The sequence below is a fragment of the Haliotis rufescens genome, unplaced genomic scaffold, assembly GCF_023055435.1.
Source record: "Haliotis rufescens isolate VD_foot unplaced genomic scaffold, xgHalRufe1.0.p SCAF_6, whole genome shotgun sequence".
Classification (NCBI taxonomy): domain Eukaryota; kingdom Metazoa; phylum Mollusca; class Gastropoda; order Lepetellida; family Haliotidae; genus Haliotis; species Haliotis rufescens.
Window position 1 is genome coordinate 29,919,416 of NW_025964334.1, and position 72,089 is coordinate 29,991,504.

General features: G+C 38.9%; 1 protein-coding gene across 4 annotated transcripts; it reads right to left on the reverse strand.

Moving 5' to 3' along the window:
* Window positions 1–3,682: 3,682 nt before the first annotated feature.
* LOC124141030 lies at window positions 3,683–41,554 on the reverse strand. 4 transcript variants are annotated; one of them, XM_046508891.2, is made up of 9 exons: window positions 41,372–41,554; window positions 40,805–40,957; window positions 15,755–15,879; window positions 13,546–14,036; window positions 12,823–12,876; window positions 12,292–12,430; window positions 11,558–11,673; window positions 7,764–7,842; window positions 3,683–7,035 (listed from the first exon to the last, which is right to left on the reverse strand). In XM_046508891.2, exons 2-9 carry the CDS (start codon window positions 40,912–40,914, stop codon window positions 6,713–6,715), a joined length of 1,437 nt encoding a protein of 478 aa, XP_046364847.2. In that variant the 5' UTR covers window positions 40,915–40,957; window positions 41,372–41,554; the 3' UTR covers window positions 3,683–6,712. The 4 variants fall into 4 exon arrangements, with proteins under 4 accessions (XP_046364847.2, XP_046364846.2, XP_046364848.2 ...); XM_046508890.2 differs by having other exon boundaries at window positions 40,805–40,982; window positions 41,372–41,553; XM_046508892.2 differs by lacking the exons at window positions 40,805–40,957; window positions 41,372–41,554 and adding an exon at window positions 22,508–22,692.
* Between the last annotated feature and the right edge of the window lie 30,535 nt (window positions 41,555–72,089).

Here is a 72,089-nt window from a genome sequence, read left to right on the forward strand (position 1 = left end):
AGCGGGGGTAGACATCAATTTTCAAACCCAACGTATCCGCAGCTCATTCTTGACGAGGGGATTATATAGAATAACTAACTTTTGAGTGAAAACAACTAGTCTCTCTGGGTTTTCACTCGTCTCGGACTAACGGACTAGTGGCAATATCTATCCTTGTTGACCTTCGCTTTATACATTGAATTAACATGATTTGAAGACATATATCGAAGCGCCCTATAATATCTTGTGATAGCTTGATGTGTGTACAGCTACTATGAGCTTGATTACAGAACAGAGAATATGTGTCAAGCAATGTTACTGCCAGCTCTGAACTCTAGTTCCCTAATACGCTTAGCCTTTAGCGCAATGCACTAGTTTGTTGATAGATTGCTCCCCACACTTCACATTCCAATTTGAGATACATTGTCATTTATATCACGGCGTATCTGTTTTCTTTTTCATTGTTTAACGCTGTAATAAGCAATATTCCAGCTATATGACAGCCGTCGGTAAATAATGGAATCTTGACCAGACACTGTCAGTGATTTTAATCATGAGCATCGATCCACGCAATTGGGATACGATGACATGTATCAATCAAGCCAGAGAGCTTGACCACCCGATCCCGTTAGTCGCCTCTTACGACAAGCACAGTCACCTTTTATGGCAAGCATGGGTTGCTGAAGACCTAGTCTACCCCGGATCTACTGATCTACCCTGGATCTACCCCGGATCAACGGTTCAGACTGATCTGAGGATTGAGAGGAAAGCCCTATCCCGTTAGTCGCCTCTTCCAAGCATAGACTGCTTGGAACTTACATTCTTACCGGGGATTCCCTAAACACTGACTTGGGTGTACGTTTTGGTGGAAGATTGTACCGACAGGGAAGCTGTCAGGCTGAACATCAAGTATCTGCCGACAAACAGCATTTCGGTAATACGGGGGAGGCGCACGCGTACTACGGGTATAGAACCAGTTTGGATTCAGAATTTGAGTCACTCTCCTACCCAGAGTTCCATGCGGACGGCAGCCAGCCAGCATAGTGTTATGCTGAGTCACCACTGCGCCGGAGTGTGAATTTGAATGAGTGAGTGAGGTGGGGTTCCCGGTCATGTGCAAGAATTGGACTCCTGTCGCGCCCCCTGTTCAACGGAGCGTGCAAAATATGATAGCAAAGAAGGAATAGGTTCTGTTTTAATTTTGAAAATACAATAGACAGGAGTTACAGTATCCCATCGCTATATATTTATTCTACTCTGACGTAAATGGCTTCCAATTTGAAACGAATGTAGTGAGTTGTTATGCTTTGCGGCCACCAAAATGAAAGAAGAGTTGTCAGATTTATCAAAAAGTTTGACACTGTATAACTTGTTATACTTATTCATCAGACCTTTCTTATATACCATTCCCCCAAATAGCAAAAAATATGGAAACTTAGTTCCTTCCACAGAACCTTAAAGATGATATACATTTATAGATTGCTATATGTTCCAGTTAGTTATTGCACCGGTTGTTAGCTCCCTTAGACCTGGGCCACAGGAGTAAATAGGGGGCGCCTATATATATGTATATATTCTGTCCTTAGGTGCTTCGTATCACTGGGTGTACTCTCTATGTTTAATTATTTGTTGTTATGGCGCAATTCTATTCAAAATTTCCTGATGTCATTACTGAAAAGAATTATGCAATTATTATTGTATAAACTCTATTCAGTAATGAAATTAGGAAATATTATTATAGGAATATTATATTACGAATTGTAAGGTTATTGAATGTCCTTGCCCCCATACACATACATGTCATAAAAGCTTATACCGAACTGTGGGCCGGATGGTTACAATGTGTATAAAATAATCTGTCGTGAATATAATTGAAATATTCTCTACACAAATTCATAATATAACATAGATGCGGTATGTAACTTTTCCAGTGGTGCAGCTATGCATGGATATTCTTGATAAACAACAAACACACATTTTACAACTCACATTGTTTATTTAAGAATAACAATAACAACACATGACATTTTCACAATAAACATCAACAACAAAATGCAGTATGCATTTTCAGAAATGTCTCTCACTCACAAACGTCATATATCACAAAAAAACATATAGACATTACAAGGTACTTATATAACACAACGCACGATCGCGCCATTTCTGACTAAACTTCGGAATATACTATACAAGTGCTACAATATATTAATCACTTCTCCGGCTGGAAGGGCTGTATTATGTTTATTGTACACGTCTTGTATTCGGGTATGGTACAATATATTCTATTTACAATCATTGTCTATGGTATTCAAGTGTACATGGGATTATGAAGGGGTGGCTTTGGATCAACCAATCATGTATTTTGTGCCCCGGTCATGGAGTGCACGCCACCCTTCTTTTCAAAATCCAATATCCGCATCTTCTAAATAACTGTGAAACCTATGCCGTATTTCCTCGATTAAACGCATCCGCGTATATTTCTTTCTGACACGATTTACCCCCGGCGTTTAATCGCAAAGACAATAATGGGGGAGAATTCAGTGCATAAGAAGTACCCGGCGTTTTATCGAGGCCCGGCGTTTAAACGATATCCGGCATATATTCGAGAAAATACGGTACATGTTTTTTCCAGTATAAGCTGAATAAGCTCTATGATTTTTGATAATAAGTCAGCAGGATGATAAATCCCAGGGTACATTAAAAGCAGAAGGAAGTGACCTACACTGGCAATTTTCAGTAGTGTATAATCTGCTTACGTTACAAACGTACATGGTTTCTTATTTACATTATAAATACAATGTTCCGGTCACGCTGCTGAATATACACATGTAAGTCACACATTGACAGTGTGTTCTAAGTATGTAATTGATTCACATTGCAGGAAATACAAAAATAACGTCTTGATCACTAAACATTGCATAGTTACAGAGTGCGAAACTCGCAAAACATATAAATCAATTGGAAGTTTTTTGAAAATCGATGTGCCTCTAAACAAGCGCACCACATAGTCATTGCATAGTTATTAGGGAGACATTTTCAATTCATGTTTATAATTACCTCAAACCCATCCCCCACACCCCCGCCTCAACCCATTACTAAAATTATAACTATAACAACCGTCGCGCTTTACACGGCCAAGGCGTTATCTCCCTTGGAATGAACTTGCCGCTAGGAGACAACAACCAGGTAACATTTATATTTTGTTAAAGTTCTTTGTCGTCAGAAGACATTCGGATTGTCGATTCCACAAAATCAATAAATAATACAATACCTTTTGTTGACATAACGTTTAAGCTGCTAACACAATTTGGCATACACAAGTGCAAACAATACAGATTACTGATCAGACCCGTAATTATCAATTAATGAAACGACAGGCACATAGTCGACATTACAGGAAGCGTTTCTATCCTCCAGTCAATAACTTCCACGACGCCTGGTTAGTAGTGCCCTCGCGTCTTGGAAATGATAGCGTTAGATATATATTATTTAAAAAGACCCGGTATTTTATGTCAGTTCGCAGCTAGTGCTGGATTGCCAGGTGAAGTTACTAACCTGTTTGATGTATGGAAACATGCATATAATAAATTAAAAGCTAAAGAAGATATTGATTGTCAGATCATTAAAAGCCATTAAGTTTACTTACAATCACGAGTTAAAAACATACTGGGGTTTTCTATTGCCCCCCCCCCCCCCCCCACTACGCCTACAAAAAAAAAAAAATCTTTTTCGTTTTTCAACCCACCCCTTCCTCACACTCTCAGAATATACCTTTTCTTAGTATTCTAACCGCTACTCCTCATATTCAGGGGGATTATTCTGTCAGATGAGGGATGAGATAGATGAGTCATGTAGAATGAAGGTGCTGTGATTAGGTATGACATATTCTGACATATTTGGGAAATAAATGTTTCGTGTGAAAGATTGGTCGTAAATAAATTAATAGAGTGCGTGGGGATTGACACCACTTCAGGACGTGTCAGCTTAACGTGGGGGGAAAGCCTGAAGTAATGCAGGTCTTGGATGTTTACCACTTTGGGGAAACCTACGAGAACGGTATGGTGCTGACAAACCATGAAACATTAATAAGGCGAATCTTGAATTCGAACCTGCGACCGTAGGATTGTGACCCAAGGGACTTTACTCTGCACAGTGAATTCCAACGTTTTAGATGACTGGGCTAACCAGTCTTGCTATAGACTTGCTGGTTAATGGGGTCATATTTTCTCTGGACCTTTTAATAATTGATTTAGAAGCTATATGATGTGATAATTATTTGCTTGGAATTCGACTTATTCAGGAAATGCCAAAGAGATTTACCATACAGACTTCACAACAACCTATTATTTATTTAAGAGAACACATTTAAACCGAGTTTCGTTAAACGCTTAAACTTAATTACAGACACAAGGAAAGTGGAAACGTGAAACACAGACACTAATTCAAATACATATATTTTACACATAGATACAAATACATGCATACTAACACATACTACACATCATGCTGTTTTACAACACATAGTATTAATACTGATATCACGTATAGGCATCATTTAAGGCATAGTTTTACTGGTTAACAAATATGTTTCACACTGAAGCATAGTCAATCGACAGCTTAGAAAAAAAGTAATAACAATGTCCCGTTGGTTAGCAGTAAATAGTTAAGTGTAGTTTTTGTATAATTCCAAACCGTTTGTGACTATTACAGATTGGGGATTCTTAGCAGTTCTGGCAATGGTATTCTAACATTCATGCTCTGTCTTGTGGACAGGAATCAAATAGATGCTCTCTAAATAGAAATCAACAGTGTTTGTAATTACTGTCATGGTCTAATTAGGTTGAAATCGACAAAGTATATGATAATAGTCAAAAGTCAATAGTCTAATTACAGTAGAATACGTTTATAACGAACACGCTTATAACGAACTGACGGATATTACGAACTTAATTTTTGGTCCTTGACATTTGCTGTATAGATGTTGTATATATGCTTATAAAGAACTACGGTTATAACGAACTAAAATTAGTGGTCCATTTGAGTTCGTTATAACCGTAGTTTACTGTAACTGGAAAAACAATGTTTCGTGTCTACCTGAAACCTATACGATCGCGGATTTCTCGGCACACACATAAATTAATTGGCTGATAGTTTAGACATTTTAACACTCTGTTTTTTAAAAATACAGGATACAGTCACAATCTCCACACTTGTAGAACAATTAGTTTCTGGTTTCACTGGTTTCTGTGATAATAACTCACAAACGTCAAAATTAACTTAATGAGGGCGTTGCAACTGAGTTACAAATATTTGGGATTCGCACTGGCGAACGTACATATGGTGAACTCGTCATTCATTCCTTATATGGATTGACAGTGATGAATTTTTAAGAAACCCTAAATCTGACATCCTCTGAGGTTCCAAATATGTCCTTTTTTCAATTTCGGATTTACGAGCAGGGTTGTATGTACTTTACAGGGGGTAAAGATATGTCATATATCTCCTTTCTTCAATTATCACACTGGTTGTGCAAGCTATGAAGTTTAAGATCAGTTAGCGTAATGATCACATCTCTCCAGAAAAAGAAACCACATCATTTACATTTAAAATTGAAATGCTTAAAAATGTTATTAACAATATTCATATTTTAGATATTTCGTTATATCTATTCACAGAAATTCTCCCAAATATTTCTAATCAAAGTAGTTATTCACTTAACAATCACATCACATAAATTCTGCACTTTTAGTCCTGAGTTTAACATTGCCGTAGCCTATTATACTTGAACGGTTACCTGCTGGAAAGTCTTTGGATGATGAATGTATCGTGTGACAAACATTGCCCCTGGGTGAATTTCCATGTCATCTTTTGTCTCTCCGCCTGGGACTCTAAAGTAGATTGATGTCTTAAGACACCGATCCATTTCCCTTGACTGACACATCCATTGTGTTAGCGATCATAAGGGCTGGTATTGGCGTTTAGACATTGTACATGACTGAGGGGGACATCCATTGAAGGGAGAAGCCATTATCTGCCCCTGTCAAATGTGTTATCAAGCCTCGATGTCTTATTTTTTTTTGCATTCAAGGAATGGGTAATTAGATCACATCACAGCTATAGGAAATAATTTTGTTACTTTCTTTCTATCACGATTACTTGACGTTTTAATGTCATTTTTATGGTTCAGTCAGTTATGTTCTATTGTCTTAATTTAATTTCAAGTTTGTATTTTTCCTCGACATTTCTTTCAACGAAGGTAGGGATTTATTCGCCCCTCTGTCCATTCAGAATCATATCCACTTTATTTATAAAAAAAGCGAACTAAAAAAAAACCATATAAAAGTTTCATCAGCTGAAACAGACGGCAACTGGGGTATATCATTAAAGTGGACTCTCGTTGCGATAATCTCAAACAACGTATTGATTAAAAATCAATGCATATGTTTAGCCAGTAATCACCCTCAAAGTAAAGTGTTTAGCAAGGGTTCACTGTGTACAATGCCATACATATTGTTTGATCTTTTCCTATTGATAGGCACTGTCGGTTGCATATGCTGGCTATTTTAACGTATATGAATATACGTTGTCCTTGCCCTTGCTCAAAACACCAATCTATCACCACCGTCTACAGTAAATACTCCATTACTGAACCTGTAAACAGAATGAAATAAGATCCACTTCATTCAGTATCAGGACTCTTAGTGGTAAAATGCCACCTGAGTAAAAAAATTCCTCACAATTTGGTGTTCAGGGCGACTTCGTCGTAAGTCGGAGGCATTGGGTCATCGTTGTCAAACACGGGGTTGTCAAGGCCGCAGGGTTCAGTTCCGGCGCTTGGATTCATATTAAAGGAAAGGTCACTTCCTATGCTGCCAATACTGCCATTAGAGACTGTATGGATGACGGGCGTACGGCCACTTTGCCGGGAACTGTCGAGTGAGTTGTCGTCATCCGAGTCTTCCAAAGCGAGACTTGGGTGGTTTCCAAGCGCACTGGAGAGGGCGATGGCAGCAAAGCTTTCAAGACCCGGATATAGACTGCTTCTTCGGCGTTTGCCTATAACGAGAACACATGTGATCAGTTTTTGATAGTATGTCACGGTAAAAACATTTTAAATAATCCACATAATGGCAATGTTCATGGGGGGTTTGCATTCGTGCACCCACCTTCTGAATCCATGTATGGCGGATTCAGTTTTTAGAAAAGGAAGGTTGTGTTTTAATTGTGGTTTTGCAATTTTCCCTTAAGTAATCGAGCAAGTTTGTTGAAAATATATCGCCAAATGACTGCCATCGGTGGGGCAGTACACGCTCACCTTTTTGCGAACAACTGGTATCATTACTATTTGATAGTGATTCATAAACACACGCTCGTGATATAGTCGGAATCGTACAATCGACTCTGCTTTATGCGGAGATTTCTATTAGATAAGGGAAGGGTTTTGTCGCTTTATTTATAGTTATAGTTTTGTGATAAGTGTACGTCTGGTATACCCGATCACATTTATTGCTTGAAAATGCGGGGTTTAGTATGTTATCGAAAAGAGGGCGGTGGTGCTCCAGGTTCACATATGTTATGACAATTGTCATATAGATGACTTGTTAATCGTCAACATTTGCATCATTCCGTAACCCCAAAAGGCCCATCCCGAAATGTCACGATTGTTCACGAACGCTCTACAAACTAACAACATACCCAAACCAGGAAAGTCTATTCCAACGCCACCAGTATTGACACTGAACTGAACTGAACTTTACTTTAGCGTTACTGCAATGTGACCATACCTCCTGGTCCGCAGAGATTGATTTCGCTTTCGGTTGCACCATGCTTCCGACAGAGACCTTGGAGCTGCTTCAGTTCAATCTGTAGAAAATAATCGTTGTCAATGTATCAGCAAAACATCCACTGCCAAGGCTGTCATGGGAGTTAACCCATCAAGGGGGAAAACGCATCAAGTAATATATCATGCAACTGCCTATCCGTTAACGAATATATATTCGTGTCGTGATAATGGTCGATTTATATAAATGAAACATATATTGTTAAGAAATTCCAAAGAACAAACTATAATCAAATTAGGAATTTTTGTTTGATTGATTTCTCGAGATTTGTAAACTTGACCTTGACTCATCTAACATGTTCATCGAACACCAGGTGCATTCACTGCACATGCGCAGTGATTCGGTGAATGTTAGTACAGTTTCTCACAGCGTGTCAGCTCAAGGTCGGATGCAAGTACAAAGTAAATCAGACGTTTTCTAATTAGGCGGAACCAAAGATCACAGCTTCGACCTCAAGATCGGATTCGATCAGGTCCTGCCTTGACTAGGGGATGCAGCACTCCACTCCGAATTGTGTTGCCCGAACCAGCCGTACCCGTTATCGTTTACAGCGATAAGTATAGGAATACGCTATGTCAGCGACGCAAATAGTTTGGTTGGGAATTAAATCTAAAACACGAGACATCACTTTCGTCAGGAAATGTTTTTTAACATGTAGAAAACGTTGTACACAGCTGATGACATTGTCAACCACCAATGCCGAAACATACAGTAAAAATCGCATTCATTACATTGTGGAATTTTCGTAAATGATAAAATGCTAACGCAGGCATAGTTGCGCCGCCGTAATTCTACGTAAAGCTACATACTATAAGCCAGTTATAAATGAAGGTAGATTAACCTTTTGACTTACTAAGCCATGACGTCTTTGTACTTTAGACGGCTCTTTACACAGAAGGAAACGCATCATAATATATTGTCACTAAATATTAATCGCACGCCTTAGGGGTCTAGGTCACACATCTGTTGTTATTTAGAGCATAATTATATACGAAGACAATGAATATATATTGCTAACTAAATGCGAGGGATGAACATGTAACTGTACGATATATATAATTTCATTTGCAATATATCTATATTATCATATAATGGGGAGGTTTCTCGGCAGGATAAAGCCTACGGATAAAAACGATATCCGTTGGGGTCATATGCGGATAGAGATGCAAATATCAAAGGTCAAGTAGGGACGACTTTCAGTGTTTATAAACAAACATGCAGTCGCCCTTGTCATTCGGCAATCGAGTCAGAATTAACCATCGCGAATCTGGATAAACTACAGAGATAAATGCTATCAGTATCAAAAGAACAGTCTAATATACTTAAAATCAGTGTCTAACTGTGACGTCGCTAAGGCATTTTATAAGTTTTGGCAACTTTGGAGATATAAATTTCGAAACAATTTTGCGAGGGCACTAGACCTAGCAAAGCGGGATCAGTAGCCATACCTGTGCTTGTAGACCTCTGCGGCTTGAAACTTTTTCCACAGATTAAAATAGTTGAATTTGGCCGAAATATGTTTGAATTGTTAGATTGTTTCGTTCTGTCGCTATGCGTACATCCGATTGCACTTCTTAACGTTATGACAGGACAGACCAATCTCATTAAAATCAGACCTTAGTTCTCGTTACCGCTAAACAAAGATCTGAAGACATCCCATTAGGGGTCACGTCAGACCGACCTTTCAACCGACCAATCAGTGCGTCGCTTACCAGATTATAATAGTGACAGTCGGAATGTGATTTCTAATCATACAACCTCGAAAACTTTAACATGGGGTATACCGAACGATAGTTACGGGTTTAACGACTGATTCCTTACAATTTAGACCATCTATAAGCCATTCCAGAATGTTCTTTTGTTCAGGTTTCAAATTTTTAATCGGAATTTGTCGAAATATGTTTCGAAGCGAAGTCGCCAATTTGAAATTAGCGCCGTAAAGCACGAGAAAGCTGCCTTCTGATTGGTCATTCCATTGGTCGGTCAAAGTTCGCGCAAGGTCGGTCCTGACCCGTAATGGTGTGTCCTCAGATCTTTGTTCAGCGGTAGCGAGAACTAACATCTGATTTTAATGAGATTGAGGACAGACCGACTGTCAATACCGTCTGAACGTGGCCGTGACGTCCCATAGACTAGGGTTAGAGTAGCTTCCCTTTGACAAAGGGCAGTTACTCTAGCGGACAGACCGATATATTGCCACGAAATGCAAGTAAAAACAGTTGTTGTTTTGTGTATATGTTGCTTCGCCACTGTATAAGAAACAGATTGCAGTTGGAACTATATTGGCTACTGTCACTGTCCGACTGACACATCACTTACCCTGTGACGTAATAAATATTAATGCGCGCAATCCAGGAAAACTCGCAATGTTTAGGTAATGTTTTTGAGAGAGGGAAAGCAATTTTCAAGCACAGAATTATAGAATGACATTATATGATAAAGAGGTTATCACGCTTGTGTGTTTGGGGATAGTTAATATCCTGCGTTAGGAATAAACATTGTGTCTGGAGATGCATTAGGAATAAACACTAATATGTATTTAGCTCGCCAAGGCTCGCTAAATACAATGTTTATTCCTAATGCAGGATATTTACCATCCCCAAACACACTCGCGTGATAACCTCTATTTATCTTTTATCATAGCACAACTGGCTTCCACGGGAGATATGGCTTGAGTAAGGTCAAATGAAATGAAAATGCATTACAATGCTTTGCAGGTCATTGTGAGGTCATCAGCTACCATGACGTCACAATCAAATGAAATCACTGATCTTTTATACTGAAGACACTGGTTATTTCTGTGTATAAACTGAAAACGTTGGAAGAAAGATTTTGAATGACAAGTAGAATCTCCCCCGTGTGTCTTCCAAGCTCAAATATACCAAGACACGCTCATTTGATCTCGCAGACACTCGTTGGATATTCTCTATTTATCAAGTAACTCTAAGTTTTTTTTATTTAGGTTATTTTGTTTGATCCTAATATGATCATATGAAGACAAAATGAAAATTGATATGTTCTAAAAGTAAGTGTCATTTCCTTTTTACATTTAGAAGGTTATTTTTTTGCGTTTTTATCATCATCAAAGACCTATAATGAAGCATTATTAGTTCGACTGCTTGTATGGGTGATGAGTGTAAGATCGATGCAGCACATGTTCATTATTGTGAAAGTACTACGGGTTTAAGATGGAAAAGTAAAAAAACAACACTATTGTAATAAATCAAATTCTTCTTCTCCTGAATATATATCCATCATTCAGTTTTAAAGGAAGTACATTGTCATTTTCCTCATCTATAAAGATATATGTTTGCAATGTTGAAGGATATATTGCACAAAGAAAAATGCATTTGATAGAAAATAGAAGAAAAATCATGATATTTAATACCTCTTAATGAGTTAAGATTTTTCATTTTATTTTCCTTTCTTGTTAACATTCGGCTGGCCAAGTCTTAGCTTCCCCATTGCTTCCACAGTTGAACACTCTAGGCGTGCAAGAAACCTATCATCGTTGGTTCAATTTCCAGGTACACCTTGGTGATGTTTCTAGTGTTTTCAGCAACATTCCCGTGCTCGCGGGTTTCTCCGAATTGGTAACTATAAATGCTTGCAACACTTTTTGTCCAAAATCATGCTGACACGCCTGTTCAAAGGGACATTAAACCAAACTCGCTAACCCATATGATTTTGTGATTACCGCTGTCGTAATACTACATCATCATAATGTTGGTATGTACCTTGTATGATGAAGACTTGTCGTTAAGATCCTTTGATTTCTTGACGGACAGTCTCAACCTCTGTTTGACGATCTTGAGTTGCACGTGGTCTTTCTCCTGGATGACCAACACAAAGCCTGCGGACACACACGTTCATGGCGTTAGTAAGAGGAATGTGTTTCAAATCCAGCGGGACGGTGGTAAAAAAATAATATAATGATTAAGCTACAGAGTGACCTCTACTTGGTGGTGGGTCGGTATTACACAGAGTGACCTGTCCTCCACATCCATATATTTTGGAGATTCAACGCTTAAATGGTTCGAATCCGGGATTATCCCAGCTTATGATAATGGTTTTCCAACACCATACCCCTGCTCTTGGATTTAACCAAAGTTTGTTTTTGTTTGTCTTCTGTTTAAAGCCGCACTCAGCAATATTCTAGCTACATGACGGTCTGTAAATAATCGAGTCTGGACCAGACAATCCAGTGATTGACATCATGAGCATCCTTCCACGCATTTGGGATTGATGACATGTATCCTGACGAGCCTGACCACCCGATCCCGTTAGTCGCCTTTTACGACAAGCATAGTCGCCGATTTAACCAAAGTGATAGTTTGGGCTTTGCGCCTTCTTTTAACCAACACACTGTGTTATAATTGAAATATTATTCAAAACCGTATTCCTCATTAACTTACGAACATTAAACTTGACCAAACTCATTGTTCATTTAGAAACTAGTTAAGGATCTTACTGTTTACTATCCTGACAACTCTCCAGGGAAGGATGAAGATGAGGATTGTAGCAGCTTCAGTGCCCGGATGTGCCCAGATACCCTCGTAGAAGGCGACGTCAAGACACCAGGACACCGTGACGACAAACACGTCGAAGCACTGTCGTTAAAAAAACGGAAATAATGAGCTCGCTGTATTGTGTAAAAGATTTAATCTTATCTTTCTTTGACATAAGCTGTATAAGAATGCAATGTGTAAAGTCGTTTTATGACTGGAATAACGCTCACATTCACTCATTCAATGAGTGCGAATTGAAAGGAGACTACGCTTGTCTTCCTGCAGCTAATGTCCATTCAAGTTTGGGATATTTTAATTAATGCTATCTTTGAAACGAGGCATTCCCTCTTCGTGAAAAACGTCATCATTTATTGCTGGATATTCACGAAACAATGTCAGTTAGGAGATAAATAAAGTGGTCTTTAAATGTTTTGATCAAAGTTACTTTGACTGCCAATTTGACAATTTAGTCAACGATGGCCATTATCACTTACCTCTAGTTTGTGATGCAATATTTTCCTTCCCATAGCAAAGGACTTCAATAAAGTCTGCAATGAAAACATGCTGAGTAAATATAAAAAGTCAATACCAGAGACTAACCAGTCTCGAAAATCAACTGGGCGTAAAAGGAAACATAGCGATAAAGACAGGCATGACGGAACGATCTATGTTGAACATCCATTGAAACCTCGGTACTCCCGACCCCGTTAGTAGGGAACCCCTTCTTCCAGAGGATAACCGTTGGGAAGAAATATATACAATAAAAGCCCGTAAATCCGGACGGTACCGATCCCAGAAATTTCGTCCGGATTAAGACATTTACGGGTTAAAGAGATATTTGTACGGGTCATGTCACTTGTATACATGTCGCCGCATTCCAAGCACCCATCGTCCGGATTAATGGGTTTCGGGACTAACGAGGTTTCTTTATCAAGAAATTAAGTAATCCGGACAATTTTACTGGCGGTATCGTCCGATGTCATTGTATATTTTATTACTCCTGCGTGGTGTAGTGGATACAGCGTCTGCCCGGAGACCGGAAACGCGGTGGTTCGATCCCCTGGCTGTGTCATACCGAGACACGTTAAAAGATGGTACTTCTTCTTTCCTTGCCAGGTGCTCGTCGTTAAAGGGATAAAACAAAGACTGCTCTCCGGGCAGACGCTCTATCTACTACACCTCATATAGGATACAAAAAAATTTATAAAAAAACTTACCTCCAACAGCAGCATCGAGAGAATAGCCATACTTCCCAGATGAAAGGCGTGTGTGAGTTCATGCAGCAACGAATGGCCATGTCCGTCATCTTCCTCAGAACCTTCTGCGGCTCTTTTAGCGCGTTTGTGTATTACTCCTGATTTCATAAACGGATTAGCGAGGTTCACCTTAAGCGGCTCACCGGAAGCATTTTGCTGCGGGGCTGTACCGGAAGCGGTAGTGGTCGTATGTCCCGGTACTGTGGTTGTTGAGACAATAGGTAATCCTCTCGCCCCATTAGTCAGCGGACCGCTTGGGGCCGAAGTGTCCATGAAATGCGTTAATGGAGCCGTATGGACATCATGGCCACCCTCGTTACCATAGTTACTGAGTTTTTCATAAATCTTTTCCAAATTTAAATGTTCAGGATTGGTTCCGTTTAAGAGGGGAACCTGTTTCACTAACACAACGGTGAGATCCGCGTCCAGAACTTGCCAGTGGTGCAAGTCCTCTGAAACAACAATATATTGTGTTAGTGACTTCTTCATTTTGGCTTTCAGTAGCCCTGTTTCGTCCGGGCCAGTGGGATAGCCTAGTGGTTAAAATATTCACTCGTCACACCGAAGGCTTGGGTTCGACATCCTACAAGGCTTCAATGTGTGAAGCCCATTTCTGGTGTCCCCCGCCGTGATATTGCTGGGATATTGCCGGCATAAAACCCAACTCACTCATTCACACTGTTTTGTCCACAAAACAACATGATTAAGTAATGGATCCATGAGTGCAAAAGAGCACCACGGCTGAGCAATGGTAAGAATGTAGTGACAAGCTAGAATGTTATCACTCAACACCAAGTGTTATTAAGAAACGTTCATAAAACATTTCCAGCGTAAACTACCTTGGCATAAAGCATATCATATGTAAATATGTCTGGAAATTTCAGAGATAAACTATAAAATATCTCCCGCTCAGATGTTACAGGAATTTTCTTTACAAAGAAGTATTGACGGTTTAAAAAAAGATAAATATACCATCAACTACTATTCGGCACCTGATATGAGTAAATGTGTTCATCTTTCCTGCATGGGAAATGTTAGATCGAAGGGAGCCATCGAGCAATACCGAAAGACTACAGATCTAAAGTAACACTTGACCTAAAGACGCCACTGTTTGGATCTGCACACGACGCAATGGTTTAAGTTATTAGACAGGGTCCGTTTGTATAAAGCCAACTGACGCTACACCAACACAATAATGTTTATGTGTTAAGCAACGCTTTGAATGAGTGCTCTTTGGCGACCTTTTCAAACTCTCTCACTCACACACTCTCTCACTCACTCACTCACTAACTCCGATCAGTAAGTGGGGAAACATCGAGCCGGCCCTTATTCCACAAAGCGATCTTAGCACTAAGACCACCACAACTCCCATAATGTGATATAGACGGAGGTCATCTGTGACGGGTCAGGCTTTTTAGCATGGCCAACTCACAAATATGTCATGCCCTGTCTTGTTGTGTCATGTCCTGTCATGTACACACCCGCCGCTTAACATAAAAACTGTAATATCGCTGACCACAGCTTAAAGTATCACTCATTTACTCACTGACATGTATGGAGGTTGTCCCAGTCACTGTTTTATGGACTGTTTGCACAGACTGTACGTTCGTGTGTCGCTCTACATTACAGCGTGTGGGGAGAATGGGATTGTCACATTTGTACATGGACTACGTGTTCTATTATGCCCCGTCAGATAATATATTGTCTGATAAGAAACATCCGACATAAATAACCCCCAAAATAATTGATTTAGGTTTTAGGCATTGGTGAAAAGCAACGAACACGGGCATGGTGTTGACACCATCACTATCTGGGATTCGAATTCGCGATCACATGAGGGAAACACCAATGCACAGCTATTTGTGGCGTCTGGACTGTTTTTTCAACCTGTCGACTTAATCACTTACTATGCTACTCATCATTTAATAATTAGAGTGAGTGAATTTGGCTTACCGCCGCAAGTTGAAAAATATTTCAGTTATATCACTTGTCAGCATGATGTGGGAGGAAACCCCAAAGTGATGCAGGCCTTAGACGAATATCACTAAGGGGAAACCCATGATTTAGGATATGATGATGCTGACAAAACCAAGTAACAATCACGGCGGATCTGGTATGCCTAAGGGACGCAACTCTGCATAGCGAATTGCTCCGCATAAATTTGATTTACCTTTCATAATTAGAATATCACAGATGATTTGGCCAATGACACATGCTGCATCGAGGGCTGCCAGGGAACACACCAGTATCAAACACACATGTGTGTGGAGGTAGGTGGATAGTCTTTTCCTTGCTCTGAAAACAAGAGAAGGTTTAGATGAAACAGGTTCATATCTTGGTAACCTACGACGATTGCCTTTCCTAGTCCTTGAAGGAGGACTCTCATTTAGTGTTATCGAGCACTTCATCTCGTCATCTGTGGGCAATCTGATTGTAGAGTCCAGTTATAATATCAAATCTCTAAAAAGAAAAATATTATCGTTTGAACTGCTCGGAAACACACCTTTGAAAGAGTGGTCAGTTTGAGGCTGAAACAAATGGCCAAAACATTAATAGGCCAAAACAAGCAGGGGTCCAGTTTTCGTGATTAGAAAGCGACACAATGTCACACAATGCGGTCACGTTCCAAGCTTAAGAGACGCATCGTGTGTGATCTGAGCAAATACAAAGATTTCAAATCCTTTTCACTGAACACTATTTTTTCCATCTCAAGAATAACGTATTTAATGATGTTTGCTAAGAGAGTCACATATATGATTTAACAAGCTATGTTTATTTCAACTGAAGAAGTTGGGGACATCTTATGTAAATACGTTACGTGTGAGGTGTTTTCTTGGCATTGAGTACCAGCAGCTGTTTGCTGAACACACACCGCAAATGAAACGTGTTGACCAACAAATCTAGACAAACACAGCGTTGACTGTGAAGACATGATTAGGGCAGTGCACTCCTGACAAATATCCATAGATGTTTATTGAGAGACCACAAACATGTTAAATGTGTTTCTTTTGTATTACATTCATTTTAAACACTGCCACTCCGAAGATAATTGGAGAAAAGATTTACTGACGTCGGAAAGTTCGTAAGGATAATGAATTTGGATCGTATAAAAGCTCCTGATAATATTCTTAAATTAAAAGTGCATTGAAAAAGCTTGTTGCATGTTATCAAGAGCTTAGACACTTGAGCATACATACAACACTTCACTGATTTAGTAGGGACGTCATCATTACCAGTACAGCTAGAGGGCATTGCTGTTTACTAAACGTATATCCCATGACGGCTAGTATAATGATATATTGACCACTTGTAGGTCCTATGCCACTTTACAACGTTCCGTCGTATTATAAATCAATGGTGCTGATCCGCAAGTGAAATGTTATGTGACTGTTGATTTACTTTTTCAAGCTGAAATTTTCAAGTGTTTTTGACGAGGAGACACGTTAAGAAATGTGGTCTTTGTGAGTGTCTGAGTAACTTTAACGTCATTTGAATCATGTCACGACACTGATTGTAACATTGGACCTGTCGGAGTCGTTGATTTTATTAATAAAAGCGACAAAACCCTTTTCATAATCATAGCAAATCTCCATTGTACGATTTCAACTATATCATATGTATTTGTTCATGAGTCACTATTAAATAAATATATATAACAATGGACAAATTGGTTTTTTTTATGTGACGAACAAAATTGAAAAACAATGTAATTAACATACAGAGCTATTTGAGGCTCGATAACTTTTAAACATACCATCTTTATGCGATTTATTGCTACCCTTAATACTTTAACCGTTCGAATTTGATTTTCCCATAATATGCATTCGATGTATATATACTACTCAACTTGTGATAGGGATAGCAATTTATGTCATTTTATTTAAATAATAAACACCTGACATATTGTGCGAATCAGTTTTGCGTAATATGGAAATATCAAAATATCCCCATCAGAAATTGAGTAGTATATAACGGTGTTTTTCATAACTTGAAATACACAGTTATTCATGAATAACAGCGTTCAAAACATGCAGTGAATGTGACTATAGAATTGTATACAACGCAATCTATGGTATGCCATAAAGTCGTTCATCACATCCGTCAATCCACGTGAGATCCGACCTTCACCTTCCCTGTCACAGGGTGCACTGCCCTCTGACCTAAAGAGAATGACGTCGATTGTATGGGTGTCTCGTGACCTTGCGCCCATATCGGCCATGTTGGCGTTCAGCTAAACTTGTTGTTTTCTGACATTCGATCCGGGCAAGTGACATTTGGCTGACACACAGCATAAACATGTTGACATATTGACCACAAGGCCTCAAGAAACGACTTACTCGTTACACTTAGTTTAAGAACAATTCCCCGTGTGTCTACTGTTTCTATAATAGTAATTTGTTCCACTATAAATGTTAGACATATATGTCATATATGTTTAAAAAAATATAGCAACTTCAAAGCTCAATACATAGCATATTCAGTCGCACATCCATGTACACCTCTATGTCTAATATTCAATGTTGTTGTGGGAATACAGTTTAATTTTACAGTATGAAACTTAAATCTATCAGAATAATAAAAATGCTTTTGGCATAAAACACGATATATACTACGCAAAAACAGTAAAAGAATCCCGATTCTTTCATATTACTATAGGTAATCTATCATGGTATTAACTAAAGTAATATGAAAGAAACGAGTGTGTTTTTAACTTCTATTAAGTGGTATATTTATGGAACAATTAAATAAAAAACAATTTATTCCGTATTGTGCTTACTGTATATGGTTCTGTTAAAAATTGTACCAAAGACCACGTGTGAGATACCTGTAAAATAACATGTATAACTGGCGCCATGGACTGTCTTCAGTGTAGATACTAGTAGATTTCGTAGATGTAAAGTATTGACTATATTGTTCATTGATCATATACAAATCAAAGTTACCAATATGTCGATAAAACCATGTTCTCCACATAAGACAATGACAGTATTGATCAATGATTTAATGGGTGAATAACCGTTCCTGATGTCAGCTGCCCATCAAACAAGTGACCGCAACGAATATAGCAGCATCCGTTAACTACCAAAACGTGCCACCGAACAAAAACACACACATCTAAATTAAACACGGGCCTTAATCCCAAGATGTATACAACGAAACCATAACACCCTTCCATACAATACCAACAGAGACTGTTAATCAGTGGCTTAGTTAAGCTCAAGACGACTGAGAAGGTCACGGAGAAATACTTACCTCTTCGCATAGCATTCATGTTTAACTTCCGGCGGGCTATCTTAATTTACTTCATTGATGGAGATGAAGCATGCACTCAGCAGCTTTATCGGATGGTATTTTGAATTCTAACACAAAAAATACATTTCAAACGACTTAAGCTTAAGGAGTATATATATATATAAGTAACAATGCTGCGTATATTAGCTTACACGTGGGTGGGGCTAACAGCATGTGACACAAATAGAACATGCTGTATTATTTTGTCCAAATGAAACCGTATGACCTTGAAAGAATTAAAACCGGTATTAAACTTACTTTTTATTATTTAGATACTTCCAAAACGCTTTGCAATGTTGTCGTGAGAGCTTTGAGACTTCTAATATGAATAGTAACAAGCTTTGCAAGCCTAAGCAATTATAAGGCCTGTCATCTTTGTTTGTAGGGTAAGTTGAATTAAACACTATATCTCCAACATGTTACACTTTCAACACACTCGCGAAAAACATAAGAGGATCACGAGTAAAAGGTTGACAATTTAACCACCGCAGCAGTTGAACATTTAATTTCATGACTTTTTATTTTTTATTACATTTTAAAGTTGAATCCACTTTATCTGAATGTGTCACTCCACCCTGTTGCGTTCGCTCATCACGAAGATCCGGGTTCGATTCCCGACATGGGTACAATGTGTGAAGCTCATTTCTGGTGTCCCTCGCCGTGATATTGCTGGAATATTACTAAAAGCGGCGTAAAAACATACTCACTCACCCTGTTAGAAATTAAAACCCTTTACAAAGGTTTTGAATCATTGTTTGTTGTTTAACGCCGTTTAACAACAGTCCAGTTATATGACGTCAGCCTGTAAATAATACTGTCTTGACCAGACAAACTAGCGATTGATAAGATGAGTTTTATATTAAATGAACGGCAAATAAAGATTAAAAGAAGCAGGTTTAAAAGCCGCAGCACACATATGTTATAAAGTGTATAAATGGATACAGTGACAGGACTTGTTTGTTACCTTTTCACCAACGTAACCTTTTGAGGCACCGTTACTGGCTGTTGGCTGTCATTTTGAGGACGACATCGAAGTTGTCTCTTACCTTTTGCCTTATTCTTTACATAAAGTGCCATGGACACTGATCATTGAACATTGCCAACTGTAACTGACATTTTACTTTTATATACCTAAGTAAATAAAAATAATGCGGCTTATGTAACACATTCATCCTTTTTATAGCTGGGATAGGCATATTCAGTACATTTAGTTCATCAAAGAGAACGTATGCACACCAGCTTTGTGTAGAAGCCAGCCTCGATAACTTGTGCATGATTCGAGCATCTGCTGATGCTAATGTACGTTAGTTGAACATGCAGATATGAAATGAAAGTGATTACTGATGCAATCACCACACGAAGGACAAACACGTGTTTGTATTGTTTCGATTATTACATAAACATCTGATATGTGATATTTTTCATATGAATGTATGATGTAGCTGTTCTGAACTATCAACACGTTTAGGTGTCGTCACTGGACATTTTTTCATAAACATAGTCTGTATCTTACGAAATGAACTATGGTTTTCACGTCAAGGTCCAATCAGATAATCAAGCATCACGTCAGTACAGGATCCCATGACCTAAGTCACCAAGTTTGATTTATTGTTTTTCAACGTCTTCAGTGATATGTAAACGTTTCATCTTTTTTACTTAACGTTGTTGTGTTTGAGGATGTATCCTGACTGCATGTTGTTTTCTTCACGGGTTTGCCATTGAAGGATACAGATGTACTTGTCAGTAAGCAGAAGGTACTTACGGAATGGATGTAACTAATTGATGGATTAAAGCCATGCTTTCTTTTAGGGGAAATATGAATGTAACATCAATTAAAGCCTATGTTTTTGTATGATTAAAGATCATATGCACGTCATAGTCTTAGGTATTTGTGAAGGAAATATTTCAATTATGACAAGATTATGATTTTATTAATAAGGAAACATGAAATGCTACGCTCCAATAAATTGCTCTCATTCTCTTAGACTCTACATCAAGGAACGTGAAGTATGTGGGTGACATATTAAAAGGTCAAACAGGTATATATATCAACTGATATACAGTAAACTACGGTTATAACGAACACAAAGGGACCACTAAGTTTTATTCGTTGTAACCGTAGTTCGCTATAAGCAAATGTACGGAATATATACAGCAAATAGACAGGACCAAAAAAATAGTTCGTTATATCCGTTAGTTCGTTATAAGCGTGTTCGTTATAACCGAACTTTACCGTAAGATACCAATAAAGCATCGGATTCCATTATTTTACAAAAGCCATATTATCGCATAAAACGTCACCTTAAGTGAATAATCAGTCTCGATGATCTGCCGACATAGATTCCATTGGGCGTAAAATGCGAAATAGCGATGGCAATTATATGGATGGATCACTGAAAAACAGCGATGACACCAGGTGTTTGCGAAAAGGGTAACGCATACCTACAGTATTCATATTAGATAAAATCATACAATGTAGGTAATGTTTCTTTCTAAACATCAGTGCAAAGCATATTACAAACATAATTAAAGTTGAAATTCAAATTCACACTCATGAAGAAAGGTGACACACTCGAAAAAAGGAAAGAAAGATATTGATATATAAACTACCCCACGAAACAATGATAAAATGAAGGACACCAGCGAATCGACTGTTCTGTCCTACCGGTGACACCAGGCAGTACAATATCCAGGTTCAAAATGCACTACACATGTGCAATATATACGCACAATAAATATATTCCTTTCTCTGAGTTACAGCACTGACATGTACAAGGCATGGTTAGTGGCATAACTTAAAATGAAACATAAAGAAAGGTGGGAAAATAACTTACATAGATACGGAATGTCTAAAGAGAACCGTAAGTTAAGCTCAAAAGTCAAATGTCGTAGGGTAACTTTATGAGAAAGTTCAGTTTCTAGCACACAAACTGACAATGTTTCCCTCTGAAGAATCCGTCTATCCTTGCGACATTCTCTGTATTAACACGACCATTCTCTGTATTAACGCGGGCCATGCTCTCCCCACGTAATTTTGTTGCTTATTTTGACGTCATCCATTGATGAGCTTATGCATTCGTGTCACAGGTCATTAAATCTTTCTGTACTTAAGTCTACTACTTAGGGCATCTGTTTAAGTGATCGCTAATGCTATATCCTCTGTTTCAATTCCATTCAGCGTTGGTTCGTGTCATTGTTGACTTAGACGTTGCACACCCATTTTATGTTTCTTTTAACAGTTTTGACAGTGACACCTATACACATTCAACATTAAGGACAGCATAACTAATATAACTAACATATAACTAACACATACACACACACATAGTACATATGCACTAACATATATATGCATAACAAATTCAACATAACGCAACACTTTCCCCTGAGACATCATGTGTTAAGATACTGACACAATTTAAATATGATGAGAAAAATGAAATATCAGCGCTATTAGTAATTTCGTCACATGAGATACAGTTAACAGTACCTTCTTAAACGTTCTACATCATTATGTGTTACGATACTCACCCAATATCACTAGTATGATTTTCCTGATTTAAATATGACAATGAAAATGACACAATAGCGTTATTAATAATTTCGTCCCATGAGGTCTAGTTCACAGTACCTTCTGATTAACGGCTTCGGTTGAGGGTCGAAGAAGTCTTGCACTTTGGACGGATCCCTGGATTTTTGATCACTTATTCTCACTTCACCGGTTTTAGAGTATCGTCCCATCTTTACTCACTGTCTACTCGCAAATGGCAAAATCACTTTGTCAGGGTACTATCAAGATGACAATAAATCAGCCATATCACCATTAATCCATCTATTTGCTTAAACACTTGGAAATGTCGAGTTTTTGCAATGGCCTATAACTCCTGATAGGTCAAAACGTAAATATAATAACTGGCCTTAACGTTACCAAACACACGACAAACAGCAAGTTTGCATCCAACGCGGTTAAGGAACACAATTGACACACGCTCTCGAATTTGATCCATTTTGTTTCTTTAAAAAGGTTCTCAGCACGAGGTGTCCTATTTTTGGAGAAATCACAGGCACCATGCTTGCATTTTAGGAGGCACCGATGTTTAAAAATAACAAACTACAACTAAAACTGGTTCAAAACGCCCAGCAACCAATCACTACTACAATGGGTGTCGCTCAGAGAGTCGGTTTCTTCATTCAGTATCCAACAGGGTCTGTCCTGTAGAGTCAGCTGAAGCATCTGCGAGGAGCACAAGCCACAAAATCCAGCCACACCAAAACACACAAATTCACCAGTCATATAAATCCATATTCATCAGATTACAGCAAAATGAAGTCCGTCCTGCGTAAAACATTGGGTTACTTGTCTGTTGTGAAAAAAACAACCTCGCTTCGTGTTGTTTTACATTGATGTATACGTGCAACCAAAACAAACTTTTACCTAACCATTTCACTTAATCCAAGTCCTGAACATGACCCCACGAAGGAAAATTTCTAAAAATCCGATTAAAGCAAGAAGCAGGTCCCAGTTGGACATGGCCCACCACTGCGCATACAGTCACCTGTTTGACTGAGGCATATTTTTTTCGCCGGCAAAAGCTGTTTGAGAGCATCTCTAATGCGGGAAGCGGCGGGCCAGAACCCTACTCGCTACGCTGTCAATACCTGCCTTGTTTTCCGGCTGTTTACAAAACAATTATTGATAATTCATTGGTCTTTTTAGCTTTTTTAGCTTAAATGCGTGTGTCTTGATGCAGAAGTTTATCTTGTAAGCCATCCTATAAAAATGTTAATCGAATATCGGGACATACTTTTAATGCACAAGGGTTTTAACTTCCAAGCCATCTTGTTTAAATGTTAATCGAATGCAGTGGCAAACGTTTAATGCTCAAGGGTTTAACTTCCAATCCATCTTGTTGAAATATTAATCGAATGCAACGGCAAACGTTTAATGCGCAAGGGTTTAACTTCAGAGCTGTCTTGTTTAAATGTTAATCGAATGCAGTGGCATACGTCTAATGCACAAGGGTTTAACCTCTGAGCCATATTGTTTAAATGTTAAACGAATGGCATACGTCTAATGCACAAGGGTTTAACTTCTGAGCCATCTTGTTTAAATGTTAATCGAATGGCATACGTCTAATGCACAAGGGTTTATCTTCAGAGCCATCTTGTTTAAATGTTAATCGAATGCAGGGCATACGTTTAATGCACAAGGGTTTAACTTCTGAGCCATCTTGTTTAAATGTTAATCGAATGGCATACGTCTAATGCACAAGGGTTTATCTTCTGAGCCATCTTGTTTAAATGTTAATCGAATGGCATACGTCTAATTCACAAGGGTTTAACTTCTGAGCCATCTTGTTTAAATGTTAATCAAATGCAGGGCATACGTTTAATGCACAAGGGTTTAACTTCTGAGCCACCTTGTTTAAATGTTAATCGAATGCAGGGCATACGTTTAATGCACAAGGATTTAACATCTGAGCCATCTTGTTTAAATGTTAATCGAATTCTATATGTTTAATACTCAGATATCCCACAATAACTCATACGGTATTGAACGTGATCAATATTGTTAACCTCGTCACCGTCCTCAGCTGAGTCAACATATCGCTTATGCTGTTGAATGTTTGCGTGTGTGTGTAAGTTTCGCAAGCATATGGTATATGAGCGAGTGGCGGGTGTGGGTCGAGGGGTGAGTGAATGAGTGAGTGGCGGGTGTGATTGGGTGTTATGTGAGAGTGAGTGAGTGAGTTGGGTTAAACGCCGCTTTTAACAGTTTTCCAGTTATATCTCGGCGTGTCAGCTTAATGTGGGAGGAAAGCCCGAAGTGATGCAGGTCTCAGACGTTTACCACTTCGGTGAAACCCACGAGCACGGGTATGGTGCTGACAAACCTAGAAACATAATCGGGGCGAAACGGGATTCGAACCCACAATCATAGGTTTCTGGCGTGCCTAAGGAACGCAACTCTGCACTGCGAATCGCGGCGCCTTAGACGACTGGGCCCCCCGTGCCCCCGGGTGTTATGTAGTTGAGGCGTGAGTAAGTGTGTAATTGAGTGAGTGGCGGGTGTGGATGATTCTTATGTGGGTGGAGGGTGAGTAAGTGGTGGGTATGGGTGAGACTTATGTAGGTGGTGGAGGAGTGAGTGAGTGGTGGGTATGGGTGAGACTTATGTAAGTGGATGGGTGAGTGAGTGGTGGGTATGGGTGAGACTTATGTGAGTGGAGGGGTGAGTGAGTGAGTGGTGGGTATGGATGAGACTTATGTGTGTGGATGGGTGAGTGAGTGGTGGGTATGGGTGAGACTTATGTGAGCGGATGGGTGAGTGAGTGGTGGGTATGGGTGAGACTTATGTGAGTGGAGGGGTGAGTGAGTGAGTGGTGGGTATGGTGAGACTTATGTGAGTGGATGGGTGAGTGAGTACCGATTGTGGGTGAGATTTATGTGGGTGGAGGGGTGAGTGATCGAGTTGCAGTGTTGATTTGTCTATCAAGTTTCGTGTCGAGCACATTACCAGTTAGCGAGTCGAATCTCAATGCCGCATATAACAATATTTCAGTTACACGGCCGAATGAATGTCATCTGATGGGAGGAAAGTTCAAAGTGACGCATGTCCTTGGTTTCATATTTATCTGACGTTTACCACTTAGGTGAAATCGGCAATCAAGGGTAAGGTTTTGTCATTACTAGGATCACATTCCGACCGAATCTTGGATTTCAACCCAGTAAATCAGTAAGTTTTGCAAAGGCTTCTTTATTATGCATATATATATCTCTCGCAATTTCTTGCAGGCGTTGTGTGTGCCACGTGACTACCAGGTATGCGCGCGCATCCTCCTCATTACACATACAGGTACAATTTACCGGAACATGGTGAACACGGTATTGAGGACACGTGCCTTAGGACATTCAAGGAAGGTCGATCTTGACCGATCAACCTTGTTTTTTAATCCTGGTTATATCTGACAGAGCTTAATGACATCTTGGGTTTAATGGCTACTATTACCTATCGATAAGGACATGTATATGTTCCAAGGTAAATGTTTTACCTTACGATGAACTTACGGTCAAATATTTGACGCCTTCCGTAGAAAAAATTAAAATGGTACGACTTGAAAAGCGCCGTTTTCTTATAACGTATATATCCTATCAACTGTTAATGAATTGTTGCATATCCTTCACATCACTGTCCAAATGCAATGTGCGTATGTCCATATGTGATATATGTGTGTATTAACTGTTAATGCATATCTAACTAATGCATGCACACAACATGTAACATGCACAGATCATGCATAACTCTCTCACATGTAACAGGCATATAGTGTATATGAACCAGCTGGATCCGTGATCCGTGAGCAGGCTCGGTGACTGGTTGATAGAGTGTCATCGTACCCCGACGGCGTGGATCGTTGTTCACAATATCAATCACTGGATTGTCAAGTCCAGACTCGATTATTTACATGCAGCCGTTATATAGCTGGAATAGTGCTGAGTGCGGCGTTAAACAAACCAACAAACAAACTTACATATTAACAAACAAACAAGTGAATGAAATATACACTATAACTATGTCAGACTAAACGTATATGTCCCATGTGTAAAGCTTCTTATTCAGGTGGGAAGCAGTGCAAATCACATTCATATTTGTGAATCGGCGGGTCATCGTGAAGTTATGATATCTACATGACATTATCCACATGACTTCTTTGATGATTTATCAATCCCAAAAGTACGAAGCTTCATTTATGAAAAACGTCTTCCTCAAGCAGTTTTTAACGGAAATGAACTCTAGTAAAAAAGCACATATTAAACTATGTTGCGTATTCCTTTGATATTAGTTGTTCGTTGTTTAAACATCCTCTAACTATGAAGAATGAACGATGCGTCATGCACACAAGCCGCGGAGATATGATATGAACTGTAAGCTGGATTATCAATGATAACTATTTCTTTGATTAGCAAATTCTTTAAAGTAATACTGCAGACATCCTGGTTCATAACTGCATTACTACATGAACAATGGTGTGTAGTCATTTGTGTAATCCAAATATTTTATGGGTGAAGGTCATGCAACTGTTAAATATGTATATGACTGAAATAATTTGACTCCACACGAGTAATTATATATTACAGTACGTGTAGTGTAGCAGACTAATATATAAAATGGTAGACTAACATTTAGTCTCTGAAATCTTATATTACACAATATCCTTCTTGACTCTTGAAAATTTCCCTATGCTGATTGTGGGATAGAGCTAGCTTGAGCTGGCTAGACTTGCTTTTGTATGCATTTCTAGATTTTTTTTTTCTCATAAAATAAATATATTCCACGGTTATGGTGCAGGACTAATAAAAAGGTAGCAACAGTTAAAACGTTATTCTCGCATTATTCATTAATGATATAACTGAAGATATGAGTGTCGATAAAATTCATCCAATGCACAGTTTTCATATGAATAACAGCATTGTTATATAGAAACTAAACACCTGGATAAACACAGAATGCGTATTGAGGTCATAATCATTATGATGTCATCACTGATGTCACATGGAAGCAATTGTTTTCACTTCTAATTTCTACTGAATGAGATTAACCCATTCCAAACTAGGACTTCCTTCTAGCATTTTCGAAGATTTATTTTATTATGAATATGGATAAGAATATGTGTCGCTTTTATTTACATATTTAGGTCAGGCGAACGTTGTAACTAATAAATCACCATGCTCCGAACATCGCACCTACGTGTCAGGCAAAACGTACTTTACACGATATATTATTTCATCATTATAGTGTCCTATATATATTATCCTCGCCCAGTCACGATATAATTCAATTGCACTTCTTCTGCTTGTTACGAGATGATGGAGAGTATAATTCAATACGGCGAACCGTCTGGGTACGAGGTATTTTGGGTCTTATATGATCACGCATTTGTAAGAAAAAACACCTGTAAATGTTTTACAGACTTATTATGTAAGTATTTTTTTGTACCTATGATTATGAATCCTTAGCACAGGTACATGTGTTATGTCATATATTCAGTGGTGTATTTCATGCAATAGATCTAAATACAACGGCTGACAGATTCATTTGAATTGCTGTCGCATTTTTTTCAAATTATGTCAAATGTATATGGCAACATATAAAAATCAGGGTTCTTCTAAAAGTGGTTCTGAAAGAGACACACGATTTAGTACAAAAATATATAGTATTGCCAAAGAGCATTGTATCAGTTTCATGGTAAAATTAAAAATATTACCTTTGCTTTTATTATTATTTAAAAACTAATCTGATTAGCTATCTGATTAGATGTATCTGATAATACTCTATCAGTGGTCAATGTGAACCCCACATGGTGTTTTCTGTGGGTTAGCAGTGTTGCCCATAGTCCACACACTGACCACTCGGTGATAACACAATAGGTAGGCTTGCGTCCGGGACGTCCTCCTGTGTTTAGTATCTCGGGGAAGTTGGGCTGATCATCGATCAAATATGTAATTCACAGTATCTGATCAGCAGGCTTATGGTCTTAAAGGATCACTACACTCAGGCCAAGGTCACTCCCAGTCAGAATGATTCTAATCCTGCAAATACCACTTTGTATTTCTGCTAGCTGAAATTTTAAGATTCCAGTTTACAGCGTATAAAAAACAGCTTTATTGCGATGACGTGGCCAGCATACGTTCCAATGAAAGTATGCATTACAAAGAACACACATGCTTAATTAACACATCTTGATGATCGTAATAAAGATCATCGTAGAACTCTGTAAGGTTATCATAAATATTTGAACAAATTGAACTCATTACCGAATTAATATGTTTGAAATCTAAACATGTTTAGACCATTGGGAATAAGTGTGCTACTGGCCAGTTTCACATGTTTCAGTTCTAATCACGTTTAATAATAAAGGATAAAGCGCACGTACACCTTCTGCTGAGATTTGATAGACCATTGTTGTGCTACTGTGTCCATTGCCACGTATGTAAACGGAATGCCGATAAAACAGGAAATGTGTGCTGGCATAGTGGATAAGTCAAATGATTAAGAGAACCACATTTATCGCAGTAGACTCTGCTTACCAGAAAACTATCTAGATAATCAATTATGTTGGCTGTTTCCGGGCCGACTCCCTCTCTATTAATAGAGAGTACATTTCACTGGGGGTAAATCAGATTCATCTTAAAGGGGTCACCATCGTGCTGTGTCCAGTTCCATTCTATGTTTACACATCCCGACCATCATCCTTATCATTAATTAGGGTCATCATTAATTCTAAAACGTCAACGCCAGAGAACAACCAGTCTCCTTCATCTCCCGAAAGACCTTAAACATGAAAACGGCGGTGAACACCATACGACTGGACAACTGAATATCAGCGAAAATCGGTGTTTGCCAAAAGGGTAAACATGTAAGAAAACTTAGGAATAGATTGATACACATAATACATTTGAAGGTAGCGTAGAGAGAAGGTGACGCTTTCGGGACTTTAATCAAACGTGCCTATTTCACTGTGTCTGGCCCCTTTTGATATGTGAGGCTGGATAATCAAGGAAACAAGTTTGTTTGACACCGACCAAGTTATTCTTGATATATCAGTATTTAACTGGCATTGAAAAAGTAGAAATTACAAGAAGATTGACCATTCTAGTACGTCCAACGAAACAGATGTGTTATAGCCAGTGGGATGGTATCCCGCTGCGTGGAACACTTACTTGTTTCTTTATTATTCACTAGTTTGCATACATGTGGTGTTAGGCTCAACGGTGGTCACATGTACGACTGACCTTGTAACTAGCAAACACTTGGTTAAATGACTATTTTTAGGGGATAGTGGCTCGAAGAAATGTGTTGTACACAACAATTGATCGACAGGGAAATATGGAACTGTGTGCTTGAAAGGATTGACATATTGAATGTACACTTTGAACCGTTCGCGGAGCAATATCGACTGTTTGCATTAAATGACAGGCAGGCAATATGGACTGTACAAATTAAACGATTGACAAGGCAATATTGATTGTATACATACATTAAATGATTGGGAGGCAATATGGACTGTATGCATTAAATGATTGGCAGGATAAAAATGCATGTTTTTACAAAGAAAACATTTTTGAGAAAACAAAATTAGTTTAATAAACGACGGGCCCAACTACACCTAACCAAACAAGATAAAATGCCCTCGGTCTCAGGAAGTTGTAGACGCTATATGTGAATATTAAGCAAGTCGAAGTATATGCAAGGTTGATATATAGAGACACGTTGCTCTGCCTCGCCCAGAAATACGTTAACACGAGAATACAATTCACAGTAAAGGTGACACATTGCTCTGTCTTGTGAAGCATAAATATTCAAATATAGAACAAAACATTTCGCTCGTACCCGTGATATATATTAAAAGTGAAATTTACGTTTATGATTATTCATAGCGATTCTTGTTTCAGTAACTATTGAGGATGGGACATCTTGGATAGTGGCATAAATCATAGTAACTGAGCTCCTTCACTGGTGTTTGCAGTTCCACGCTGTTCAAGTCACAATATTTACTGGATGTCCAGCTGGAGAGGCAACTGTATGTCCAGTCCTTATCTCATGCACCGTCTACTCTGTCCTGTCGACTCCCGACGTCGTATACCTTAAATCAAGTTTGACGTGTAAACGGTGTTACGGGAAAATGTTGCCTGTGATAAATTGGACCCTTGAAATGCTTGTCGCCAAGGCACGAGTGGGAAAAGAGAACAACATGAGAGTGCTATAATAACGTTATATATAATACATACAATAAGGTATGAAAATGTACAAACTACGTGAGGACCATCTAACTTGGGAGAATGTGTCCTATATTAAATGAGAGTGAAAACATTTTTATCGTGTAGCTATTTTAGTAGCATGCACGATAACGATAGTGCATCCCGGGAAAGAGTGATTGTTTGTTGTTTAACGCTGCAGTCAGCAATATGTTCATCGTCTCAAGGTGACCTGCCCAGATAAACCAGTGAGTGAGTGAGAACGCTGACGAATGCAGCTTTCTTCTACGGCGATTTGTTGAGTTAACAAATATATATCACATACTTATATCAACAGTTTGAAGTTAATGGATGGGGATATGTGTATTTTATACAGTGTGTTTAACCGACCGATCCCGTCGCTTTAAGTTCATACAGCATGGCGGCCACGTTTGAGATAATGTGTTTTCAAGGTGAATAGAAGTTGGGTATCGAATTTGAAAACGAGTAATAATTAATGTCAGGATGACGGCTGTCGCCAGTTGTTATCATGATAGTCACGTGGACAAGTCAAACTGGGGAGTACAGTTCCAATATGGATGTCTGCCAATGCTGTCCGAGGTGAACTGTGGGATTGAGGTGAGCCGATTGCCAACTCACACTTTGAAGAAGCGCCGATAAAATATTCATCGATATTTCGACTTATACTCGGTTGTAGACTGTCCCACGAATTGACTGTCGCTATTGACGCCCTCCAGGCAGTGGCGCCGATTCATCATGGTTGGTCCGTTACTTACAAACATAGTTTAAGTGCAAAAACATAGAAAAAATATATAAATACACTTAATGCCATAATAATCTGATCTATTAACTTTGTGGTTTCACTGACAACTACACTTTAGAACGTCCGTGTTATGCAGAATGTGCTACTGTGATAGATCTGCTCCGCAGGCCATACCGTCTGACAAAGCCCGGAAGAATCAAACACGTGTAATACTATACTGTAGCATTAATGAGAACGACAAACGACATATCTATATGTGTTTTTATTCAAAATTGAAAAATATATAATCTTATAATTAATTCAAACATTTTACACGGGGAGTGAAATATCTTGTCTTTTATATCTAGGGGGATGTTCACTGCGCCTGAATGACGTTTTTAGTGAATGAGTGAGTGGTATTGGTTTTCCAGATATATTCCTAGAAATATTCCAGTAAGGGGACCACCATTTAATATGCTGTGCTTTGCGGACACTGCTTCAAAACACGCAGGTTGTTTCTGTTTTTTTCACAACACGTTTTTGTTCTGGACATCATGCATGTCCAGGGAATTTTATTTTTTTAAACTTGACGACTTATTATGTTTTCCCAGTTTTTTTCTGGAACGAATTATTCTTGAAAAGTTAACCCTAGGCCCCTCCCCAGCTATAAAATAGTCGGTCCCCATAATGTGATTATGGGATGGGTTTAAAAAGATTTCTCTAATGTAGTGTATTATTATAGTATTATTTGAATGGCCCATGGTCTGTTCACCCCGAGATTATACGTTAAACTAAACCCCGCAAGAAAAGTAAGACTGCATATCTCTTGATGATTTGAGTGGAGACTTTGAATAGGATTAATGGCGACAGATAACAGCTTATTTTTGTTCTGAACATGATCCAAATCACTGATGTCCTGAACAAGACTGATCCATGGATATTGTAAAAATGGCCACGACGACAATCTGGCCATATTAATACAAGTTTCTCGTTTCATACCATCGCCCGACCCTAATTTGTATTTAGAAAAATGTGAATTTAGGCTCAACTAGAGTGGTTGGGGAATCGACACAAAAATAAATGTAAACTTCGACCCATTTTGTAAACGAAAAACGACGAGAAACAAGATGTGTTTTTGATGTGACCTGAACAACTCTGGAGTTGGAATTGACACCAGCTTAGTCAGACATTAATTATAGTCCTATCTTCCTCCTTCTGAACCTTACATCCCTCCACCCTCATCACGACATAATCCCTAATCCTCATCCAGCCCAAAGGAACGTTCTTGTACGTTCCACTACACCAAATCAGAATTAGCTTGTTCAGCCGACCGCTTTCGTAAGAAGTGTGCAGACATATATCTGGCAGCTGAGACTGGATGAGATTGTGTAAGATTTATATGCTTTTTTCAATGTACTTCCATAGAGTAATTAAAACTGACCATGTTTTTCAATATTGAGAGCTGTCTTTCTTAACATGAGGACTTATACTGAATGAAACTACAGATACTTTTCAAGAAGGTAACATTTGGTACAGAACTGGTATTGGTGTGTTTCGCTTTCTGTACTCGGAAATGACACTGGCTAAGCTGGTCACAATATGTGATTACATTGCAGCATAAAACCAGGCTGTGCAGGCATGTACATGGATTGGCTGTTAAATGCCTAATTATAAAAAAAAATATATAACGTTACTATAGAAGTATATAGGAAGACATTTGGCTGTGTTTAACCTGTAATCGTATCTTGCAGCCATGACTGCCAGATTGCCATGCGCCCCACGCAGGGACAAACCATGCCACGTTTTGTCTCTATAAACAGCTAAGTCTGTCCGAAGCAAACATGACATCTCGTGTATACATGGCACTAATTCTAGGACAGGATGAGTCGATCTATCACACATGTAGCTGAACCCAACCGCTTGATTAACTAGAAACGTGTCTCACCCCATGTTCGTCCTCTGAAACGCTGCCAAGAGATTGTGACCCATATCCAGGGTTGTTGACAAGGTGTCCAGACAACAACTCCACACAGTGCCAAGACTCAAGTCGCCCCGGGAAGGCCCAAAGTTAGTGTACTTCAAGTGTCTGTTAGAATATTGTCAACTGAGGAAGGAGATATTTAGATGTTTCCTGACAATATGACAGGGGCGACAGTGTGACGTCTCGGGAACATTTACACCTGTCCACAACATATCCCAAAATCTGCTGAGTCTTCAACAGGCACTATATTTAACTTTGCTCATCAGCATGATCAATGCACATTGTTGAATACGTTCAGTTCATACGTTAATGTACCAATGACAGCATTTTGTTTCTAAGGATTGTAATATTTTAAGAATCATTTTAAGAATTTTATTTAGGCAGATGCTAAAGTTATATTTTTATGAGTTTTAGGATGAAGAATGTTTCCATCAGACGAGAGTATAACTGATAATGACCACAGGTGTTTTGGCGTCCTTTTCACAGTGATGGATATTCTGTACCTGAACATATCAACGTGGTAATGGCCGGCGAAAAAAACAACAATGACTTTACGTTCAGGTCAAGTGAGATGTCAACGTTTATCTTAAGTTAGATGGTAGTTGCCTCCGCATCTAAGCTGGTCGATAAACAACTAAGAGTTACTTCCCCTTATGCAATATTCCCATCGCCTCATCGCAACAGTCAGATCAAGTGTAGACAAACTCGAACACACGCGCTTCCACCACTTTAGTAGCGTTGTCTACACACAAAAAACAAAGTCGCTTTAAAACAACAACAGCAAATAAACCAGTGACAACCTTCCATCAGGGCACAAACCCATCCTCGGTAAGATTGCGTAACCCGTCAATTGCTTCATGTCTGACCGTAGATGGCGTCAAGATTGCGCAAGAGCCGCGTCACAAGTGGTTGGAGTGCCTGTCAAATGATATAAGTCAATTGTTCCCCTAACAAGACTAACGTCATCACACCAGCATTCAATACGTACACATTACTGTGACCCCAGGCCAGTACGGCTTAACGCCGCTTCGAACATTATTCCGGTTATATTTAGGTGTGTCAGCTTAATGTGTGAGGATAGCCCGAACTGACGTTTACCACGTTAAAGAAACCCGCGGGTTTACTGCTTGTAACCGAGAAACATACTCGGAGCGAATCGAGATTCGAACCCACGATCATAGGTTTGTGGCGTGCCCAAGGGACGCAACTCTGCCCAGCACATCGTGGCGCCTTCGTGCTCCTTGAAATTGTTATGAGTAAAGTCTGCACAATGCAATAAATAACTGAACGCTTTCTGACATGCCTGAACATTTTATCAATGTATATTACCTTTCTACAGCATGGAAGTATTATTAATAAGATAAAAATATGTAAATCTAAAAAATATTTGAGACTTTAATGCAAGGCGTTCCCATCATGCATAACGATGCAGCATTAAAACCGTTTTCACTGTAACCTTGCATTCACACCAGTTGATGATCCCTTGTTTCATAAGATTTATGTTTCAACAATAAAAGAACAATGAATATGACACAATTGTTGGAAGGCAACCGCAACAAGAGAGTCAAGTCTATTTGGCGATGCATAGCCCTGCATAGGCACGAAACAAGCTCAGGATGGAGTTTTGACGTTTGATGGAGTGCTGTCAGAAGTTCATAAAACACAATGAAATAGCCGAAATAGCAACTTCGTGATAAATGAAAACACATTTATTAAACAGCAATGTGTGTCAAGAAAACACCAATATGATATAACATATTAAATTCCGTTCATGACATCGTTATTTGACAGACGGTTTAGTGAAACGTTTTCACTGTGAGTCAAACATCTTCACCGTAGTCAAGCATCTTACTGAGTAGATTGATGGAGTAGACGGCAGACATGCAATCACCACGATACTGTGAGTTTGTTTTGTGAACCGGTGCATGCACTTTGACGGACGGGACAATTCGAATCGCAAATAATAGAATAATGTGCATTTGTTTTTCTAGTGAAGAAACGATTATGCTTAAAGCATTAAAACCAAGTGGATGCGGCAAACTGTTTGTTACTGAGTGAGTATGGTTTTACGGCGCTTTTAGCAATATTCCAGGAATATAATATCAACTCTTCATTCCCTGAAGCACATATGTTAAATCAATCAAGGGCAGAAATCCTTAATCAATCCAACATATGAACTTTCTAATGTATTAAGCACATTCAATCTTTTATCAATGAAGAGAAAGCAATCTTTTTTTAACCAAACCATTAGTTCTCTAATAAATTGAGCACATTCAGTATTTATTTAGTGAAAGGTAGCAATATTTAATCTATAAAAGATGCCGACTCTTCAATTGATGATGCAATCAATTAATCAGTGAGGTTTACAGAACTTAAAACAATCAAACAAATCAATTCCTTATCGATGAAACGCATTCATCCTTCAATGAAGGGTACGTGATCTTGCATAAACCAAATACCGTTTTCGACATAATAAGCGCCTAGGGCGCTCTCATAATTAGAAATAGGGGGCTCTTATTAGAATACTATTTTAGTGAAAAACAACAGAGTTGAAAGATCGTAAATTTCGTGGTTTATGCTGACAGCCTGAAATGTTTATATACAACAGATATTTTTTCCAAGAATTTAATTTCCCATGATTAAGGATGCTTATAACAAATGTATTATACGAGAATAAATAAGTCTTGTGCACATTGATCAATTAGAAGGGTGCTAATTGGGATTGTTCACTAGCCAATATATTAGCAAATATCGCGTGGGTGCTTAGTACACAATTTCTCAGTACGAAGAATGATGAAGAACATGCACTAATTGCCTTTAGGACAGAACAAGGGGCATCGAAGGTCTAGGTTGCCTGTTTTTAGATACAGCGTCTTGTCAAAAGCACCAGTACTGTGACATTTCTGAACTCAAAAACTTCAGAAACAACTGATTGACCAGAATGCAATCCGTCAACGTCTCCCTGCTTGTTTACGTATGGACAGAAGGTTGTCAAGTTTATACCAAAACCCATCGCTTAATATTGTCCTCATCATACACCTCGTCAAATAGTCATATACATCATAGGACAGGGTTTCTAGTCGCGTCTCTTTGGCTGCCCTTTACCCTTTAATACAGGTGTACTTGTATAATTGAGACATGGTAACTAGTAGGCGGAAAACCACTTGGCGCGCCGCATACATTAAAATGACTTCAACAAATCGCACAAGAAATGCATGATAAAATTTGACTTTTATACCGGATAGGAAATGATATGAAACAATAAGGACAGACTTTAATGATTGTTTTGAGGTAATACTGTCATGATGGGGGCGTGTTTCTTTATATTTGTTTCTACTCGGTTTGCACCTGTGATTGATGCCAAAATTGTAACAAAAGTGTGTTATATAAACTAAAGAAATATATATTTTATTTCTTTCTGTCCTTTCTCATTATTAAGATATGCATTGCATTAGTGAGTGTGTGAGTATGGTTTTACGCCATTTTTAGCAAAATTTCAGCAATATCACGGCGGGTGACACCAGAAATGGGCTTCACACATTGTACCCATGTGGGGAATCGAACCGGCTCTTCGAGGTGATGAGCGAACGCTTTAACCCCTGGGCTACTCCACCGACCCGTATTGGATTGAATAGAGGAGATAATTCTATACGTTTAACAGAAAAAGGTTGGGTAGCCAAGTGGTTAAGGCGCTCTTCAGGTTCAATCAATATATACATCACGGCGGGGGACACTTAGAATGAGAATCGAAACCGGTGTGGCGATCGAACGCTTTACCCACTAGGTTATCAAACCGCCCCAGGTCTGAAGAACATTCTCTTGGTATTTCTACATTTTAAAACGAGAAAGCCGAAGAATGAATAGTCTCGATTATCTGCCGAAACAGATTCCAGTGGGCGTAAAAGGCAAAATAGCGTATATGGATGGATCACTGGAAGCCATGAAGACCTGGACAACAACTTACTGCCTTGTTTCCAAACAGGTCACGTCACATACCGTAAAGTGATTGAGCTCTAGTTTGATAATTACTCAACACGCCCCTCACTGGTGGGAGACACTTGAGCCTTACATCATAGCATACGTGAATTACGTAAGTGACATATCGGATAAAGACGTGCTACAGAACCTTTGTCAGCCTTTGATGTTACGTTTTTATGGTGTTAAGCGGCGATGTTTTCTGTGCAATGATATTGTACCCAACTGTTACATATGCTATATCACATTAACTACTTCTTTCCTCATATATGCCCTGTACATGCAGAGTGAGGCCGAAACAGATTCCACTGGGTTTGGTTTGTTGTTTAACGCCGCACTCAGCAATATTTCAGCTATATGACGGCGGTCTGTAAATAATCGTGTCTGGACTAGACAATCTAGTGATTAATTTCATGAGCATCGATCCACGCAATGTTGGATCGATGACATGCATCAACCAAGTCAACGAGCCTGACCACCCGATCCCGTTAGTCGCCTTTTACGGCAAGCATGGGTTGCTGAAGACCTATTCTACTCCGGATCTTCACGGGTCCACTGGGCTTAAAAGGCAAAATAGTGGTGAAACTTATATGGATGTATCACTGAAAATCACCACGAAAAGAGTAAGCATGTCCTGCCATTTCAGTCACACAATTGGCATAAAAATGTAATACTTCTGCCATGGCTACCTGTAAAAAATCGCATCTGGACTAGATAATGCAGCGACAGAGAGTCTGGACCAGACAATCCAGTGACTATAGCACGTTAACTACAACAGGACCATTACAACAAACTCATGATTCCTTATATATGCCGGGACGATTTGCCTGGAGACGATACTGTCTAGATTAGCGAGATAACTACAAATACATTTGGCCACATTTCGCATTCCAAATTTATAATCAAAACACTCAAAACATGAAACCTTTAATCTGTTTAAATTGAGAGCCATTATGAAAACTTCCTACTTGACAAACTAAACCCCTTGCACATTTGTGCAGTCCATTTACATTGAAACTGCGAAAAGACACTCACGTGAAGTTGGCGTTTAATCCATTCATTCTTGTAGCTCCTCTAGCCGGGACAAAACACTTTTCAACACCGAAACAACGTGAATGCACAAGGTTTAGACATACACGATCGCGAACAGGCAAATATTTTAGTAATAATGTGTAGAGAAGCAACGATTTAATCAACGTCACTTAACGTAAGACACGGGATTCGAGATGACTTCTGCTCAGCGAAGAAACGCCAGATTTATAAGGACCTTAGTTAGAGTATATCACAGTGTACAGCCTGCCCCCTCCTCATGTACATCCTCCATACTGCCGTGTGTTATTAATCTTTTCTTAGCCTTGCACAAGACCCCGACTACAGCCTGTGGGACATGTCTCGGTAGAACATCAGGACGTCGCTTTCGTTATGGTGGAGTGCTTTCCATGTTACATGTTTGAGACAAAGTTCCTTAGTTTCGTGAAAATTCTATTTTGTATTATTTTGTGACAATGACGCTATTGATTGTTTTACTGTTTCTATAACGGAGGCGCTTTCTAAACCGGTAACGTATGTCTTCGGTAACACATGGCTTTCAAAAGGCTTTATGGTAGACATGCAGAGAACGTTTCCAAGTTTTACTTGTACTAAATGTTCCCGCGTTTTTTCAGGTGAAGAATTGACATGCCTTTGCATGTGTTTGTGACGGGTGCCACCGGTGGGGCAGGATATGCTCACCTTTTCGCGAAAACCTGTATCATCACTATTTGATATTGATTCATGAACACATGCCAAGTTCATTAATATTTACCTTGCACACTACGACAATTATTTTCCGAGATGTACGTACGTGTGTGTCCACACATCAATATGTTAGCAATGCTTGTGGTCTAACTTATAGTCCTTGAAATAAAGTTATATCTACAGTAAAAAGAAGATCAATCCACAAGGAAACCCACGAGTATTAAGGAACCTTCAAGCATCTTAATTTCAGGAGCTGAAAGGGGGATTAATATAGTTTGCTGGATCTGTAAGGGGTATGAGAAGTGACTGTTCCACTGACATGTTGTTTACTTTAGTGACCGTTTAAAACCTTGTAGTAGTGGATAAGTTCGTTTGAAGAACCCAAATAATGTATTTTTAATAGTACAAAAAAACTCCCAATAACGCCATTTTGCGATTAAAAAATCACCAAAGTTTCCCATAAACGAGGTTCTTACTGCGTAACACCAACTTTCATTGCAGTATATGAGATTATTTGAGGAACCCAAATAATATATCCTTGAGATTTAAGACATATTTGCGATTACAAACATCCCCAAAGCTCCCCATAAACGACATTCTTACTTCCTATTATGGGATGCTGTCCTACTTGTATGTTAAAAACATCGCGGAAATTCTTAAACGTATATAATAGGTAGACACAGTTCTTTAATAGCACATTTCCTTCCCCAGCGAAGCCGAGCATTGCTTATTGTGTCATTGAGTGACGTGTGTTGACGTTGAGATGAGAATGCCGGACGCGGTGTGATAGATGAGTAGTCACAATGTTTTATAGGTCGTTCTTATGCAAAAAAAACACAGCAAATATGTCACTGTGGTATTCTTGACATATTCCTCTTTATGGTTTACGAAATCTCCCGTATTAACACAGACCTACGTCTATGTAGAACAGGGCATCGATATCATAAAACAGATCTGTTGGTTGTTAAATTCATCCTTGCTTTGCCAAACATGCTTATTTGTTTCAGGTGTGTGGAGGCTTGAAACTGCCAGAGGGACGCTGTATGTGAATTAGGATGTGCTCAGCAAAACAAAACCCGCAAGAAAGAAAAGTTTAAGTTCTGTTAAACATTATCCTTAAATTATCAAGTGCACATTCAGATTGATAACAACACCGGGGTATCATATTTCAAAATAAAATATGATTGATCAAGGACTTGAAATAAAATAAAAACGACGAAACCTTTTCCATATTCATTAGAAATGTACGTTGAAAGTAGAGAGAAAACGTTACGTTCCGTGAAGTCCACATGTAGACCGATAATACTATATTAATATCTTTCTTTCCCAATGGAGTAAGTGACTGCTATGATATCACTGACAGAGGACATTAAAAGTAATAATACTTATGTCCACACAATTTCTACTGACTGAATTACATGCCCTTAAAGTAATCAGCGCGCGGTTAATATGGAAGACAAATTGTTAAAACTAATAAGCAAGCACGGTTATACTTCCTCTAATCTTGTCATCATTGACACAACATTCACGTCCAAGTACATTCCCTGTAGTAGGGGTACATGTCCCGTAGACGGAAAGCATTGCAGTGAAGTAAATAGGCTGCTCAGGCAATGTCTTAATGAAATATTCTGAAAAGAAACCTCAAGGTCTTCGTAAACATAGTATTGGATTTTTAAAATTAAAGTATATATCTATCTATTTACCACGGTAGAAAATGTGATATCAAATTTTCTTACCTTTTAAATTTCGATTTTGTCTTCACAGCAGGTAGCGATCCTAAGCTTCCCAACGACCCCATGCTTCCGAAGATCGAGCCTGTCCCATTCGACTGTTGACCGCTGTCCATCGCGATGTCACCAAGCCACTGCAGGTAGCCGCACTGTCAAAACCTGTTTTGAATCCCTCGCTCAGGTACTGTCGAGGCCATAAATTAAGGGAAGTGATGTCAACACACATGGAGTATATGTATGGTGACATTTCTCAATTTCAAGACACTGGTTAAGCAAGACTTGACCCACTGGGACTTCTACTGTAGTACAGTTTTATTTATTTATTACTTCGCTGGCAGGTTTACATTCGTGAATTACCTACTGTCAAAACATTTGATACTTTTCCAACCGATCTAGACAATTCTTACCCACGTAGACTCATTCTTTTAAAATTGTGGAGCAAACAACTCTTTTGGTATTCTTAATTTATATATTTGAAAAAAAAGACATATTTAAACTACAAAAATAATTTATGCAAGAAGCAAAGGAACCTTAGCCTAATATAGAAGACTATATAGTATGTAACATACTTACAGAAACAATGTGAATACGCCTATGCACAACTCTCGTGTGTAATATTTATCCGTAATTGTATTCCGACAAGGCCAGCTTCTTCTGTTCAACTGAATGCTCTGGTATATGCCTGCCTTTTCTTTACTATAGCACAACCCGTTTCACCGGCATGTTGTGGTGTACGACAAGGTTGTCTCATAAGCCCATCATATTATATACGCTCTGTCAAACGCTCATGAGTAATGTGTTAGTTGACTCAACCAATTGTATTTCAGCATTGAAAATACGACAATTTGTTTGATACATCCTAAAGCGCGAAGTCACTGCTACGTATATGGTAATGGACTACCAGTGGCTGCTTTTTGCCGGTTATGTGGCCTATCAGACCCGCGACACGCCTGGTACTCTTTATTATAATGTTTAAGGAAATACTCGCGTTTCCTTTGAATGACTTAAGACAGGGGCATCGAATGAGTACAGACTATTTTGAGCCCACACAATCAGCATTATTTAAGAATGAGCCAAACATTAAGAAATCATTATGAGAGTATTCAGAAATTTTCATTTAAATGTTCATTTTAACACATTTTATAACTTATAACCATACTTAATGTATAAGTAAGGCCAAAATGTACAAAATGCAGACTGTACATGTTGGGGAAACGTTTTGATAATATAGATAAGTGATGCAGAAAAACACCAATATTTCAAAGCTGTTGGTAACTAAACCAATTGACATCTTCTGGCCCGTTGTGTACATATCTCTATATACCATGTACCATGAGTTTCGCCTAAATAAAAGCAAAAAAACCCTTCCATATTCATCAGAAATTGATTGTAAGATTCCGACAATATCATGTGTTTATGAATCACTATCAAATAGTGATGATACCATGTGCGATGATAGGTGAGCGTATTCTGTCCAACCAGTGGCAAGTCTAATCTGACCACTTGGTCGACTCTTCCGACCGGCATAGCATACTGGGGACCTATTCTAACCCGGAATTCCTTTGTGATCTTTACTTAGGAATCTCTTCTATTGAAGTCGTCGCTTATGTATTTCCAGCAAATGTTGATAGAGATAAATTCGAACCCGGAATCCCATGGAGGTGGATTTTCATTAAATTTGAATATTTTCAAAGGTCTTCATCTATAAGTGGCCTTAATATTATGCCGTATAATCAATCACAACAATGACAAATAGTTTAAACAGCATCCGTATTATTTTCATTTTTTTCAGGGTAAAGTTACTTTATCTTTGTCGATCTGTGACGTTTTACACTTAAAGAATAATATCCTGCGGTTGTTTTCAACGCTTTGTATGTTTTTAACTGTCAAATATTATTCGGAAATTCTTGTGTGTCTTTGTTTACGACTTTATTCCCATGGTCAACATAAGGTTACATTTTAGCGCATATTATTATATATGTGACCCACGTGTTGATTCTTTGGTAAAACAGGTCCCCAGTAACATATGCCCATGATCTTGCTTATCATGTCAGTCGACCCGTAAAGAAGAACAGGACTTCAGCAAACAATGCTTGTCGTAAAAGGCGACTATGCTTGTCGTAAGAGAAGACTACCGGGATTGGGTGGTTAGGCTCGCTGACATTATTCATGTATGTCATCGTAACTTAATTGTGTGGATCGATGTCAATCACTGGATTGTCTGACTCATTCTCGATTATTTACAGACCGCCGTTATATAGCTGGAATATTGCTGGGTGCGGCGTTAAACAACAAACAAATATCATGTCAGTCATTGGCTTGTCTGGTCCGGATTAGTTCGAGGGATTATTTCGTTAGTTTGTTGAATTATTTGGAATATATTTGATTAACAGTATATTTTCACGTTTTAAAAACTGGTATCTTTAAATAGCCCCGTTCTGTTTCAAACGGTATATTGATGTCATGATTAACACGTAAAGAATAACCCGATCCACTTGTCAGCAGCAGCATGTTAGGGATCAATAGCATCTTCACTAGGTACAGTACTAGTCGAGCTAGTTGTTTTACAAAAATAGAGAAAACAAATACCAGTGATTTGGTTTGGCACTCAACAATATTATAGCTATATGACGGCGTCATGTTCATAATGGAGTCGACACAAAACAACCCAGTGACAGCATGCGCATCTATCTACGCAATTTGGATACGATGATGCAATCAATCAGGTCACCGAGCCTTACCACCCAATCCATTTTGTCGCCTCTCACACGCATAGGTTACTTGGGACAAATCACAGGTTACTGCTGACATGTCCATTTTTTCGGAACCCCCAATGAATGGTGCTTTCCTTCAAAACCAATAATGATATTTTGACTATTGTTAATTAAAATTATCATCAGTGATAACCTGTTGACATTTGAATTATTTTTCTTTTGAAGCATGAGGACCTGATGAGGGAAACCACGTGAAGGTAATCGCAAGTTTATTAATAATTCACTTATAAATGTATGAAATCGTCCTGTTGTATATTTCAGGATGGAAAGTCATGGAATTTGTAATTATAAACTCATAATTAATCTTTTTTGATGCTTTTACCATGACTCTCATGAGCTAAATATACCTATTGCTCACTTTCCCCCGTGAAATAATACTTTTGGTTGAACAATAATTTACACATTAAACATAAAAATTGAACAAATATCAAATCACAGAACTTCATCCACGTTTTTCTTCAGAAAAGCTTAGCGCACGTGTTACCTTTTTGTCTGCAGTGTGTTCAATGTGGTGAAGTGTTTTTTACCTCGGGGGTAGGTAGACCTCATTATGTGGATATTTAGTATTTGCCATAAACAATGCTAATAAATGTGTCGAAGATCAAAGGTTATATAAGGAAAGACCAATAGCGTGCGTACCATACATACTTTGATGGAGGCGTCAAGTGTATGAACTACCGCTTCTAATGAGATTGACATAGACAGATGACTTTGATGACTTCGACAGGGAAAATGTGTGGTAACCTTAAGATTCACTTGCATGTTCAGTTTACTTGTTCTCCCATTTCACGAATACCCTGTGTTATCATTAAAAGTTGGCAATGATTCATGAATGTAGGTGTTGAATTTCGTGTTGAATACTTGAGGGAGAGATTCGGTAGCCCTGCAGGCGAAGCGTTTGCATGTCATGGCGAAAGCCTGTGTGGTGATGTTGGAAATATACCTAAACAGCATGTTTAAGAACATGTCTGATGTACTGTTAACGTGTTCTTGTTTTTACATATTTCAAGTGGGAACGTTCTTTGCTTATTTAAACGCCTCACTCGGCAATATTCCAGCGATATAGCAGCAGCCTTTCAAAAGCGAGTATGGCCAAGAAAATCCAGTGATTGTTTTAAGCAACAATCCTTCGCGTTCAATGACTCGAAATCAACCAAGTCACCGAACATGATCATGACCATCGCCTATGACCAGCAAAGGGTGCTGGGGACCTATTCTAATCTAGTTAGTGCCACGTATGAGACTGAGACTTGGGGTAGTCAATAACTTCTGCGAAGGTTTCAAATAAAGGCAAAAGACTCTTGATCAAAGGATGTTTGGTCAGGCTTACAGCATTCAAAGGCCTTTGTAAGCTTTCAACTGGTTTTATGGTGAACATATGTAGGACATTTACAAATTTGTCGCATCAGTGACCAAAGTAATGTCCGATTCAAATCCTAATTTTGACTTGTACATGCCGTTCCGTGTTTGTACAGGTTGACACATGCCTTGCCTTTGCATGTGTTTGTGGCGGCTTCCATCGGGGGGGGGGGGGGGGGGCAGGATACGCTCACCATTTCGCGAACACCTGGTATCATAACTATTTCATAGTGTATCATAAACACATGCTTATGATATAGTCTCAATCGTACAATGGACTGTGCTTTTAGCAGAGATTTCTTATGATTATGGAAAGAATTTTGTAATTTTTATTTCTAGATTGATAGCCTCATAACAGTTGAACTGGCAAACAAAGGCATATTTGAGGGACTTCAATGAAAGTTGTTAGTACTACAAATTGTCCCCCTTGGTTACCCGACTCTCGTGACGCGTCCTCTGATTAATTATGCCAAAGACATGTTTCATAATTTTGTTTCGGGAAGGTAGTGCGAGACTTGCTCTGGTTGGTGGATACGTATACACCACTAAAATGGTCGAACAGTTTTGGCATTTCTAAGCTTACAGAAGGACACTGCAACAGTATTTAATGTCTTCCTTGCATGCATGCGCAGGTACTCACGCAGTCACACAGATATGGAGTTTCTGGTTAATAATTTAGAGCAATACATGACCTTATCAATTGCCGGGATCTTTCATTGGTTTCTTGCTGCAATGTTACGTGTATGCGTTACGTCATGCAGTCTGTTACCTTGTCACAACCCCCATAGAATCTGACAACGTGTCCTCGTGTGGAATACATGGGTGTGAGTGATTGGTTGATTCCAATTGCGTAGATTGATGCTCATGAAGCCAATCACTTGATTGTCCTGACCAGACCCGATTATTTACAGACTGTAGTAATTCATCTCAACATATATCTTCTATATCTAAATTCATTAAAAACATATAGCATAGCATTATTCATTATTAAATATTATATCATGTATGAATTCATTCGTTTCTGTTACTTTTATCTAAACGGTTGCAACAGCATAGGTTTAATTAGTTACCTCATGTAATGATCCTAAAAAGATCGAAAGTTATTTCGACCAAATCCATCAACAATGATTGGCGTATCTGAATACCTGTGTACAATACATAAAGGACACTTATTTTGATATACAGGAATCAAGAAAGTATTTACGAGATGGGATTGACCCCTTTACTACTTCTGCGTCCTTAAACGATATACGTAGGTGTCCAAAAGTAACTAACATGTCAAAGTCATAAAAAGGAGGGGAGGCAAAATGTCTCCTTGCAGCCTCACAAACTTGTAGTCAAATAACATTGGCAATGAGTGAAAAGACGTCAAGAAAATCGGTTCCAACTTAGGTAGGTATCCATCATTTTGTTTGTGAGGTAGCCAGCGGTCACGGCAATGGACGCATTGGATGTCCTTGTACGTAGGGATGCTCTGAAAGTGCTTATCTGTCCAAATATATCAGCCAAATGCATATCATCAGCGCAAAGACATTGAAAACGGACAGTGACAACTTGAATCTCCGTGTGTGACCTCTTCAAGGCGCAGGTCAGGTCAAAGAGTGGGGACCGGTTGACGTAGTCAAAGTCAAAGAATTGTTTATTTGTCTTAAAGCTGCCTGTACAGCTCTGCCATTAATGTAATGGCACACTGACAACTTGTAAAATCCCAGAATGTTTGAATGAGAACACTGCTCTGAAATAATACATGAAATATTGAAGAAATTGAAGATACCAAATCCCTACCAGTCTGTTTCAACGTGTACTCAGTTTAACTCCATCATGGCCGTATACTTTATTGGGGATGGTTTCACGTTGTATTATCACTTGCGTTGATAATTAGGCTTTCGCAAGAGAAAATAATTTGGAAGACAGACACTTTGAAGAGATGATATGAGTACATCAGTTGATAGAGAGTGGGTAAATAGTGTTGATTGGTCAGCTTTTTGTCACTGTATCAGTTGATAAACAAGATTGCTGAGACAAGTCTTTCGTATGAACAAGGATCTTTTTAATGAGGCGCTATACATTTTCCGATTATCTGAAGTGAAAAAGGCTTTTTCTTGCCTCTGGCTTGACATTAAGATTTGTTTGTTTGTTGTTTAACGCCGCACTCAACAATATTCCAGCTATATGATGGCGGTCTGTAAATAATCGAGTCTGGACCAGAGACATTCCAGTGATTGATATCAAGTGCATCGATCTACGCAATTGGGACACCATGATATGCATCAAGTCAGCGAGCCTGACCACCCGATCCTGTTAGTCGCATGGACAAGCATAGTCGCATGTTTTAACAAGCATCGGTTGCTGATGACCTATTCTAACCAGGACCTTCACGGGTCTTGACATCAGGAATAAAACAAATCATTGCTCTATATGGGCTGCCATCTACTCTAGGTTTGCACTTCCTCAACATCTGAACCCATCTGCACAAAGCCAGCTAAGCATTACATCTGTTGTAACTATGTTAAAATATAGAAATTACACTGTAGACTAGTCTGAGCGCACAGCCGTTTTAAGTCAATGTTAAAATATAGAAATTTCAATGTTCACTAGTTTTAACGTTAAGATAGTTTTGTGCCCGTGGGCCTTGATTTTAATGTACTACTGATGCAGATTTACCCTCCTTTGTAAATGCTATCGCACAACATTGTTCTAAACAGGTGGCCATGGATCTTTGATTGAAAGGGAGACTGAAATATTTGTTTATGGCCACATAACGGCATTGGTACGGCACTCAATGTTGTATACTATCCATATATCGTCTGTTGATCATGGCGTAATGAAATTACGTCAAGGTGACGTACTCCTAGCTGCTCTGATAAATCCCCAGGCCCAAAATTGCAGAACTGCCCCGTTACGTAACATAATACGTAACTGTGTGTGTACAACCTTATCGAAGAAAGGTTTCGTCAGGATAAATGTCGCTTTGGCGTTACGACTCTGAAGTAAGAGACAAACCCCGGCATTATCTCAGCACACGTCATCTAAGTCGTAACGCCTATACGTGACCCAATCAAATAATCCGTAGCTAGGTTTATTTGGGGTGTTCTCACTTTGCCAGCAGCTATTATTCTAGTTTAAAAATCAGTAGCCCGTGATAATCCCTACAACAATGGGGATTAACACTATAGACTGTTTCACTTTCACAGACTGACTTTAGCCAGACTACAGCCTATCTAGGTAGATATAACACAAAAAATGTATGTAGTAGTATAGGTTTTTATTAATTATTAATTAAAAATTACATTTATGTACAGATGTACAATTTTTCAAGACAATATAATACAGTAGTTTGTATTGATACAAAAAAATGTATGTAGTAGTTTAGATTTTTTATCAATTATTAATTAAAAAATCAATTTATGTTCAGATGTACAAATTTTCAAGACAAACTAATACAATATAGCTTGCAAAATTTATGTCTGGCTACAGCAAATTCACTTAGAGTCCGACAAGGTGAGATACAGCATCGCCATACTCGATGGGAGATTTAACACCAGCTGCGAGCAGTGCACTGTGCCTCGTCTTCTTGTCTTGACTCTGAACTTATGTCCACCATACACTAAACTGTCCACCTCGCGAATTAGGGATGAACTTAACGTTTACCTGTGCATTTGCCATTTTGCAATACATTGTCAAATGGCACCTCCATATATATACAGTGTATATACCCGTTATTCTAAACTCACTCAATTTGTCTGTTTGGAAAAGTATAGTAATCAGTGATTTATGTTCAAATCAAATAATTTAGCCATATCTGTTAAGCTGAACACAGTTCACTTCATTAGTTAAGTTTGGCTCACAGTGGGTCACAGCTAAGTCATCAAGTAGCTCAGATAATCAGAACAGGCTATAGCTGGCAAGTCACTTGACCGTACAAGTTAATCTCCCCAGCCTGCTGGCAAAGTGAGAGTAAACCTGTTAATTTATTGAAAGGATGCCGATTTGCATGAGTGAGTGGGTATGGTTTTACGCCGCTTTTAGCAATATTTCAGCAATATAACGGCGGGGCACACTAGAAATGGGCTACACACATTTTTTGGCATGAAATATGTTTAGGAAATGCATTAAGTGAAGAGAGTACTTTCGTAATCTCGAAGATGTCACGACAATAACACTCATATAAGTACCACCACTAGTTTGCCGTCCACATCTAATGGAATCTGTTGCGGCGAATAATCGAGACCGGTTATTTTCTGCCGTTTAGTTCATAGGAACTGTTTGAACGCTCTTGCTCCCCCGTCATGCCCAAACGCCAGGCAGACTGTTATGTGAGATGGTTTTCAATTGTAAATAAATAAGAATTCGTAGTTGATATTTATGTTAGTGAGGGAGTGAGTGAGTGGTTTTACTCCGTTTCTGGCAATATTCCCACATTGTGACGACGAGGGACACAAGAAATTGGCTTCAAACACTGTACCCGTTAGGGGATTCGAACCCGGATCTTCAGCGTGACGAGCGAACGTTTTGACCCCATCACCCCGACATTTATGGTAGGATTTTATCTTGATCAATATGGCGATCAGTTTGAAGCTGTTACATCATGATATTGAATTGGTTGTGCGTACAAATATAATAACATGTAAACTGAATGTTACAAATGGATGAATAAAAAGTTTATTTCAAACACTTTTACATGACATACGTAACCTATTATTTGTTACAATATGGTTACCGATGTTAAAATGGAGTATGCAAACAAAGATGACTAGATTACTTGTTCGGAAATTCATTTCGTTGGTTGTCTCGAACCCCGGATAACTCGACCCTTTTCCCAGGTTCACACGCGTTCGACACAATGAGGTTCAAATTTACTTGATTTACAAACATTCAAAGGCAAAGCATTTACGCACGTTGTGTTGTAGTCGTTTTGTTTAACAGAGGAATCTTACACTTGTGAATGCAAATATTTGTACTGCTGTTTAACCATTCATATGGATGACATAATTATATGCGGATTATATTCACCAGCGGGACAAAAAGATTGTGAAATACATAACCCCTGATAGATATTTAGTCAACATTTGAAAAATAGCCGCACCTTGTCTTTACAGGCGAATAGTCCAATCCTTTCGTCACTCCTGCTTCAGGTGTCAAATGTATGATTGATACATATGTGAACATAATGCAAGTATATTCTTCTTTATGATACTAAAATGACAGGTGACATGTCTCACCTGGCCACATACACTCCTGTGCTATGAGGTTATATTGATGAAGGAATGCCTGTCATAATTTATCTACCTGAAGAGACATTGCTTCCTGAAAGTCATTACCAAGAAGACGCTGTGAGGGTATTTCCTGTTAGCACGCTGTATTGACGTCAGATATATTTCAATATAGTATCAAATCAACCCCGGTAACCGGATACATGACACGGATCTTTTTGTAAGCACAACAAATGTGTAAGCCTCATTTTCATATCGACAAATGTGGCATTAACTGTAGAAAAGCCCCAGACGGAAAATTCTAAAACTATATAAACCCGTGGGGGTTCCGTGTTTGAATAGGTCCCCAGCAATGTATGCTGGTCGTAAGAAGCGACTAAATGGTGGTCAGTCTCGGTCACGTGGATGATTAAGTGCCATCGTACTCCCACGACGTGGATCGTTGCTCACTATATCAATCACTGGATTGTCTTGAGTGTGACTCGATTATTTACAGGCCGTCGTCATATACATGTAGCTGGAGCACTGATGAGTGTGGCGTTAAACATTTAAGAAACAAAAAACAAACCAAATCATATAAAGACTGAAAAAATGAAGTCTGTGAATTCTCCTCGTGAAAATCCAATAATGGTTCGTCAAAGTGTAATTTGAATAGATTTAATAAAATACGTTTCATTATAAATTATGGAAATTAGTTCTTATCTAAATTCAATACACAGTTCACAGGAATTCATAAAATTCCTACAAGACATGTAATAAAACTAATCGTGAGACCATTGGCGCAAAATGTGTTATATTATTTCTCAGCGATGTTCTTTTTCTATCATCAACAATCACTTGGTGTTTTTTGTAAGTGTTACTCTTGTGCCCTGTTTGTAGATATTCGAGTAACCCACATAAACATCGATATCCCTCATTATTCCATCACGGATGTCAAAGAAGCCCTTGATTTATATAAATGTCATTCCCCTACAACTGCGACATAAACAAGAATGACTCGTTGCATAAAAGCCAAATTTGCACATGTGGACTGAACCGAACTTACTGTTTGAAAAGCGATCAATGAAAATGAATGATATTTTCCAAACATCCTATGTTTATAGTACTATGATAAAGACATATTTCGCTGACATCAAATCTCTGAACTTATTTTATTTTTAAAGTGTAATTAGGCATGGGTCACTAGCAAGCTTGAGTAATTCAAGACGCACTGTTTTACGTCTGTTTAGACTGATAGAGCGTTGTATCAGTCGCACCCTATTATCTTTAATTACCAATTCTCATGTAGCGTGAGGCATGTTATATCCTGTTTTAAAGGAACACTATAAAAATCTTCTTGAACCAGTTATGTTTTATGGATCGGAGATTTGGGGTATAAATAAAGAAATAAATATTTTAGCTTACTTGGCGCCCCTAAGCGCTCGTCTAATGTAGCTTCGAACTGAGAATTAAATTTTTGCCAGTTGTTTAACAACATATACACGTTTTTAGACTGTGCACACAGCTTGGATATGATACTAATTCCCGTTACGGTTTAAACCAGAAAATATTTAATATGTCCACAAATTTTAGAAATTCGTGGAGAAATAGAATTGTAAAATTTGTATGTCATAATACCTTAATGACATTTTAACCTCGTCCCAAACAAGAAATAAAATATATTGAAAATATATAGGAGATAGTTTCACCAAAGGCGATAATAAAGGACGGAGCAGAGATTTGAGGGAAGACCGAACTAATGTACATGGCAAAAAAGCCTGGAACTTAAGGCTACATAGACGCAAAATATTGTTGAATCGTATGTTTTTAGAGGTACAATATACGGACCATCGTCGAATTGTGCTGTGTTTAGATGTGGATCCTTACCCCTTGAAACCGAAACTGGACGTTTTAACATTCCACCAACCCATCTTCTAGATAGAATTTGTCCACAGTTTTGAACAACAGAATTATTGAAGAATCATTTTGCAATATCATGTCCTTTTTATAAAGATTTAAGACACGTACGTTATAGATATTGTATGTTATTAAATGCTGACTGATTTAAACATACCTGTATTAATTTTAAAGTCAGATAATGTAGAGGTTTCATAAAATGTATAAATGAAAACAAGCATTTAATTCATCAACATTATATTACGCACTTTGTATATTACCATGTATAATATTCCTTTATATGTTATGTATACACAGGGGCGGTCGGGTTGCCTAGTGGTTAAAGCGTTCGCTCGTCACGCCGAAGACCCGGGTTCGATTCCCGACATGGGTACAATGTGTGAAGCCCATTTCTGGTGTCCCCCGCCGTGATATTGCTGGAATATTGCTAAAAGCGGCGTAAAACACTCACTCACTCACTCATGTATACACACCTTATGTAAATAAAATGTTACGACGTCAATCAATCAAGCGACACTGGAAATCAGTTCCAAGCCATAGAATACAATTTCTCTTTAAATGAAAGCGACAAAACCCTCCCACATTAAAAAGAAATGTCTGCCAAAAAGATCATACATTTCGATCATATCATGAGCACGCGTCCATGAATCACCATCAAATAGTGGTGATACCAGGCTTTTGCGAAAATGTGACCGTATCCTACACCACTGGTGGCACACATCAAACGAAATGCAAAAACAAGGTACGTTTGTTTGTTGTTTAACGCCGCACTCAGCAATATTCCAGCTATATGACGGCGATCTGTAAATAATCGAGTCTGGACCAGACAATCCAGTGATTGACGTCATGAGCATCGATCCGCGCAATTTGGATACGATGACATGCACGAACCAAGTCAGCGAGCCTGACTACCCGATCCTGTTAGTCGCCTTTTACAAGCATAGTCGCCTTTTACGGCAAGCATGGGTTGCTCAAGACCTATTCTACCCCGAATCTCCTAGGGTCGGCAAGGTAAGTGTCCACCTGAAAACACACATGGAATTTATGGTACATGTCAAAGTAGGGAATTGCATCGGACATCATTTTCGTCACTGATGCGTAAAATGGGGAAATGTCAAGTCCATGTCTACCATAAACAATTTGAAAGCTTGCTGAGGCCTTGAGCGTTGTTACCTTGATCAAACAACTTTTGAGAAAGAGCAGTATGACGCTCTTTGAAATATTTTTAGAACGTTTAGGCTCGATTCTACCTCAGAAGCTGTGAAATGTTAACACCAAAGGCTGGAGTTGCTGGAATATTGCACGACATGAAGGGGACGTTTGCTATTGGAAAGGTGAGGTCATCCCTCTTGTGAAACAATTCTGTTGAAAGTGTTTTGTCATTCTGATTCTTTATGCATATATCTAAATATAAAACAGACGAGGCGGTCTCACTGGTCTCCTTTATTTCTAGTTCAGTTATGGTTACTGAACGATAGCAGAAAGTCGATAAATACCCGAAGCTTAAGTTAAACATAAGTACATTGTCGTGCAGAAATTCCGAATCACATGCATAAAGAAACAGATCAGCAAGAAGGGGGGCACAAATGGTGCCCATGGGGATACCTACATCTTGCGTTAATGTCTTACCACTAAATTTGACATTGATGTTATCGATGTGGAAATCCAACATTTCACATGAGGTTTTCTCAGTAAACAAATGCCCAAATATTGCCCAGTTGATGCTCAGGATAATCGGGAACAGATTATATCCTTCCATCCTCTATCCCTCTTCCCCCTCCTAAACCCCCCCCCCCCCCCCCCCCCCCCCACACACACACACACACACACACACACAGCGCATGACCTCTTGAATAGTTCATGGTTGGGCCCTCAGCTGATTCGTTTTCGTCGCCTTTTGGATGTGCTAAGACGTATTAGTGTTCTTATTTATTCAGATCAATCTAAATTAAAGCAGCAGCCATTTTGGAAAATTATTAAGGTTTTTTTGCTGGTGTAATAGCAGGTTATAAATGTCAAATCTGTCGATTTATTTCTCGATTTTAATAAAAAATATCAACTAAAACTACGACCATGTAGCTTTAAATCTGACATCATTGAATAAGATGAGACAAAGATCTGAGAAAATATTTTAATAATTTGTTTGCACTATGCGAAATATGTATCCATACCCTGAAGGGTTAACATTTCAAATTTGATTAGTTTCTGTCGATGCAGCAAATGTCGAAGGTTCCACTTATCACATGACATTATTCAGACTTATGTGATGACACAACATGTAGATCAACTAGAAATGCGCTTATGCTTAAGAGAAGAAACTAGGAAAACATGAAATTAAGAAAAAGGTGAAAACCGGGCAACGATTATTTTGTCTTATTGTGCTACTGAGTTGTTATTTCATTAATTGTCATTCCTTTGCATATGTTTGTGACGGGTGCCACCGGTGAGGCAGGATACGCTGACCTTTTCCCTTTTAGCGAACACCTTGTGTCCTCACTGATTTTCAGTGAGCCATTTTTATTTTTTTTTACACCCTGTTGAATCTCTGAAGTAATTATTCCCTGTCGTCGACGTTTCATGTTAGCCACAGTGCTAAGATTGCTTTATGAAAATGGGCAATTCTGCTCCACTTATGTAGCATTGTGTCTTCCAGAAAAGCTACCCGACAGAGATTTTTAATTTGAAATGATTATGATCACAATTTCAAAGCGACGAAAATGAACTCACCTCTTTGAGTTGCACAAAGTCAGACAGCACATTGATTGTAATTCATCACTTATTATGATGACGTATATTTTATAACAAATATATAAAATCAGATGTTCGACGATTCGCGCATAATGATTTCATATTAATTTCACTTAAATGTCCACATGAGTAATGCGAATGACATGTACAGTTTACATGATAGCTGTATTCGACTGTCAAGCCCGCTTTCTGCACTGTCAAATAGCCAGGATATGCCAAGATAAGTTGACCGATATGTGTGGCTTATCTTCATAAAAGTCTCCATCATAAGCTCTGTGATGTCATCTGGTATTATTGGATCTAGAATCTACATAATACCGGTGTATGCCTCTTGTTCAACGGTAATCTGATAAACATATATACCCCCAAAATACACGATTCCATTAACATGTAATTATAATTTAAGACAAAAAGCGACAAAACACTTTCCATAATCGTAAGAAATGTCTGCTAAAAGTCTATTGTAGGATTCCGACTATATGTCATTATGTGTTTATGAATCACATTAAAATTGAAAGGATTCCAGGTGTTCGCGAAGAACTGATTTGGCTGACGTCATTTAACATTTCTGATTATTGGAACTTAACATTTCGGACGCTCGTGAGAATTTCGGTTCAGAACCTATGTTTGGAAGAGGCGACGTAATACAACGGGTGCACGTGGTGAGGTTCGGCGACTTGTTTGATCGCGTGTTATCGTACGCCGAAGGCATAGGCACGGCTTATGATATGAATCATTGGTTTGTCTGCGCAGACTCCCAGGACGCCGATATATTTCTGGAATATTGCTGACTTAAACAAACAAAATCTTATGGTTGCAATTTTATCAAAGACGTTAATTTATACAAAAGTGTGTAAACATTTAACTAACATTTTGCTGAGTACAGCGTAAAAAAACCCAAGCAATCAACACATCAGTGTAACAACCTAAAACATCAATGGTGTATATTCAATTTCGTATATACGCCTTGATATCGGTAACAAACAAAATCGAAAGCGACAATTTCAAGACACGACGGGTACAGACGTGGTAAAACAATGCAATGATGATATCAGGTGTTCGCAAAGTCAAGCGGCCACAACACCGGCAACAAAAACACCAACCCAGGGATCGGAACCCATGAGAAATCCGAAAGACGGGGCAAGAAGACCCATATGAGTGGCAGACCAGTGGTATATATCACACTCAGCTGTAAGAAACATACTCTGACCATAAGTAAAGTGTTATTAAATTCGCCCATTCAAGATATCAAGGCCGCTTCTGCTTAATTTATGGTCTCTCTGTCGGATTCAAGGGGCGGCCATTAAAATTTTAACCTAAATTTATCCATCGCACGATCACTCGAGCATAAATTATCACGCCAAGGTAAACACGCCTGTGTGATAGTTGCTTCAGAGACATGGGTACGACTGGGGAAATTTATTAAATGATATTGAGTCATGCTTATTGGTATTCGTCTTGTTATGATAACTTCGGGTCGTTGAAGGAATAGTGAACACGAGTGTATCAACAAACATACGTAATACCGCCTCGTCAAGTGGTAGTCAGTTGATTATTGTTGATTTAACAACATGGGTAGTTTACGTGGACGTGGATTTATAGTCTGTTGCAAGTGCATGTTTGAATTATTATGCTGAATCAGTGAGTGAGTGAGTGAGTGAGTGAATTATTGTTGCTTACGAGGGTACCAATATCCTCCTCCGTAAACGAGTGAGTATGGTTTTTTGGCCGTCTTTAGTATTACTTCACCAGTATCATGGCGGGGGATACCAGGGCTTTACACGTTGCACCCATGCAGGGAATCGAACCCGGACCTTCGGCGTGACGAGCAAACGCTTTAACCACTAGGCTTAACTGCTCCTTCGTAAATGAGAAAGCGAGTGAGTCGACTTAAACGTCACTTTCAACAGTATTTGTGTTATATTACGGCGTGCCAGCTTGATGTGGAGGGACAGCCGAAAGTGATGCAGGTCTATGTCGCCTGAAGCGTCTAGAGTGGCGGCTGTTACTGGGACATGATTGCCCTTTTAGCGAACATCTCGTGGTATCACTTATTTTCAGTGAAACATTCATATAATTTTCACCACGATTTTGTCTTTTTTTCTCACACTGGAATTTGTTTGGGCAGATAAGAGATTGATAATTGTCTGACGTTTTATATATACTCGTTTCGTGGGTCTGAATCCATTTCATTGCTGTTTGGGAGTCTTTAAAATGAAAACACAGGGCTACAGCTCAGGGCTTTCTTTGAATGTTTTCTGTACTAAATGTGACAATTTTTGGTGAGTGGGTTGGTCGCCGTTTTTAACAGTATTTCAGTCATATCACAGCGCGTCAGCCTTGTGTGATCTTAGGTGACCTTAGCTGTGTGCCACTACGATGTAACCCACGAGCACAGGCATGATGCAGACAAACCAAGAAACATAATCAGGGCGAATCCGTGATGCGAACCCACGACCATAGGTCTGAAGCACGGCTGAAGAACGCAACCACGCACAGCGAATTGTGGCCCGTATATCCCATCTCAAAGAAACGAATGTTCGCCTCAAACGTGGTTATTTTGGAATTTATAATTATTATGCCCATAAGTTATTACTGTATTATTTAGATTTCTGCATATTCCTTAATACACGTACATTAAATAGCAAACGAATTTCATTGTACGTCGTTTATGCCTTTTTTGTTTTTAGTTTTAGTAATGTATCGTTTTGATATTTATTAGTATGATTAGTATTGGTAAATAATGATAAAATAAGATTTAAACCACTTGAAACGTTGCAAGGGTCAGCTGCAGGTATATTCTTGTCATCATCATCAACAATACTCAAACAACATAATATTTTATTTAGATCGTGACTATATAGCTTTAAAGATTGATTACCAGTACTCTCAGTGTCAATACAGAAAATGTTAACGTTTTGTTTGTTTGTTGTTTAACGTCGCACTAAGCAATATTCCAGTATATGACGGCGGTCAGTAAGTAATCGAGGCTGGACCAAACAAACCAGTGATATGACGAACATCGATCTACGCAATTAGGGATACGATGACATGCATCAACAAAATCAGCGAGCCTGACCACCCAAACGATAGTGGTTCCTGCCTAGTTAGATCTGATTAAAAAAGAAAGATACATCTCTTGCTTTATGAAACTTCTATACATATCCAATGGTGAATTCGACTTTGATTTTTTCCATTTTATATTTTAAATATAGAAATCCTCAGAAAGCGCATCTATTCCGTCCGTAGGACAATGCAACACCAGCTTACAGTTTTAAAGAAACTAGGAAGGTCGAGTTATGTGCTTCTAATATAAACGTTAACAATAAATACAGTACATAACGGTCGATTTAATAAAAGTTAGACCCGTTGAGATTCTGGGGAAGAATCTACATGTAGGTCCTCAGCAGTACACAGGTCCTCAGCAACCTGTGCACATGTCAGTCACTGGATTGTCTGGTCGAGACTTGATCGTTTACACATCGCCGTCATAGAGTTTGATTATGTGCGGCGTTAAAGAAAACCCCACCAAAACACAAGAGTACATTTTAAGTACATCTGGCATAAATGATTATTCAAATAAGGTCACAGTATGTTAATAAGGCTTAGTTAAATATTTGGTGGAATTCCACCGATGTCAAATGAGTACACTCCTCTGTTGCCGACTCTGAGGCAATCTTATTATGAATGCTTTATTGCTCTACATACCAACCCCTATATTAGGGACACATGTGTCATGACGGGCTGAATCCATCACGCGAGCACAAGTACTGGTATCCTTGTCTTCGTCAACTCATATGTGACAGTTGTATTAAATGAGCTATGGGCCACAGGCCTTGAAAGGTATGCCCATCTTCTCAACGTTTCAGAAGACACGCGAGGAAAGGGTAAAACAGGAAAATCGTGTAGGCCGAACCTCGTTAATCAGGAAACCTTATCTATCGGACGATTGTTGCTGGAGGCGTTTTCACGTTTTCAATCTGTACCATTTGTTAATTCCAAAATGCGCTCATACTTACATTTAATCCGGACGATTACATTGGAAATAAACCGCCCGGATTAACGGGGTTTCACTGTATGACTTATTTGAAGCTGACTTAGCTAAGGGACCGACAATTTGATATTCTGGGGTTGGGGTTGGTGGCCGGGATTTTGTATGGAGATTGGGTATTTGTTTTAAGCTGCAGCTGAAAGCCCCCAAGATATTTTAAAAATAAATTTATCAATCACTGGTTTGTGTGGCCCTTTTTCATTATTTGCAGATACTTACGTACAACCACACGACACGAGTTACAGTAATGGTAAGGTATATTGTTTTCAAAATCTTGTCCTATGATTAATACGCAGTTTTTTCACAATCTTCAAAACTGTTGTAATGTGAGCAATAAAGCTACATGATTTCGGTTAGAATAATCCCCAGTAACCAATGCCAGTCGTGAGAGGCGACGTAATGGATCGAATGTGCATGCTCGGTGACTGGATGATAGCGTTGTTCATAATATTAATCACTGGTTTCTCTAGCCCAGACGCGATTATTTATAGGCCGTGGTCATATCGCTGGCATATTGGCGAGTACCCGTTTTACAACAAATAAACAAAAACACAAGATGAACTACATGGGTGGATCAAGCGGGGTGTGTCCAGGGGGGTCCCCCCTCCCCAACCTCCTTTGAAAATCGAATGTAGTATGTTGTTGGCAGTAAAATTATCTGAGAGAGGATTTTGATATTTGGTTCCCCTCCCTTTTAAATATGCTGGATCCACCCTTGAATTAAAATATTAGCGTTGTAATGAAGTCTTTACTTCAAACAGAAATTGGGGGCACGGGTGGCCCAGTCGCCTAAGGCGCCGTGATTCGCTGTGCGTCCCTTGGGCACGCCAGAAACCTATGATTGTGGGTTCGAATCCCGGTTCGCCCCGATTATGTTCCTAGGTTTGTCAGCACTATACCCGTGCTCGTGGGTTTCACCGAAGTGGTAAACGTCTTAGACCTGCATCACTTCGGGCTTTCCTCCCACATTAAGCTGACACGCCGCGATATAACGGCAATACTGTTAAAAGCGGCGTTAAACCCAACTCACTCAAACAGAAATGCTATCGTCTCTATTTCAGGCTTGATGACGTCTTCACATGATACCTAATATGTGTTACACGAATGATATCAACCCGGAACATCGTCCATATGCTGCTGGATGTACTGAAAATCATGTGTTGCTCCTCCTTTGAGAATAAATATATACTCCTAAAAAAAGAAACGCAAAGCCAGATTTGTGTGATGTAGGATAATACATTTATGCGAGGACCCGTACAAGGCATTGAGCCCAAATGTTGTGGAGGGAACACTTGGTGATTGTAGTAATCTCAGTTATCGGTACATAGGAAAAGTCCAAGGGGGAGGTCAGCTACCATTAACAACGCGTATGTCCCTCGTTGGAATCGATAGCGGCCTGACATCTGCCAATAGAAGAGACGAGTATGCGCATCATATCCTGGGGAATGATAGCCCACTCGGTCTGCAACGCAAAAGCCAATTGCTGCAATGTTTGAGGTGTGGTTGACGTCGGCGTAGCCGTCTATCCAGTCGGGTTCAAATCCAGGGATCTGGATGGCCAGGGGATAACATCAACGTTGTTGTTGTGTAGACAGGCTCTTGTGACCCGTGCTGTATGCGGTCGAGCGTTGTCCTGCTGGAATACACCGTTGCCTTTGGCTGCAATTGGGATGACGTGTGGTAGGAGAATTTCGTTGATGTATCGTTGAGTCGTAAGATCGCCCTGGATATAGACCAAACCTGTCCTGCCTTGATGAGAAATATCCGCCCACATCATAACGCTACCCCCACCAAACCTGTCCACTTCCTGTACGCAGTTACCGGCGTAATGTTCTCCCCGACGTCTGTAGACCCGTGCTCTTCCATCCCCTCGACGAAGGAGAAATTGTGATTCGTCGCTGAACCAGACATCTCTCCATCGCAGTTGAGGTAATACCCTGTGTTGACGACACCAATGCAGTCGTTGACGCGTCGAACAGGACGTCGTGCTCGTAGATCTGGTGATCTTAAAAGCTTTCGTACGGTCTGGTCGGAGATTCTGCGGACTCTGGGTATTTGGGAATTCGGTTGAGGTGGCTGTGGTCATCCTTTCACGTAGGTGGCGCAGTCGGATGTAGCAATCTTTGACTGGGGTGGTTACTCTTTGTCGTCCCGACCTTGGCCGATCACGTGTTGACCCATGGTGTTGAAACCGATTCCGTTGCCTTGTGATGGTGCTGGGCGCTACATTGAAAACCCTGGCTACAGCTGATCGGGATTCCCCTGCCTGCAAGCGGCCTATCCCCTTGTTTCTTTGCACTTTTGTTAATCTTGGCAAGTTGTTGAACTGTCACTGTTCGATTGACGCAGATGCCAGGCAATCAAAAACCCTGCACTTTAATAGCGTTTATAGTGCTGCTGCACGTGTAGTACGTGCAACTCCATGGCCCTTTTTGTTAATGCACTGGGTGCGTTTTTCAGAATCGTACGTGTTTCCCGACCTATGGTTTGCATGTCCTTGTTGTGATCATTTTGATCAGGGAAATTTGTCACTGACACTATAACACATAAAACCTCTTCATTTTGCACCTCTTGGTGATCTAATTTTGCTGTTTTGTGTTTCTTTTTTCGTAGATGCGTCTCAAATAACAATTAATACAGGCATAGCAATACAGTAATGACACAATACAGCGTACATTGTATCAAAGTGTGTGTGTACTATTTCATTGTACGTTTATATTGTGAGTGAGTGAGTGAGTTTAACTTTAACGTCATCACATCGGCAATATTTCAGCCGTATCGCGACGAGTGCTGATGTTGTACCATAGCATATTTATATTGTGTGTTTGTTGTGTCAAGGTATGTGTATATTGTATCATAGCATTAGTCTGTATATATTAAATCATATTGTGTGTATATTTATCATTTTATGTGTATATTCATTCATAGCATATGTAATGTAGTCTGTATATGTTATACCATAATGTGTGTTCATTGAATAATTATATGTGTATATTGTATCAAAGCATATGTATAATGTCTCAATATTGATATTTGAAAGAATTCTGCTTGACAAACTGGAAAGGTATCTTAATAACAAAGAAACGTGTGGATTTTCTTCATAATATACAGTTTTGGTTCAGGAGGGAACACGGTGCTAGAGTGGCCACGTACGTATTAAGAGACGCCATTTCCTAAAGTACATAGAGGAAAGCTAATGTGTCCTTCCTGGACAACGAAAAAGTATTCGATCGAATCTGGCACAATAGTCTCTGGCTCAGTTTGTTCGAACTTGGAATACAATGCAGGGTATGGCATATGCCAGGCTGAGTCCTACCAGGAAGCTACAGCATATGGAGCAAGTATCAGCCAGATGTAGATGTCCTATCAGCCTGAGTGTTCTATGTCTATATTCAATGAACAAATATTTCGTCCGGATGGGTTTTTATAATTGGGACCAATAATTAATGGTGAGCATGTTCCAGCTGTTTTAGCTGATGACACTACACTTATCTGTACTCCGTGTAAGGTTCTGGAGGGTTCTCTAGATATGGTGCATGAGCATGCTTGTCAGCTTCGACTCAAATACAACCCTAGCAAATGTTGTGTGTTGGTATTTCAAGGCGGATGCAATACTGTGTAAGAACAAACGTACACACTGAACAAAAGTGAAATAAAGATATAAAATCTAACACAATATTTGCAGGTTCCCTAATGTCAACAGTGAAAGAGAATGACAGAACTCTCCAAAGTGGTGCAAATGCCAAAAGAACTGCGAGATGTAGGTCTGAAGGCTGGGGGCCTGAACATAGTCACTTGTAATATATGGCGCAGGATCATTATCCCGTGGTCATTCTATGCATGAGAACTGTGAACAAATAAATCTGTACAGAAATATCGAGATTTTGAAATTCTACACCGATTGGTTGCGTATCGTCGAAAACTTCTGTCTGTGTGAGACCATCCTCTATTGTGACATGTCAGACTTGAGGTCTGTGGTTTATGAAGGGACATATCGATAAATCGATGTTGTTCCTCGAAGGACTTTGCAGAACAAGAACATCATACTTCATGAAGAGGATTCTGTTCTTCTGATTGCGACAATATCTTGTGAATACCCAGAGGGGGAATCTATTTTGCATGATATAACGAAGATTGTTATAAAATGTCACCTTTGATGTTATGTTGAAAACTTCACCCTAAGTGGTTTACTTACCTCCCAAGAACTTGTTGAAAAAGTGTATGTGTAAAGTGCAGACGATGTGACAGCCCTGTGGAGACGGCAGCTAGGTGACAGGCCTGAACTGCACAGCTACGCTGACGTTCATGTCATTCCTACACCACAGACTATGGAGAAGTAGCTTGGTTACTATACATCTACCAGACCAATACCATCTGGTTGAGCTAAGTGTGGTAGAGTCAGATGGAGTGTGATGATATTGTGAAACATCAATTTTTATACTGTAAAGATCTAATACAAAAGAGATAACTACTAAGTGTACGTCTATTTGGCAGTAACAGCCTCAATCACTATCTCAAGTAGGGAGTACTGTGAGTGTGAAGATACCAAATCTTCGACACTCCTTGGTGGTATCACAGCTTTATTACCCATTCACCGTGGTCCGTGTCTTCAACAATTGCTGAGCTATTGTTGAAGACACGGACCACGGTGAATGGGTAAACTTGATGTACATGATCTTGATCATGCTTGTGGATTCAGAAACCTATTGTACATAGTCTATATTTAATGTAAACTACGATGTACTCTCCGACTATTTGAGAAATAAACATTCATTCATTCATTCATTCTTTGTATTATAGTGTATATGATATATCATAGTATGTTTTTATCATATCATAGTGCCTATATTATATCATAGTATGTGTATATCATGTCATAGCATGCGTACTATATTTTATTGTATATGTACATCAAATAATACTGTGTATATATTGTAGCATATTGTGTATATATTATATCATAGTATGTATTCATCAGATTATAGTATGTGTATATCACATCATGTGTATATTATATGATAGTATATGAATCTCATATCATAGTGCCTGCATATTAGATCAAAGTATGTGAATATCACATCATAGAGTCTGTATAGTTATCATATGATGTGTATATTATATAATAGCATATGTATTTATGATGGGTATCACCGGCGGGTACCATACAAAGTTTACGAGTTTCGTAAAATGGTATCTAACGAGAATGAGTGTGGTATTTTATTTATTACCCACGTTAAATATATATTTAAGTGTAAATACATGACAACTTTCGTTTGTTGACAGACCAAACTAAAACCGGTTGCAAAATCTGGTTGCGTATGGATATTGATATATGCCCAAATATAGGCATTATTGACATTTCTATGCATACGCATTAACAACATGCGCCTGCAGTTGTGTTTGCAAACAAACAGCACCGACGCTCAAGATCCTTTTGGAAGAAATTCTTCAACTTATGGTAATTCAAGCGCCATGTTGTTAGTACGAAGGACACCTATAAGAAAAATTAAAAAGTCACATTAGCGCCGCGCTTTGAATATCGGACCAATATTCGGTCACTCGCACTGCCGGTGTCCCGTCTGTGCAATCAAAATGATTCGGTTTTCTTGATCTATCAGCTGAATTTATATCACGTTCGTACCATTTTGGAAGAGGGAAATCAGAGTGTTCGCCAAAGGCATTCGTGTTAACTGTACCACCCTATACCGAAGACGTGAAAATCAACAAACTCAAGTCTGCTTGCATGTCAGTGACAGCTTCGAACGATCGAAGGGCAAGGTCACCACCGGAATAAGAAAAGACAACCGTGATCTACTCACAGCTTTTTACGCTAGAGATAGGGAATGTTATTGTTTACATTTGGGATGTTTGGGGCCACAAAATCAGAAGTCAGGCACACTTCCACGTTTTTTTCGAATGATTTGTATCAGAACTGTTCACGTTTAGTGATCTGGTCGTGCAGTCGTGTACGTTCATTCATGAACAACACCTCCCGAAACAGCGCCACAAAATGCGCTTCGAAGGGGACACTGATGACACAACCGGATCATCCCAAGTAAGTCTAGATATCTGTCCAGATAGTTTAAACAGACTTCATTTCATCACGCTTATCCTTTTACGTTAAATAAAATTGAAAGTTGCGAAAGTGGTCGGGTGCGTCACTCTCATAGGGGACCCTCGCTCTATAGATCAGTAGTCGTACATTGTAAATAGATATAACTCGATTATATATAATGTCTGTAGAAGCTCTATGCATAACTTATATAGAATGCAAACCGGTATATCATATTTGAGCATGAATATATTATAATATAGTATGTGTATAACATATCACAGAAGCGGCATTAAACTAAACTCATTCACCCACTCATAACATAGCACCTGTATATTGTATCATAGTTTTATAATGCGTTTCACAGTATGTGTGTTGGCATTGTATTCTATTCGTATTTGTTTAATAGTACATGTATATCTGTGTTGTATCATTATATACAATGCTGTATTATATCAAGTTTAATTTTACGATAAATAATAGCGACAAAACCCTTTCATAAGACATTTTAAAAAAAAAATGTCAATTGTCAATTGTACGATTCCGAATATATCAAGAGCACGTGTTTATGAATCCCTATCAAATAGTAGTCATGCTAGGTGTTCGCGAAATGGTTAGCGTATCCTGCCCCACCGGTGGCACCCGCCACAAACAGATGCAAAGGGAAGCCAATGTTTTTCCTGGAAAAAAACACGGGAACATACGGTAGGGGTAAAAAAGCGAATTGCATACGACATCATTTTTGACACTGACACGACAAATTTGAAAAATGTCCGCCATATGTCTACCGTCAGATTTTTGAAAGCTTTACAGAGGCCTTGAGTGTTGTTACCTTGATCAAACAACATTTGAGCAAGAGTCTCTTTGAAATCTTCGTAAAAAGAGCCTGCGCGATTCTACCTCAAAGTTGGGAAATGTAAACATCAAGGGCTAGAACTGCTGGAACATGGCTCGACAAAAAAGTTGACTATTGGAACGTTGAAGTCACCCCTCTTGTCATCCCTTTTGTTATACAATCTTGTGGAGAGTTTTTTTTGTCACTCTAAATCTTTAAGCATAGATCTAAATATGAAACAAACAAGGCGGTGTAAATAGCCTCCTTATTTCTAGTTTGGGTGGGTAAATCGGTAGAAGGGAGTTTTTTTTATCTTATTGAACGATATCAGATCATCGATACATCTGAAGCTTAGATTAAACTTCTTGGCCAAATTACCTTGTATTGACTTTGCCAATCCAGTCAGTAATTCCGATTCATTCGTATAAAGAAACAGATCAGCAGGAAGGGGGTGACAGTTGGTGCCGATGGTGATGCCTAGGTCTTGCCTAAATGTCCTACACCCATTTTAACGTAGGTGTTATCAATGAGGAAGTCCAGCATTTCGCATATTGCTTCCTTAGTAAACTTCAGATGGCATTTGCATTCATTTATGGTCAAATTGCCCTGAAATGTTTTGACAGAATTGAATTTTGTTCTTTTTCGAAATTATAACTTTTGAGTTTTTGAGAATACACATGGCATTAGTTTCAGTTGTCTGAAATACATTCAGTGAATATAAAGAAAATTCTTCCTTGATAGCCTGAATGATTTATGATAAATGAGATTTTGAGACAGGGACTTTATGGTACATTTGCTGGACTCAGCAATATATCTCTCTTTTTATGCAATCCAGTACAAAAGAGGAATTTACTTGTCTTCTGGAGTCAAGTCAAAAGCTGCTAGAGCTGATGCAGGGTTTGGGCATAGTTCTTCCTCAATTAACATGTACCATGGTGTGTGTGTGTGTGTGTGTGTGTGTGTGTGTGTGTCTTTGTAAGACCCATGTACATGCATAGCGTATAATGGCATGTGTATATTGTTTTGAGACATCTGTATGTTGTATTATATCATGCAGATATTTCATAATAGTATATGCACATAGAAGTTTGGTATGTGAATGATATATTATGCGTGTGATATATTATGGAATGCTTATATTGTATTGTATTATATTAGGCTTCTATTGTGTTATGGTATGCTCATATCATTTCAAAATATTCATCTATTATATTGTAATGGAGATTTGCGTCCCTATGATCGTAGGTTCGAATGACACTTCGCCCCGACCATGTTTCTAGGCTTGTCAGCACCAGTAGGTTCGGTGGGTTTCACCAAAGTGGTAAACTTCTAAGACCTGCATCACTTCGAGCATTGTTCCAAGATCACGCTTACACGTCGTGTTGTAACTTGAATACTGTTCAAAACGGCGTTAAACTTAACTCACTCACTCACTCACTCATATACTATACAATAATATGTGTTTATTTTAATTTAGTATCTGCGTTTTGCATATACTATGTGCAATTTGTATCAGAGTAAAAGACTTCGATTGCACTTTCTACCAATCTTTTTTCATAGATTACATCCAACTAACAAACCAAACAAGAACCAAGACAATTTGTATAAACCAAGTTGTTCCTTATCACAGAAAAGTCCATTTTTCAATTACATGTCATCCATATGACATGCCTGGACATGTTCTAATGGAAGCAATTGTACGTCAATGGTCATCATCGGTCAGTTTCACAGTGTAAACAATACATCCTGTATCTGGACATTAGCGGCTTCTTTTGACGGCCACTCTGCCTGACGTCAAGGAAGACAGGTGACCTTGTGGAGAATCCACTGACCGTCTGTATCATTTTACGACCACAATGCCTTGATGAAACCTTAAGCTACTTATTTGACCATAAACTATTTACTTAGGAATTCTGCCGGTGATGCGACTATGGACCGTAAACACATTTGCCGTGGGCCATATTTACACCTTTATTAGAAGGACGACATATGGGTTGTGAATGAAAATGTCAGGTTTGGACATTCCCCACTCAAAGTGGTTTATCTTACTTATTTGAAGGCCACAGTGTTCCCTCTTAATTGATTGCTTATTTCTTTTGCATCAAGAGAGCAGTAAATATTGGATAATATTTCTGTTTTCACTGTGAATAGTTTTATAGTTGATGAAATTGCTTTTCTGCAGGTATACCTTATTGTGAAATAGGGTATGTGTCATAAGACCCAGCTTATTAAATTAAATTGTTATGGTAATGTTTTGTCTACTTTACCTCAAAATGATACCACCCAAAAATTAATATTCATTAAAACGTTTGCATAAAACTAAAAATTATTTCTGTTTCAAAGAGTATATGGGTCAAGGGGATTAGGGTAATGTATTTAACGGGCCTTACCTGCCTTCAAAATAATGGACTAATCCATTCAGCTTCTAAAAGTATACCCAGATTTTTCTTTGAATTAATCTCGACCTTGCTGTATGACAAATGAGTGGATGTATAATGGGGTATGACACACGCACGGACGCACTCACGCACACTGAAATATACTGATACACATATACATTTCCTACTTTTTGTGTGGAAAGACCATGTAGATCCTTTTCAGTTAATTAACAATGCACAGCAATTACGGAATAAATAAAATATTAATAAAATTAATTCCAACTCGCTCATGGGCATTGATAGATAATAACCATACTATCTCATCCACCATAAACAATTACAGAATGTGATGATTCCAAAACTGATGAACAATATGAGTTTTCAGAATGTTTTCCACATTTCAGCAAGTCACAGAAATGGAAGGTATTATTCACACACTCACTGAGAGAGTGGTCATTTGACACCCAGTAAAAAGGTCAAGATCTGTATTCACATAACATGAAAGATTCAAATTATTCGAGAGAACAACTTGAAAAATATAAAATAACTTTTCAAAACGATAATAAATGTACGCTGGATGCACTGAACAAAGTGTTCTGAAGTCAAAGATTGTCCGGCTTCTCGTTTTAGAGAAAAGTTACGTCTTGAAGCATTGAATGTAAAACATGTTCTCTCATTTTTGTCTCCACCCCTACCCAGAATATAATGGCCGGTCGCTTACGATGCACGAACTGGTTGATGTTAGCACACGCAATGTGATATGTCTGTCGTTTAAAAACATGTGCCTTTTTTGCGTTAGGTGTGTATATAGATGCTATTTAACGGCTGGTACATGTTTGCTGTGGACGTGGAATGTATTGTTTACTTGTCGTCAAGCAGAACATGATATATAATTGAGACTTAAGGCATGTTATCGGTCGCTGACAACGAGGGCAGAGGACATTGTCTCTTGGTACGAATGCGACATTTGACATATTTTTCTTTGGCGCCTCATGTCGCCGGGTGGTCTCCTTTAGGCGTGTCAGGAACCTTAAAGTGACAAACGTCTTGGACCATCGTCACTTTTCCCCAAATCAAACTTGCACACTGTGCTATACAGCTGTATTACTTGGGGCGGCCTTGGACAACACACAAGTACTTCTTCAAGCAATGTGAGAGAGTGGCGGGTGCTACCGTTGGAGCCGGATGTGCTTATCCATTTCGCGAACATCTCAACATTTTCAGTGATCCATTCATATAATTTACATCACTGTTTTGCCCTTCGCGCTCATTTCGGCAGATAAATGAGACTGATAATTCTCTGGCGTTGACGTTTTGAAATAATTGCAATACTGTTCAAATCAGTATTAAATCAAACTCAGTCACTGAACTTCTCAGGGGATACTTGCACTCGTCACATCTGACATGATCTTCGACTGGATTTATATTGTCACGCAAATATTATTTTCAAAAGAACTTAAGTTATGTTTGTGCGTTCACTTGATTGCATTTATCCATTGTACCATTTTTGATAATAAGCTGTGTTTATGAATCATTATCAAATAGTAATGATACTAAGCGTTCGAAAAAAAGATAAGGGTAGCATGTCCGACACGTGGTAACGTCACAAACGCATGCAGTGGCAAGTCAATTGTTCACATGAAGAAGACATTTATGACAATAGGTGTTTTCGAAATACACGAAGATGTCATGTATCTGGTGTGGTAGTTATCAAGTGTGTGACCGATGTTGCTAGTCAACGCAACAAAGAAATATAGAATCTTTTTCCATGTTTCACAATCCGTCATATCCCTGATAACCCACTCTCAGCTTTCCACAGACTGTGGATTTGAACAGTTACACATAACCCTGATTTGAAATTGGGCAGAAAAGCAATACCGCAAAGACTGAATGAAAGAGTGAGTGAGTGTTGTTTAACACCGCAACGTCAGCACTATATTTATCTCCGTCACCTGTAAATAAACTGTAAACAAATCAGTGGCTGAAGGCATGAGCAAAGCGTTTTATTATGTTGCTTCTGAAGGTTTTTCAGTGGCCATTAAAACAATAATATAACATATGACAGGGAGTTACGTCATACACTTCAACCTGCCTACCACAAACACTGAACTGTAGAACCATTTATGAAAGAAGATACCATCTACATGTTTTGCATGCTTTTCAAAGAATACCACCCTCTACCGCTAAGAAAGTGTTTTAGACAGTTTGAACTCCCGGCAACCCCGCAGCGCATCAAGGACTTATACAAACACGTATTCCACTGACTTAGACGCGGAAACAAGCACTAATGTACTTCATAACTCTCCCAGTAACAGGCTATAAGACGGTAGATACATCATCTCATAGCAGTCTTCCCCTCTTGCACACACAGATATACTGTCTAATATTATCTTACCCTTAGGCTACAGGTCCAAATCTAGAACGTCATTGGTCAGAAGTTTGATCAATTTCCATGTAGCCTGCTACAGCGGTGTAAACTGGAAAACATATACACCGCCGTCTTGACAACAGACATTTCGGCGAATCCCTGTTTACAGCGAAGAGGCGTCCCCTATTCCTCCGTCCCAAGCTCACCTGGCTATATGGCGACAAACTCCACTTGCATGGCATCTCACGCATCGTTAATGGTTGTAAGATAATGACTTTGTAGGAATATACGCACAATACAACCTAATATATATCCATGAGCATACAATTAACCTGTATTAACTCCATATATATGGTGAATATTTAACCTGTAAATAAAGACGACAAACAGCATTTTCATAATCATACGACATCCAATATGTCTTGGAGAACACTTACCTGCAATTGAGCCAAATATATTTCTGAGAACAATATACTTGTAATATAACCTACTGTATCTATAAGAATAACGTACCAAAACAGCCTAATACATCACAGAGAGCAATTTATCTGCAAAACAATCTAATATATTTATGTGAACACTTTACCTGCAATACAGCTTAATATATCTCTGAGAACAATTTTTCTGCAATACAGCCTGATACATCTCTTGAGAACAGTATTCTTGTACCTACTGTATCTGTGAGAATAGCTTACCTGCAAAACAGTCCAATATATCTATGGGAGCAATTTAAAAAGTAGCCGTGATCATGTTCTTATTTATCAAATTGAGATTTTTAAAAGCGCATACTTAATTAAAAAATCTTCTGTTAATGTTCAGAATCAAAGTGTACTGCTGTATCACTGGGTTCATTGACCTTAGACTTCATGAAGGTAACATAATTATTTTTTTTCCAACATACCAAAATGTTTAATACTGCTGAACAGTAACTTTGCGCAGGTAACATATGTACCCTGGTCTGACTCGTTTGTTGTGTATACTGATTGGTCGATCTCGAAAGCCATCAAAGCCATACCATAATAATATTATTAGATCCGGTAATTGATTTAGAGTATTGTAGAATAGTTAGACGTCTTAATAAATGTGACAAAAACATTTCCATGATCCAACGAATTCTCTGTTTTAATGAATAACTATCTAATATGGAAGTATTTAGTACCAGGTGTTTGAGAAAATTTGAGCGTATACTGCCCGCCGGTTTCATCTGTCACAAACACATGGAAAGGCAAGACAAGTCTTCACCTGATAAAAAACGGGAACATAGATGTACTAGTCAAAATAAGGCATTGCCTCGGACATCATTTCGGTCTCTGGTGTCACAAATTGTCCTCCACATTGTCTACCATAAAACATTTTGAAAGCTGATTGAGTTAGTGAGTAAGTATGATTTTACGTCGCTTTCAGGAATATTCCAGGAGAATCATGGCGAGGCCACCATAAATGGGTTTCAAACATTGTAGGGAATCGAACCCGGGTCTTCGGCGTGACGAGCAAACGCTTTAACCACTAGGATACCCACCCTTTACTGAGCTCTTGAGGGTAGCTTTTTGGCACTCTGAATCTTTATGCATTGATCTAAATATGAACAGAAGTTGGTCTCACTGGTCTCCTTTATTT

Bases quoted from the DNA above. Each gene is read 5' to 3' on its own strand.
- LOC124141030 (XM_048386345.1), bottom strand. From the start codon at position 19,953: ATGGCACTTTATGTAAAGAATAAGGCAAAAGGTAAGAGACAACTTCGA. The intron at 7,843-11,557 runs GTACATACCAAC...TATTTTCTACAG, and splicing joins ACAAGTCTTCATCATACAAG to ATTGAACTGAAGCAGCTCCA. The intron at 7,036-7,763 runs GTATGGTCACAT...TTCTCGTTATAG, and splicing joins CAATCTCTGCGGACCAGGAG to GCAAACGCCGAAGAAGCAGT.